Source organism: Quercus lobata, unplaced genomic scaffold (assembly GCF_001633185.2).
Source record: "Quercus lobata isolate SW786 unplaced genomic scaffold, ValleyOak3.0 Primary Assembly Scq3eQI_1999, whole genome shotgun sequence".
Lineage (NCBI taxonomy): Eukaryota > Viridiplantae > Streptophyta > Magnoliopsida > Fagales > Fagaceae > Quercus > Quercus lobata.
In genome coordinates, this window is record NW_022154714.1 from 91,157 (window position 1) to 163,245 (window position 72,089).

At 34.1% G+C, this 72,089-nt stretch overlaps 2 protein-coding genes, 1 long non-coding RNA gene and 2 pseudogenes across 3 annotated transcripts; 1 reads left to right on the forward strand and 4 right to left on the reverse strand.

Moving 5' to 3' along the window:
* Positions 1-6,486: 6,486 nt before the first annotated feature.
* Positions 6,487-8,717, reverse strand: LOC115973067 (annotated as a pseudogene).
* A 3,661-nt stretch (positions 8,718-12,378) lies between these two features.
* LOC115973055 lies at positions 12,379-14,040 on the forward strand. The gene is made up of 3 exons (XR_004087599.1): positions 12,379-12,432; positions 13,185-13,244; positions 14,029-14,040. It is a non-coding gene; the product is annotated as an uncharacterized LOC115973055 (long non-coding RNA).
* Positions 14,041-16,732: 2,692 nt separating this feature from the next.
* On the reverse strand, positions 16,733-17,571 carry LOC115973068 (annotated as a pseudogene).
* A 4,432-nt stretch (positions 17,572-22,003) lies between these two features.
* Positions 22,004-44,406, reverse strand: LOC115973069 (tropinone reductase-like 1). The gene is made up of 2 exons (XM_031093309.1): positions 44,342-44,406; positions 22,004-23,045 (listed from the first exon to the last, which is right to left on the reverse strand). The coding sequence occupies exons 1-2, from the start codon at positions 44,404-44,406 to the stop codon at positions 22,244-22,246; spliced, it is 867 nt and encodes a 288-aa protein (XP_030949169.1). The 3' UTR covers positions 22,004-22,243.
* A 5,881-nt stretch (positions 44,407-50,287) lies between these two features.
* LOC115973054 lies at positions 50,288-51,872 on the reverse strand. The gene has a single exon (XM_031093292.1). It carries the CDS (start codon positions 51,806-51,808, stop codon positions 50,333-50,335), a length of 1,476 nt encoding a protein of 491 aa, XP_030949152.1. The 5' UTR covers positions 51,809-51,872; the 3' UTR covers positions 50,288-50,332.
* Between the last annotated feature and the right edge of the window lie 20,217 nt (positions 51,873-72,089).

Genomic DNA, 72,089 nt, shown 5'->3' on the forward strand with positions numbered 1-72,089 from the left:
AATTATTTAGCTACAAGTTTTGTTCTTAACAACAGGTTTCCTCTCCCATTTGTTAGCTGTTTTTTGTGCAACAATGCAATTGAGTTCGCGGAGCATTTGCTCCTTCAGTGCAACTGGGCTGCCAAAATTTGGTTGTTGTCTCCTCGGCCTATTAATTGTAATTATTTAAACATATGCAGTCAATATCAGATTGGGTGAAAATGATCTTAAGCCCAGAAATCTATTTGGGTCTAAATGATGAGGAGTCCAGAAATTTCCCACTTTTTGCTACAACTGTTTTTGACCCGCTATGGATGACTAGAAATAAAGTGAGAATGGAAGGAGTTATTTCAAGTCCTATGGAGATTGCAAGACAGGTGCAGAGATTATTTATAAAGCACAAGCAAGCATGGAAAGAAAAAACTAAGAGGCAAACTAGAGATCCAACTTGGCATCCTCCACCAATTGAATGGGTTAAGTTGAACTTTGATGCAGCCTTAGAGAATGAACTAGCTCGGTGACATTGGTGAGCAAAGACCAAAATGGGAAGCTTAGTATACTTAGCCCCCCCACTGGAGTATCAAAGTTGTAAGGAGGATATTCTTATTTTGGCTAATCGTTTGTAAATGTTGTACTCTCTTATGTTTATAGAGAGGGCAACAAGTATGCCCATCTATTAGCCTAATGGACTGCCCTTTTGTCTTGAACTGGGCGGCTAGTTCTCATTTTATCTATGTTGCCTCATGTTGTCCAAGCTATGGTTGGAGCGAATACAAATCTTTTAGACCATTTTTTGTGTTCTACTTTATGTTTCGTCAATTATAACTTATCATGTATTTATTTGATTTTTCTTATAAATTAGCCAAAGTTTAAAATAGAAAAAAATAAGCACATGGCAAGTTATAATTGATGGAATATAAAGTGGAATACAAAAAAGAGTATAGAGGATTTGTATTCAATTGGAGTGGGAGTTGGCCTCATGCCCACTTCCTCTTGTTGTTCTATTAGTTGATTTGCTTGATCAATAAAGTATTTTTTCAGCATTAAAAAAAGAAAAAAAAAAAAAAAAGAGAGTAACACTACCGTAATATTTTGGGGGAAAATTCCTCAACTTTTGGTTAAAAAGAAATTAAATTTTCTTTCTCAACATATATTTTAAATGAAAACTTATTAATTTAAACTCTCTTTAAAAAGCATATTAACTATTAAGCATTAACAATACTTGGTGTGTTTGCATAAGTGCTTCACACAAGTATAAGTATTTGTGGGGTGTGGAGGGGAGAAGGGGGGGGGGGGAAGACTGGGGTTCAAGTATTCAGAAGAGAGTTTTACACACATATAATTTTAGAATAAGTTAGAGTAGAATTTTTATCTTGTATTAAAAAAAAAAAAAAAAACTTGGTGTGCCTTATTAGGAAAGTTAACTACCAATATGATTTTCTTACATGGCAAAAGAATGGAAAATTATGTAATAAGTATTATTATGTCATACTTCTTTCTCTCACATGAATAGTAAAGGCACTACGAATTTAATTAATAAGATTCACTATTATGTGAGAGGAGAGAATACAATATTAATGTACTCCTAGAATATATATTATATAATTACTCTAAAAAAAATAGGAGATGCGCTAGAGTAATTTATGGAGGCCCCGCCCTACTTGGTCCTATTTTGTCTCCATCTCTAACACTATACTAGTAATAACTTGCCACCTAAAAATAGGAATATTTTCTTATTTCATAATGCATTTTATTTTGAAAACTTATGGGATTTTTTATAAATTTTTTATTAAGAGATAGAAGAGAGATTGTGGGAGTTGATAACTAATATTGAGAGAGAGAGAGAGAGAGAGAGAGAGAGAGAGAGAGAGAGAGAGAGAGAGAGAGAGAGAGAGAGAGAGAGAGAGAGAGAGAGAGAGAGAGAGAGAGAGAGAGAGAGAGAGAGAGAGAGGCATATGATGTTATTAGTGAGCACAATAGTTTTAAGAAAGGATAAATTTAGGTATAATTTCTTTAAGTGTCGTAGGGTAGATTTCTTTAAAAAAAATTAATTATATAATTTTATTGTATTGAATTTAATTGTTATTTTTTAAAATAGCATGATTTGTGCTTTATTGATCATTATAGCCATGAGTTTGAATTTAATTAAGAAAACTAAGATACAATGCCTAAGGAACTATATTTAAATTTTGCTTTATTATAAAATGAAATAAAGTAATCATAATAAAGAATATAAACATCCTCTCACATGTTAAGTATAAGTGCTTATGAGTTGTGAAGGGTAAGGTCAGAGTTCAAGTTTCCAATAAGGAGTTTCACATACATATACACTTAAATTAGGTTAGAGAATAATTTATGTCTTCTATAATATATATATATATATATATATATATTTAACGTTACATTCTATCAATCGTAAATCTTCTTCTTCTTTATTTTTTTTTTAAAATTAAATAGCTAAATTTTAAAATGATATATTGAAATAAAGAAACACACTTTCTATATGAATTGTATTTTATATTTTATAATAAAGATTGTGACTTGAGAGTTGTTAGATTAAAAAAAAAAAAAGTAATTGATGGGGGACCAAATATAACTTAGTGAAAGTTGTCATGATCAATTATGAGTAGCCTCTAGTAGGTGAGTGCCTCAATGGTCACGCCCATGGGGTCTGCCACAATGGTTATCCCCCCCACTCATTTTGTTCATTAAAAAAAAAAAAAAAAAGTGAGCTATTGCCTAGCCTATTACAAGACCACGTGACATTAGATGTGCCATTAACCTTTAGTGGTTCTAACATGTAAGGATACGAATAGTAAATATTTTTTTTGGTTATTTATGAAAAAAAAAAAAAGTATTTATACATAGGGCATTGGTTTAAGAAATATTTTCAGAAATTTTTTATGAGAAAAAAATGAATTAATTATTTTAAGTTTTAACAGCTTTTTATACTTCCAATAAAATTGATGTAATTTTTTTAAAAAAAAATAGTTTATTAATGATTGCCTTAAGGACGCTTATTTAACAGTAATCTAACCTTCCTCAACTTGATACAATTTCAACAACCAAAATTTTGATGATGTGTACCGATAAAGGTCTTTACCGGGACCGATGAAAAAAATGGGATCACTTTTTATGGACTCGTTGAGAATGATTTTGATCTAGTTCATGATATATTAGAAGTAGAAGGCACCCAGGTGGGATCCTCACGGACTACCTCAAGCCGGAATCTAGCTTTCTCCATCTTTAATTCTTTTACCATTTCAAGCTTTTGATTTCTTCTCACATCAAGCATTTGTGCTGCAAATGGGACAGTCTTCACAAATCTGTTCACAACATAGGAAAACCCAGATCAAATAAGAAATGAACAAAAGAATTGAATATTCACAGCAAAACCCAGATCAAAAAAGAAATGAGAGTTCATTCAGGATGAACTCAACGGGTCTTGATGGGCATAGGAAAACCCAGATCAAATAGGAAATGAACAAAAGAATTGAATATTCACAGCAAAACCCAAAACAAAAAAGGTGATGGTTCATTTAGGATGAACTCAACGGGTCTTAATGGGCACAGGTAGGCCATCGACCCGTAATCCTTCCACTGCCAGGGGCGGGAGGTTGTCGCTGCTCTGTGAAACCAGCCTCACGCAGTTTCCTCCACTCTAGAAACCAAGAGACCCAGAGCCTTAGCCCAAGTCACATGGTTCAACCCTTGGCTTGGAATGGGCAGGCTAATTGTTGGCCACTCGCACCCGACTTAGTTGAGTTATCCCACAGTCCCATCACATTAATGCCCCGCGAAGGTTACAAGCTCTCGCTACTAAGCTCGGCGATTGAGAAAATGATTTACGCCTGTTATAAAGTATAGTTTTTTCTTGTACTTGAGCGGTGTGGGACTGATGCTTGTTTTCATTTTGGGGTGCAAACTTCTCATTTTAAACACGCCCCCCCATTTAAGTGATTAGTCCTGAAAGTTCTAGTCCTTGATAGGTGGAGATGTACATCAATTATTTGTTTAAATATCACTTTAATTTAACAAATTTTTTCATAATTTAGGTGGCTCAAATTGGATCACGCATACCATCCATTAGTTCAATGATAAAAAAAAAAAATTTGAGAGGGAGAATTTGGAGTTGGGTGCATTATCCATTATTGTGTAAATCATGCATATGCACTGTACAATAAAATAAAATTACATATGCACTGTACAAGCATATATGGATTCAAATTATATTCTCTCTTTTATTTTTTTTATTTTAATTTTTTTTGGATATACGCATGAGTTTACTCTTTTTTTTATTGAGTTTTTGATGATTTATTTATATTATACCATTTGTCTTTTGCACATCATTAATTCACCTAGAACAAAAATTTTTAAAAATTTAATAGGACACGTGGCGCAAAAGTAGACAACAATTGGAATCCAATTTAAAATGTAATTGGATTTTCTCACAGCTTTACCTATTAATATATAACTAGCTTGTAACCCCATGTATATGCATGAATATACTTAAAAAATATATATTAAGAGGCACAGTAAAATAATCTTACATATGTAATTTAAATATGATTGATAGTCATTCTTATATATATATATATATATATATATATATAATATTTTTAACTCTTTAAAAAATTTTCTAAAAATGTTATTAGGTAGAAAATGTAAATTGTTCATTTTAAAATTTTTTTTATGTTCATTAATTCTAGACTTTTTGGTTTTTGTACACAATAATGCACTTGAATGAATATTTATGATATGGTCCCACATTTGATTTCAAAATTAAGAAATAAAACTCTCTCTAAAAATAAATAATTTAGAACACATGGCGCAAAATTGAACTTCAATTGTAGAATCTAATTGGATTTTCTCTAAGCTTTACATATTAATATATATATATATATATATATATATATATATATATAAATATAGATAGATAGATAGATAGATGACTTAGAAATTTGAATTGTTTTTAATTCTACAAAAAAAAAGGGCTCATAAAGTGTTAGATATATGATTTTATATATAGTGTTAGATATATGATTATGTTTTTCATGATTTTCATATTGGACTCATCATTTTCTACTCTAAATTAACTCATTTGATACAAAAGTTAAAAAAAAACTTCGATTAGATGGAACACGTGCAGTAAAATTAAACTCTAATTGAAATCTAATTTTTACACTAAACTAACTAACTTGGTTCAAATTTTTAAAATTTTTGATTAGATGGGACTATATATATATATGATTTATAAATTTGAATTGTTTTTAGTTGTACAAAAAAAAAAGGCTTATAAATATAAAAATCATTCAAAAATTACGTTTTTATTTTATATGGTTTACTTATATTGGACTCCTTATTTTTTTACTCTAAATTAACTCATTTGGTACAAAAAATAAAAAAACTTAAATTAGATGGGACACATGTCGCAAAATTAAACTTTAATTGAAATTCAATTTTTACATTGAATTAACTTGGCATAAAAATTTAAAATCTTAGATTAGATGGGACACATGGCGCAAAATTAGACTCTAATTAAATTTCAATTTGAAATCTAATTGGATTTTCTCTCAGCTTTACCTATTATTATATATATATGTAGATAGAGATATATATATAGATTAGTGTGTAATCCTATGCATATGCACGAGAACAATTAAAAACATTCACAATTGCATGGTTTTAATTAATTTTACATTTAATTAGTTTTAGACACTTCAGTATTTTCACCCAATAATTTACTTATCACAAAAATTAAAAACTTAGATGGACATGTGGCGGAAAATTGGATTCCAATTGAAATCCAATTTAGAATTTAATTAGATTTGGACTCTTCGATTTTTACACTCAATAATTCACTTTGCACAAAATTAAAAATTAAATGGAACACATGGCGCAAAATTAAAAATCCAATTAAAATCTAATTGGATTTTCTCCGAGCTTATATATATATATATATATATATATATAGGGTTGGGTTCAAGTTACACCTAATGTAACTTTAAATAATTTTACACCAACTAATAATTTGTTATAGAATTTATATTTTAGAAATCTCACTATTGAATTACATATTCTATATGTTCTTCACATTCATTCCAATTTTTATATCAATTGAATGTTATTTACCATTCGATAGATAAACTCATATTTTATGCATTATTTTAAATTACAAAAACTTAAAATTAAACAATTGATTAATGACATGACCATTAATATTTTATTACTTTGAAATTTTGCAAGTATAGAGAATATTCGAAAATAATGTAATTTAATGGTGGATTTGTCAAAATTTATATCTAATTAAAAAATATTAAGTAGTATAATATTACTTAGAGTTATACCAGGTATAACTTGAACTCATCCCTCCACACACACATGCGCATATATATATGGGAAAAACTTGTAACCTAATGTTCACGGGAGAACACATTTAATTAGTAAAAGAAAATGTAGTCAAAAGTTCTACCTTGGGTAAGGTAGAACTTGCCAAAAGTGGTTAGTTTTTATTTCCTTTTTCAAAGTAAACGGCATGGATCTTTATTGATTGAAAGTAATAAAATTACAAAACCAGAACTAAAGTGGTAAGCTGTGATTATACACTAATCACAGCATATCAATTTTAAACACTTACGAAGTCACAAAGACTCTTATTGTTATACATTCCATGCAACAGTAAACAAGAGTTGGGGAGTAGTACTCAAATTCTAACCCATGAAGGCGCTAAAAATATTCACCATGTTAGGATTCACCACACTATACCCTCCATCTACCAAAAGGTTGAGCCCGCTTATATAATTTGCTTCATCGCTAGCCAAGTATAGTGCTGCTCGTGCTACATCTTCTGCCTTGAGAATTTGTCCCTTTAGATTACCAACAAGATTACTTATTGCGTCTTCTGCTTGAGACTTCTCAGCTTCACTAATCTCTGAAGACATACCAGTCCCCACGACTGCAAATGGAGACACACAATTTACTCTTATACCATATTGGCCAAGCTCAGCTGCCAAGCCTTTAGCTACCCCCACAATATTGCCCACTTTGAGGCTGCATAAGCATGACTTGAAATTCCTGCTATTGCTGAGGCCGCACTAGAAGTAAATAGTATGCATCCTTTGCGCTGTGGTACCATAACCCTTGCGGCATGTTTGGCTCCTAGAAAAGAGCCAACCAAGTTCACGCTAATAGTTTGCTCTAGATCTGACTTCTTTGTATCCAGAATTCTCCCTAATGGGCTAGGGCTGTCTATGATGCCCGCATTGTTATACATTATATCAAGTTGTCCATGTTTGGCAACGGTGGTGTCAATAAGATTGCAGATATCATCTTCATTTGTCACATCGCAATGGATGTAGCTAACATTTTTCCCAAGCTTATCTGCAATTTCTTGGCCTAGGTTATCTTGTACATCAGCAATGACAACCTTGGCACCGTGTTCATGGAAGAGATGCACGGTACTTGCTCCAATCCCGCTTGCTCCACCAGTTATGATTGCCACCTTGCCGTCTAGCCTGAAGATGGAATTGAATTAGTAGAGGAACATGGCAGAATTTCCACATGTAAAATCAAGTCTGATTCAAAACTTGAGTAATATGTTGTACTATTTCTGGTTACATTATATAAAATATAATATAAGCCTATGCCAAATCAAATTAAAGTTTCATGTTTCAACGGTTTAACTTTTAAAATCTCTGAAAATGACAAAAAGAAAAATAAGTTGTTTGAGCATCATCTCGTGTTGAGTAAACTTGAGTGGAACTTTAGGGTACTAATCTTTTAAATTGAATTTAGTCAACGCAGTATACCCCATGCATATGGGCCATATCACTAGCCAAAAATGTTGTTTACTCCAACAATAAAACATGCTACAAAAGGTATATATTAATGAAAATAATGAAAATAACGTAAAGCAAAACATGCATAAAGCAATGTAAGAACTTAGTGAACCACATAGTTTCTGACCTTTTTGCAATTGCTAACAGGGAGAACGAGATAAAGAGGAATATTTTGTAAGCCTTCGAAGTATGGGAATAGATTGCCGACGACCTTTGATTTATATGCTCAAAGCAAAGACAAAGAAGAGGGATCGTGCCACAAGTAACCTCATGAATTTATCGAGTTAAATTTATAGGATAAGCTCCGAAGCCTAAAATCGTACTCGCTTGGCAAGTGGGTTGGTTATTTATTTATTTTAATTTTTTATTAAATTATAAGGTGGGTGTTTATTAACCAAAAAGTCTTTGGCAGTTAATTTATCTTCATTAGGTCGGCTGCATTATTTAGTTCATTCAATAATCTTCATTAGGTTGGCCGCATTATTTTGTTCATTCATGTGGCAACTCATGACTCATGAGTAACTTTCTAAAGTTTTGCATGCATGGTGATGCATGTAGGGATGGCCAAAACCCACTGGGTAACGGATACCCAATCCAAAAGTGTTGGATATTAACCGATTTATCTTGGACAAAGAGAATAGGCTGGATTTCTCCCGAACTCGAAATTATCAGGCTAGGTTTAGGTATTGCCTGATTCTGATCTATATTATTATTATTTATTTAAAAAAAAAAAAAAAACCCTAAAAGAACACAATGGATGCTTTTGCCTTAATATGTGAGAATTGGAGTTTAATGTTTACTGATTTATAAGTATGGCTGTTATCATTGAATTTGAAAATTAACTGGTAGCCTTTTTGAACTTTAATCTCATTATTTATGTACTTTTTTTTTTTGAGACATTATTTATTTACATTAAACTAAGTACTTGTTACCCAATCAAATGCAAGTTAGGTGGGAAAAAAGAAATGGCAGGTTACTAGGTTAGGATTCTGTCCAGAACTAAATTTGCAATTTGTTGCTACATCAACCCATGCTCAACATTGGCTAGGCCTTTTGTTCGCAGCCTGAATAGCTTAGCTTATGCTCAACATTGGTCCCCTCCCTCCCCCCATTCAGCTAAGATTAATGTTGATACGGCTATGGGCCTGCGTTTCTCTGTCATTGCAGTTGTTGCTAGAGATTGGAGAGGGGAGTTGGTACTTGCTTATTCAAAGAAAGTGAACACCACTCTCCCTCTCCAGGCTGAAGCTGAGGCTTTGAAGTGGGTGCTATCCATAGCACCCTATTTGGATTTTGAGGCCATGTGCGTCGAGTCAGATTCCCAGATTTGTGCCAATCTCCTGTCTGACAAAGAATCTGCCCATCCTTGGCGTATCAAGTCCATCATTGCTGATGCTCGGGCTCTTTTGGCTGCTTCCCCAAGCACCTCAGTTTGCTGGGTGAATAGGCAATGTAATTATGCTCCTCGTGCTCTAGCTAGATGGTCTTTAGATTTTTATTTTTATTTTTTTGGTTGTTGTTGTAGGCAACAACCCCACTTGTTTTGTTTCCGTTGTGAGGGGTGAGGCTGGCCTGTCGTTGTAGCTTGTGTTTCTATTAATAAAATTTTCTGGCCATACAAAAAAAAAAAAAAAAAAAAAAAAAAAAAACCCTATATTGAAGGCAAATTTCATGAGTAAAAACAACAATAATATATCACACGAAGTGTGGCTTGATGGTAAGAGTTTTTGTCTCAGCACTTAGAAATGAGCTGTTTGAACGATAGCTCTAGCAAGGCTTGCGTGATATATATAGTATTACCTATTACCGTCATGTGGTATAGGGTTGATGAGCCCACACCCCCTTTTTTTTATTTAGCCAAAAGAAAAAAAGAAAAAAAAAAACACCAGTAATATTGGACTATCATGTACCATTTATACGAAAATGCCTATATGCAAGGCAGTAGTGCATTGTGACTTGTCCATTGAAGACTGCAAAAGTGTACAGACTTTTACAGGTTTAATGGTGTTGCACAATTGCACTACACTTCTCCCTATTTTATTAATTTAAATAATAATAATAATAATAATAATAATTAAAGAATGGTATTCAATTTTCGAAGTCCAGTATATTTGGGGACATCCCAAAATATAATAGATGATTAATAATTTGGGATAGAGAGAATATTAGATGTGTATATTGAAAAATTCAATATAAATTACATTTTTTTATACTCTGTATGCTTTCAATAATTATCTCTTCTATTAAAAATGTTTGTTTTATAATTTTTTATTTTAAAATTATTTAACAAAAATGAGTTTATAAATTGAATAGTAAATCTAACACAAAATTTGGCATACACGTTAAGAAGAAAAATGAAAACTTATGAATTAACGGTGAGACTCATCATTCATGTGAGGAGAGAAAGTAAGACATTATTGTACTCAAGAAGTATGAAATAATTTTCAAGATGGAGTGTAATTATACAATACTTTGGGCAAGGATGGAGGTAGCCTTTGACAATTCGCCCCCAAACCCCCCCCCCCCTCCTCCCAAATTGTTTTAAAAAAAATATTAGAATATATATTAGGTATTAATTTTAGCAATTTTGTTCTATAAAATTACACTTTGCCCCCTTAATAATATCATTAATTCTTTTAAGAGTGATGTTATAGTCACAAATTTTTCTACAATATTTTTACAAATTATTGAGGTAACAAATTCTTATTGGTTCACATCTAGCTAGGCCTACCACTTACACCAATTTTTTACTTACCATCATCTACTCATCACATCAGTAATTTGTAAAAAAAATTATAAGTTTATCATTTTCTTCTTTTTAAAGACCATAAAAAATCTAGAAATTTAAATTTTAAAACAAAATATATAAGCCCAAAAAAATTAGCCCAACAACAAAAATTACGAATAGTGAAGCTAAAAAAAATTAACTCTAATCAACCAATTTTACCCAAAACAAACAATCCGACTTTTTAAAAAATTTCAAACAAAATAATTGTCCTTACCTAATAGAATGCATCAAAGTCACAAAAAAAAAAAAAAAAAAAAAAAAAAAAAAAAACCTCAGTGGCTAAAGCCACCACACACAACTACAGGCGGAGCCAACGGGGGCCATCCCCCCCCCCCCCAACAAAAAAAGTTTTTGGCAAAAAATATATACAACAATTTCAATCCTAAAAACTAAAGTAACTATGGGTCTAGGACTAGAATAGAGTACTTTAGCTCTAGGTCCTTAGCATGGCTGATTAGTTTAGTACTTAAATTAAATTTATTATAATTTGATAATAGAAATTTGTTAGTGTTTAATTGATATTAGTGACTTGGATAATTAAATTAAATTATCATTATAAATTTTTTATTCTATCAATTTGAGGAATTGAGGTTATAAAATTTAATATTTAGGATTTCATATTTCATAATAACTTATGGGGGAAAGATTTACAATTGATGCAAAAATGACCTCTCATGTTGTTTGCACCAATTTAGTTTAGCATCAATTATAAGTGATTTTAGTGTTATGAAAGAGTGTAAAAGCAACCTTTTTAAGTTTAAGTTAATTTGTGAAATTAAGACTTTTTTGGTCTTTTTTTTTATACATAAGAACTCTATTGTGTTTACCTCCCCCCCCCCCCAGCCTAAAATATTTCCTAGCTCCGCCATTGCACACAACCAACAACCACTACAAAAAACGCGCTTTGGAGCTGCGTTTTTGAGCTGCGTTTTTAAAAAACGCAGCTTCAGTATACTGTTTGAGCTGCGTTTTTAAAAAACGCAGCTTCAGGATACTGTTTGAGCTGCGTTTTACAAAAACGCAACTCCACCATTGGACGTATAGCTGCGTTTACTAAAAAAACGCAGCTCTAGACCCATCAGGAAATTTTTTTTTTTAATATTTCCTAAAGCTGCGTTTGTTAAACGCAGCTTAAACTGATATAGAGCTGCGTTTTATTAAACGCAGCTTAAAAACGTCTGGAGCTGCGTTTAATCAAACGCAGCTTTATATAAATGTATAGAGAGCTGTCTGCTGCGTTTGATTAAACGCAGCTCCAGATATGTTTAAGCTGCGTTTAATCAAACGCAGCTCTAGGATTGCTATAAAATTTTTTTAAAAAAACCCCTAAATCTCAACACAATTGACCCGAAACCTTTGAAAAATCACTCTCAGCTCTCTCAACCTAGCTCCCCGATCCCTAACCTGGCCGCCGTGCCCGCACAACCTCTCGCCGCCGTGCACTCAACCAACCCACAAACCTCACGCCTTTTAGCCTCCCTCGTCAATCGGTAAGCTCTCTCTCTCTCTCTTTCTCTCTCATAGATCCTCTCTCTCAATACCCATGTTTCTGTTTCTCTATTTTCATTGACACCCTTCAGAAAAAATTTGATCTTTTTGTGCTGCATATTTGTTTTCTCCGATGGGATTTAGATTTGTGTGATTTAAAGGTATTTTTTTTATTTGCTAAATTGTGTAGTATGGTTTAATGGGTACTAATTTATGTTGGGTTTATTATTGTTTCTCGTTTTTGGATTGGTATAGGTGAGGATTCAATTGGGTCAGGGATTAGCAGGCTCAGTAGTGAGGAACATGCTTAAGGAGGAGGGCTTTGGTGCCTTTTACAAGGTTTGGTTCTACAAAATAATAAAAAGTTTGGATTTTTATACAATATGATCTGTTTATCTCAGCTATAAAGACATGTATGTGTTTTCAAGTATCGAACTTGGTTTTTGTTATTCAAGATCTGTATTAAAAAAATGGATCTTTACAATGGTATAGTTGAGGATTTAAATTTATCATATAGTGTGTACATTAGGGTGATATCCTCATTATTTTCAAATGAGCTATATGGTTTGGATTGTGTTAAGTATTTGCCCGTTGTTTAGTTTGGTGTATGAATTTATGTAGAGGGTGCTTGTTTAAATGTCAGAATAAGAGGCTAAAGTATCAAATTGTTTATGTAATATGCTTTAGATTTTATATAATTTCGTTGATTTTAATTTATGGTTTTTGTGTGATAAGAAACAAATAGGATTGGATTTTGATGTAATGACAAGTACTTTTTATCCAAATGATGATTTTTAATGTTCAAAGTTTGGAGTCAGATAACATCATAACACTATTTGCTTACCAATTTTTTCAAACCTCACACAAGTAGAGCCCTATCTATTGTCAAACTATTGTTGTTTTGCTCTCGCTGCATATGTTCTTAGGTCCACTCTGCCATCTTTTTCTTAAGTGTATTATGAATGGCTTTCATTTGTACTAATAAGAGAAGTATGATAACCAAGTTTTATATGTATTATTTTAGGTGCATCATCAATTCCTTATTAGAGTGTCTCAAATTCTTTTTTCGATATTGTGTTTGTGTGTTACAGCATGGTCTATATGTACTACTGTTGGAGATATGGCTCACAAACCTGCATACTTTGTGCCTGGTAAGCTCTAATTTTTATGTCAACTTGGGGTGAGAATCATATGCTCAGTATAGTGAAAAAAAACTGAATAAAGGTGGATAGCAGCCTTATATGACATGATATTCTTGGTCAATAAAACAATAGCATAAGCAAATCTCAATAGAAGACCATCAAAACACTACAAAAAATATTAGAGCACCTCAAAATTCTGTTTAAGTATAAAGATAAACAACATGCTATGGCAATGCATTGTGTGGGATAATATTGTCACCAAGCTTATCAAGTGCTTTGACTAGAGTCAAGGTGGTTGAGCAATGCGACTCTTGATGATTGTTTTTATTGCATTCTTAAATTAGTTACACTTAAGGCAAACAACTGATTTTTATACATAGTTGTTTTTATTGCCTCAATTTTTATTTTATTTTTTGGGGGTGGGGAACCCTTTAGCATTGGCTAGAACTTGTACTCAACAGCCAAGGATTGCACACCCTATAATGAAAGCATCTTAAAAATCAACCAAATAGTTGCTACATCACTTGAATTTCCATTCTTTTACATTTTGCATGAATTGTCTGATTTGTTGATCAAACTTTTGACTGTCCTGTTCCATGGGTCAAAATTTTGCATTAATATTCTGTTTAGTTGACAGTTGTGTGACTCTTCATTTCAGTTAGTTTAATTCAGTTATTAGTATTTATTGGTGTGCACCACAATTTTAACAGACTGTCAACATTATTTTGATGTGTGTGTGTGTGTCTAAGCTATAAAGTTTTAGTGTATTATATCATATTTATTGGTTTTGCAGATTCGATGTCAGCCTGGAATCTTCTTAGAGAGTTCCAAATCAGGAAAGTTCACATGGCTGTTGTCCTTAATGAATATGGTGGAACTGAGGGAGTGTTTGATGTGGATGCAAACACTTCGATGTGGATGCAAACACTTCTATTGATTAGCTTTCTAAAGATTTAAACGTCAAAATGCCTGAGGTATATTACAACTTTATTGATTTAAATTATTATTCTGAAAAGTAAAATGTCAGGGGTACATTATTCTTTTTTAAATGCTAAATTCTTTTTCTTGGTCTGCATTATAAAGTATCTGTGCCCATGCCTATTCCCTCCTGGTTTCTCTAGTCCAACTACAATTGGTTGAAGGAATCTATCTAGTCCAGCCATTTCTTTGTGGTAGTTCACCTGTTTAACCATTATTTATGAATTTGTTACTAATAGTTGTAACAATTGTTTCTCTAATTTTTAAAGATATATTCTTTTGGAAATGTCTAGTTGAAATGAGAATATTAAGAAGGATAAGTGAAAGTACAAGGAAAAATAGGATTTAAAATGAAGAAATATGCTTAAAGATAGGGATGGCCCCTATTGATAATGAAAATATTTTTTTGATAAATCTGTTGATAATGAAACTTTTTCCAATGGCTTTGTGTTGACTCCAACCAATCCTAGGTGTTGATTCCTAGGTTTCTATAGGGCTTGGTGCTGATTTTAAGCAAACCTAGGTGTTGATTTGTAGGAATTATATCTGATTGATGATGAATTGACACTGTTCCCTTCTCTAATAGCTCTTATGTCTTGATAACTTGAAATACAATAGGAGATGATAAAGTGAAATTCACACCTTCATTTTTAAAGCCTTTTTAGATGATAAAGTTAGTGCCTCCCTTTTTGAAACTGAATATTTTTGCTTTTCACAGATAGTATCTTGGTAAATCCTTAGTCCTACCTTGTCTGACTGTCAACAATCTTGGTAAAATTGTGTCTTCAATAATTCAATCTTGATTGGTTTTAATATTTTTTTTTTTGTTATTATTATTTTTTTATAGGATTTTTTGTTATTATTATTGAAGTTTGAGTATGTGATGGTTGATGGGTTTTAATGAGTATGGTCTGGTTAGTATGTGATGCATTTTATTTAATGTTATAGCGTATAAATTATTGTTATTGGGTCTAATCATAATAGGGATCACCAAACTTCCAATTAACTTAAGAAAAAACATAGGAGAGATTTTGTTAAAGTGGAAATGACAAAAACAACTTCAGCCGTGGTTACCTACCTGGAGCACCATACACACAGACACACACCACACTCCTAACTCTAACTCGAGTTAAATTCAGAATGAGGACAATAATGTTTGTGACTCATTGTTTATAGAATGAGTTATGTTTGCAAAGGAAGATGATACTGAGGAGCAAAAAATGGCAATGAAAATATTGTGATTAGGCAATATTGGGATTGGGCTGGAAAAAAAAACTATAGCTGCGTTTTCTACAAAAAAACGCAGCTATAGGCAAAAATCTATGGGAGGCTGTAGCCGTGTTTCTAAAACGCAGCCCAAAGCAGGTCTATAGCCGCGTTTTTTTATGAAAACGCAGCTATGGGTCTCGCATCTGGGGTTGTGAGAAAACGCAGCTCTAGGCTATGTAAAACGCAGCTACAGACCTCGGTTTGGGCTGCGTTTTTGAAAACGCAGCTCTAGGTCCCCGCAGGGGCCTATAGCCTCGCTGCATAGGCTGTGTTTGGAAAACGCGACTTAAAAACGCAGCTATATCCTTTAGCTGCGTTTTTTATAGGCTATAGCTGCGTTTTGCAAATGCGGCTATAGCCTTTTTTTTTGGTAGTGAACAAAGCCATCTCCCTTAACTACAAGTCTTGGCTTTGTCATTGACTTTTGGAGTACAATAATATCATACTTTGGAATTACATTTAACGGTAGGGATTGGAGAGAGTTGTAAACAAGATGATTTTTTAGTTTTCTAATATTGCAAATAGATCATAACGTGTAAGTGTTAAAACCGCTCTAGATCATAACATGTCACAATTATAATTACTAATGTTATGATCTACAATATTAGAAATCATAACATATCTTATAAAATCATAAAGACTCTTATCGTTATACATTCCATGCAGCAGCCAACCAGAAGTAGTATTTAAATTCTAACTCGTGAATGCGCTTTAAAAATCCATCATGTTAGGATTTAATACACTATACCGTCCATCTACCAAAAGGTTGAGTCCGCTTATATTATTTGCTTCGAAGCAAATAATATAAGCAATATTATCCGCTTATATTATGTCGAAGCAATATTATGATTTCTAATATTGCTTCGACATCGCTAGCCAAGTAGAGTGCAGCTCGTGCTACATCTTCAACATTGAGAACTTGCCTTTTCAAGGCTCATTTGAATTGAGGGGAGAAGGAGGAAAAGTGAAGGGGAATAGAGTAGAGTAGAGAACACATTTAAATAGTAATAGAATATCTAGTAAAAAATTCTACATTGGGTAAGGTAGAACTTGCCAAAAGTGGTAAGTTTTTATTTCCTTTTTAAAAATAAACGGCATGGATCTTTATTGATTGTAAATAATAAAATTACAAAACCAGAACTAAAGTGGTGACTAGTTGTGATAATACACTAGTCACAACATATCAATTTTAAACACTTACGAAGTCACAAAGACTCTTATTGTTATACATTCCATGCAACAGTAAACAAGAGTTGGGGAGTAGTACTTAAATTCTAACCCATGAAGGCGCTAAAAATATTCACCATGTTAGGATTCACCACACTATACCCTCCATCTACCAAAAGGTTGAGCCCGCTTATATAATTTGCTTCATCGCTAGCCAAGTATAGTGCTGCTCGTGCTACATCTTCTGCCTTGAGAATTTGTCCCTTTAGATTACCAACAAGATTACTTAGTGCGTCTTCTGCTTGAGACTTATCAGATTCACTCATCTCTGAAGACATACCAGTCCCCACGACTGCAAATGGAGACACGCAATTTACTCTTATACCATATTAGCCAAGCTCAACTGCCAAGCCTTTAGCTACCCCACAATTGCCCACTTTGAGGCTGCATAAGCATGACTTGAAATTCCTGCTATTGCTGTGGCTGCACTAGTAAATAGTATGCATCCTTTGCGCTGTGGTACCATAACCCTTGCGGCATGTTTGGCTCCTAGAAAAGAGCCAACCAAGTTCACACTAATAGTTCGCTCTAGATCTGACTTCTTTGTATCCAGAATTCTCCCTAATGGGCTAGGGCAGTCTATGATGCCCGCATTGTTATACATTATATCAAGTTGTCCATGTTTGGCAACGGTGGTGTCAATACGATTGCAGATATCATCTTCATTTGTCACATCGCAATGGATATAGCTAACATTTTTCCCAAGCTTATCTGCAATTTCTTGGCCTAGGTTATCTTGTACATCAGCAATGACAACGTTGGCACCGTGTTCATGGAAGAGATGCACGGTACTTGCTCCAATCCCGCTTGCTCCACCAGTTATGATTGCCACTTTGCCGTCTAGCCTGAAGATGGAGTTGAATTAGTGGAGGAACACGGTACACATTTCCCACATGTAAAATCATGTCTGATTCAAAACTTGAGTAATATGTTGTACTATTTCTGGTTACATTATATAAAATATGATATAAGCTTATGCCAAATCAAATTAAAGTTTTATGTTTTAACGGTTCAACCTTTAAAATCTCTGAAAATGACAGAAAGAAAAATGAAGTTGTTTGAGCATCATCTCAGGACGTGTAAACTTGTGTGGAACTTTAAGGTACTAAAATTTTAGAATTTAGTTGATGCAGAATACGCCATGCATATGGGCCATATCACTAGCCAAAAATGCTGTTTACTTCGACAATAAAATATACTACAAATGGTATTATATATATACATGAATAGTGGATATTTAACTGTCATACATTAATTAGAGTGATGCACAATATATTAGTTGATCTTAATGAAAATAACGTAAAGCAAAACATGCATAAAGCAATGTAAGAACTTAGTGAACCACACAGTTTCCGACTTTTTTGCCATTGCCATTGCTAACCGGGAGAAGGAGATAAAGAGGAATATTTTCTAACCCTTCGAAGTATGGGAATAGATTGTCTACGACCTTTGATTTATATGCTCAAAAGAAAGACAAAGAAGAGGGATCGTGCCACAAGTAGCCTCATGAATTTATCCAGTTAAATTTATAGGTTAAGCTCCGAAGCCTAAAATCGTATTCACGTGGCAAGTGGGTTGGGTTTTTTTATTTATTTTTTTAAATTTTTTATTAAATTATAAGGTGGGTGTTTATTAACCCAAAAGTCTATGGCAGTTAATTTATCTTCCTTAGGTTGGCTGCATTATTTTGTTCATTCAATAATCTTCATTATGTTGGCTGCATTATTTTGTTCATTCAATAAATGTGGCAATTCATGTGTATAACTCTCTAAAGTTTTTATGCATGTTGATGCATGTAGGGGCGGCCAAAACCCACCGAGTAATGGATACCCAATCCAAAAGTGTTGGATATTACCTGATTTATCTTGGACAAAGAGAATGGATTGGATTTTTCCCAAACTCGAAATTATTGAGCTAGGTATAATGTTTATTGATTTATAAGTATGGCTATTATCATTGAATTTGAAAATTAACTGGTAGCCTTTTTGAACTTTAATCTCATTATTTACGTACTTTTTTTGAGACATTATTTATTTACATTAAACTAAGTACTTGCTACCCAATCAAATGCAAGTTAGGTGGGAAAAAAGAAATGGCAAGTTACTAGCTTAAGACTTTGTTCAGAACTAAATTTGCAATTTGTTGCTACATCAACTCATGCTCCACATTGGCTAGGCCTTCTCTTCACGGCCTGAATTGCTTAGCTCATGCTCAACATTGGTCCCCTCCCTCCCCCCATTCAGCTAAGATTAATGTTGATGTGGCCGTGGGCCTACGTTTCTTTGTCATTGCAGCTGTTAATAGAGACTGGAGAGGGGAGCTGGTATTTGCTTGTTAAAAAAAAAAAGAAAGTGAACACCACCCTCCCTCTCCAGGCTGAAGCTGCGGCTTTGAAGTGGGTGCTATCCTTAGCATCCTATTTGGATTTTGAGGCTGTGTGCGTCGAGTCAGATTCTCAGATTTGTGTCAATCTCTTGTCTGACAAAGAATCTACCCCTCCTTGGCATATCAAGTCCATCATTGCTGATGTTTGGGCTCTCTTATTTGCTTCCCCAAGCATCCAAATGCCATGAGTAAAAACACCAATAATATATTACATGAGGTGTGGTTTGATGGTAGGAGCTTTTATCCAGCACCTAGAAAGAAACTGTTCAAGCGATAGTCCTAACAAAGCTTGCGTGGTACACATAGTACTGTTCATTACTGTTATGTGGTGTTGGGTCGATAAGCCTATACTAGAGACCCTTTTTTCCATTTAGCCAAAAAAAAAAAAAGAAGCAATAATATTGTACTATCGTGTACCATTTATATGAAAATGCAGTAGTTCATTGTGACTTGTCCATTGAAGACTGCAAAAGCGTACAGACTTTTACAGGTTTAATGATGTCGCACAGTTGCACGACACTTCTCCTTTACAATTACAATGGCAAACCCAGTAATTTTCGAAGACAAATTATCTTAAATAAAGTGAGAGAAAGCGAGTATATTTTACTGTATTCATTTAAAAAAAAATTCAACTTTTTAAGAGAATTAATTTGTTGTTTTTTAGTTAAAAAAAGTTATAAATTTCCAAAATTATTTTATTAGTTTAAATAATAATTAAATAATGGTATTGAATTTTCAAAGTCCATTACATTAGAGGACATCCCAAAATATAATAGATGATTAATAATTTGAGATGGAGAGAATATTAGATGTGTATATTTAAAAATTCACAATAAATTACATTTTTTTTTATACTTTGCATGCTTTCAATAATTATCTCTTCCATCAAAAATGTTTGTTTCCTAATTTTTAATTTTAAAATTATTTAATAAAAATGAGTTTGGCATACTCATTAAGAAGAAAAATGAGAACTTATGAATTAATGGTGAGACCACCATTCATGTCAAGAGAGGTAGTAAGACATTACTGTACTCAAGAAGTACGAAATAATTTTCAAGATGGAGCATAATTATACAATACTTTGGGAAGGGATGGATGTAGCCTTTATCAATTGCCCCCCCACCCCCCTGGTCCCAAATTGTTAAAAAAAAAGAAAGAATATATACTAGGTATTAATTTTAGCAATTTTTTTCTATAAAATTACACTTTGCCCCTTTAATATATAATATCATTAATTCTTTTAAGAGTAATGTTAAAGTCACAAATTTTTCTACAATATTTTTACAAACTATTGGGGTAACAAATTTTTATTGGTTCTCATCTAGGCCTACTACTTAAACCACTTTTTTACTTACTAATAACTACTCATCACATCAGTAATTTGTAAAAAAAATTATAACTCTATCATTTTCTTCTTTTTAAAGACCATAAAAAAATCTATAAATTTAAATTTTAAAACAAAATATATAAGCCTAAAAAAATTAGCGCAACAACAAAAATGACCAATAGTGAAGATAAAAAAATTTAAGTCTAATCAACTAATTTTACCCAATACAAACAACCCAACCTTTTAAAAAATTTCAAACAAAATAATTATCCTTACCCAACAACATGCATCAAAATCATAAAAAAATAAAAAAAACCTCAATGACTAAGCCACCACACACAACCACTGGCAGAGCCCCCACCGGGGGGGGGGGGGGGGGGGGGGGATGCACCCCTTGAGTTTTGAAAAACTCTCTTAATATAGTACTAAAATGAAATAGAAAATAGAAAATAAGAAGAACTAAATCACCGATCTCCACCCCCCCCCCCCCCCCACAATGTTTTTGACAAAAAAGATATACGACAATTTCAATCCTAAAAACTAAAGTAACTATGGATCTAGGACTAGAATAGAGTACTGTAGCCCTAGGTCCTTAGCATGGCCGATTAGTTTAGTACTTAAATTAAATTTATTATAATTTGATAATAGAAATTTGTTCATTTTTTTTAATTGATATTAGTGGCTTGGATAATTAAATTAATTTATCATTATAAACTTGTTTATTCTATCAATTTGAGGAATTGAGGTTATAAAATTTAATATTCAAGATTTCATATTTCATAATAACTTATGGGGGAGAGATCTACAATTGATGCAAAAATGACCTCTCATGTTGTTTGCACCAATTTAGTTTAGCATCAATTATAGGTGATTTTAGTGCTATGAAAGAGCGTAAAAGCAACTTTTTTAAGTTAAAGTTAATTTGTGAAATTAAGATTTTTTTAGTAATTTTTTTTATACATAAGAACTTTATTGTGTTTACCTTGGCTCTCCCCTTAAAATATTTCCTAGCTTCGCCATTGCACATAACCAACAACAAAGCCACCTCCCTTAACTACAAGTCTTGGCTTTGTCATTGACTTTTGGAGTACAATTATATCATACTTTGGAATTACATTAAGGGTAGGGATTGGAGAGAGTTGTAAACAAGATGATTTTTTAGTTTTCTAATATTGCAAATAGATCATAACATGTAAGTGTTAAAACCGCTCTAGATCATAACATGTCACAATTATAATTACTAATGTTATGATCTACAATATTAGAAATCATAACATATCTTATGAAATCATAAAGACTCTTATTGTTATACATTCCATGCAGCAGCCAACCAGAAGTAGTATTTCAATTCTAAATCGTGAATGCGCTTAAAAAATCCATCATGTTAGGATTCACTACACTGTACCGTCCATCTACCAAAAGGTTGAGTCCGCGAATATTATTTGCTTCATCGCTAGCCAAGTAGAGTGCAGCTCGTGCTACATCTTCAACACTGAGAACTTGCCACCCTGTGCGTAGAGTAGAGTGGAATAGAGAACACATTTAATTATTAATAGAAAATCTAGTAAAAAATTCTACATTGGGTAAGGTAGAACTTGCCAAAAGTGGTAAGTTTTTATTTCCTTTTTTAAAATAAACGGCTTGGATCTTTATTGATCGTAAGTAATAAAATTACAAAACCAGAACTAAAGTGGTGACTAGTTGTGATTATTATACACTAATCACAACATATCAATTTTAAATACTTACGAAGTCATAAAGACTCTTATTGTTATACATTCCATGCAACAGTAGACAAGAGTTGGGGAGTAGTACTCAAATTCTAACCCATGTTGGCGCTTAAAATATTCACCATGTTAGGATTCACCACACTATACCCTCCATCTACCAAAAGGTTGAGCCCGCTTATATAATTTGCTTCATCGCTAGCCAAGTATAGTGCTGCTCGTGCTACATCTTCTGCCTTGAGAATTTGTCCCTTTAGATTACCAACATGATTACTTAGCGCGAATTCTGCTTTAGATACATCAGCTTCACTCCTCGCTGCAGATATACCAGTCCCCAAGACTGCAAATGGAGACACACAATTTACTCTTATACCATATTGGCCAAGCTCAGCTGCCAAGCCTTTAGCTACCCCCACAATTGCCCACTTTGAGGCTGCATAAGCATGACTTGAAATTCCTGCTATTGCTGTGGCTGCGCTAGTAGTAAATAGTATGCATCCTTTGCGCTGTGGTACCATAACCCTTGCGGCATGTTTGGCTCCTAGGAAAGAGCCAACCAAGTTCACGCTAATAATTCGCTCTAGTTCTGACTTCTTTGTATCCAGAATTCTCCCTAATGGGTTAGGGCAGTCTATGATGCCCGCATTGTTATACATTATATCAAGTTGTCCATGTTTGGCAACGGTGGTGTCAATAAGATTGCAGATATCATCTTCATTTGTCACATCACAATGGATGTAGCTAACATTTTTCCCAAGCTTAACTGCAATTTCTTGGCCTAGGTTATCTTGCACATCAGCAATGACAACCTTGGCACCATGTTCATGGAAGAGATGCACGGTACTTGCTCCAATCCCGCTTGCTCCACCAGTTATGATTGCCACTTTGCCATCTAGCCTGAAGATGGAATTGAATTAGTAGAGGAACATGGCACAATTTCCACATGTAAAATCAAGTCTGATTTAAAACTTGAATAATATGTTGTACTATTTCTGGTTACATTATATAAAATATAATATTAGCCTATGCCAAATCAAATTAAAATTTCATATTTCAACGGTTCAACTTTTAAAATCTCTGAAGATGACAAAAAGAAAAATGAAGTTGTTTGAGCATCATTTCATGTTGAGTAAACTTGAGTGGAACTTTAAGGTACTAATCCTTTAAATTGAATTTAGTCGACGCAGTATACTCCATGCATATGGGCCATAGCACTAGCCAAAAATGCTATTTATTCCAACAATAAAATATGCTACAAAAGGTATATATTGATGAAAATAATGTAAAGCAAAACATGCATAAAGCAATGTAAGAACTTAGTGAACCACAGAGTTTCTAACCTTTTTGCTATTGCTAACAGAGAGAAGGAGACAAAGAGGAATATTTTGTTAACCCTTCGAAGTATGGGAATAGATCATCGACGACCTTTGATTTATATGCTCAAACGAAAGACAAAGAAGAGGGATCGTGCCACAAGTAGCCTCATGAATTTATCGAGTTAAATTTATAGGATAAGCTCTGAAGCCTAAAATCGTATTCGCTTGGCAAGTGGGTTGGTTTTTTTTTTTTTTTTTTAATTTTTTTTAATTTTTAATAAATTATAAGGTGGGTGTTTATTAACCCAAAAGTCTTTGGCAGTTAATTTATCTTCATTAGGTCGGCTGCATTATTTAGTTCAATCAATAATCTTCATTAGGTTGGTTGCATTATTTTGTTCATTCAATAAATGTGGCAACTCATGAGTCATGAGTCATGTCTCATGACTCATGAGTAACTTTCTAAAGTTTTGCATGCATGTTGATGCATGTAGGGATGACTAAAACCCACCGGGTAATGGATACCCAATCCAAAAGTGTTGGATATTACCCGATTTATCTTGGACAAAAAGAATGGGCCGGATTTTTTCCGAACTCAAAATTATCAGGCTAGGTTCAGGTATTGCCCGATTCTGATTTGCAATATTATTATTTATTTTTTATTTTTTTTTTAAAAAAACCCCTAAAAGAACACAATGGATACTTTTGCCTTAATATGTGAGAATTGGAGTTTAATGTTTACTGATTTATAAGGATGGCTGTTATCATTGAATTTGAAAATTAACTGGTAGTCCTTAAAAAAATAAAAATAAAAATAAAAATAACTGGTAGCTTTTTTGAACTTTAATCTCATTATTTATGTAAATTTTTTTTTTTTGAAGACATTATTTATTTACATTAAACTAAGTACTTGTTACCCAATTGAATGCAAGTTAGGTGGAAAAAAAGAAATTGCAGGTTACTAGGTTAGGACCCTGTTTGCAATTTGTTGCAACATCAACATTGGCTAGTCCTCCTCTTCGCAGCCTGAATAACTTAGCTCATGCTCAACATTGGTCCCCCCCTCCCCCCACTCAACTAGGATTAATGTTGATGCAACTGTGGGCCTACATTTCTCTGTCATTGCAGTTGTTGCTAGAGACTGTAGAGGGGAGCTGGTATTTTCTTGTTCAAAGAAAGTGAAAACCACCCTCCCTCTCCAGGTTGAAGCTGATGCTTTGAAGTGGGCGTTATCCGTAGCATCCTAATTGGATTTTGAGGCTGTGTGCATCAAGTCAGATTCCCAGATTTGTGCCAATCTCTTGTTTGACAACGAATCTTCCCCTACTTGGCATATCAAGTCCATCATTGCTCAAGGCTGGTCCTAGACATTTTGGGGCCTTAGGCGAACAATTAAAAAGGGCCTTTTTTATATTTATGTATTAAAAAAATTAATATTTTTATATCATAATATATTTATTTAAAATTTGTTTTTCTTAAAAGACACAAAATATCTAATTAAATTTATGTATTTAAGTTTTTCTAACATCTCTTTTTTGAGATGCAAAAGGGATAATTTTTCTTTTTGTTTTTTCATTTTTTTTTTATAATCCTTTAGTATTATTATTTCCTTTTTTTTCTTCTTTTAGTTACACGTGTTCCAATTTTTTTTTTTTTTTTTTTTTTTTTTTTTGTTTCTTCTTCTTCTTCTTCTATATTGAAGTCTTTTGTTGTAGTAATACACAACTAAAAGGTCCAAAACGTAGGATTTGGAATAAAAATAAAACACATCCCATAAAGAATTAAAATAAAACCCAAGTTTAAAAAATATATACAGTAAAAGTAAAACCAAAATGCCAGTCCACAAGTCTTATTAACAGCAATGTCAACCACAACCCATATTTAAAATACTGCATTAAAGAAAAAAGCAATGAACCCAAAACACAAAGAGTCAAGACTAGCGGCAGCAGAGAGAGTGTGTCAAAGAATGAGATATCAGATCTTAGATCATAGAAGAGAGAGGAAAATAAACTCATATTAGAGAGGAGAAGATCATACCTTAGTCGATTCTACTAGTGTGTTAGTGTGAAAATAGATCAAACAGAGAAGAAGTGGAGGTGCGATGCCCAGCCACCAAAGGAAGGGATTCAAATTAGATCAGTTGTGATTATTGGAGAGGAAGAATGACTTTATGCAAATGGCTAAGGGAGAGCTAAGAGAGCAAGACATAGAAAGATACGATATGGGTAAAAAATTTTGGGATTTGGGATTTTTGATTTGTAATTGTTTTGTGTAATTTTTTTAGACATAGCTTATAGTTCATGTTGATTTGTCTAGAGGTTAAATGTCTTTATTTTTGGGACAACTGATTTTGTTTAGACTAGAGTATTTTCTTCTTGTTCTTGGGTCAAAAGGATGGAGCAGATTTTATTTACTTCTTCAATTTTTTTTTTCAAGATTCATTAGGGGCCAAAAATAATTTGTTGATATATTGGGGCAAAGTTTAATTTTTCAGACTATATATATGCTACCCAATTTTTTCCAAAATTTTAAGGCCTCCTTCCACTAGGGGGCCTTAAGCCATTGCCTAATGGGCCTAGTGGAAGGGCTGGCCTGCCATGCATATGGGCCATATCACTAGCCTAAATGCTGTTTACTCCAACAATAAAATATGCTACAAAAGGTATATATTAATGAAAATAACGTAAAGCAAAACAAGCATAAAGTAATGTAAGAACTTAGTTACACACAGTTTCTGACCTTTTTGCACATTGCCATTGCTAACAGGGAGAAGGAGACAAAGAGGAATATTTTGTAACCCTTCGAAGTATGGGAATAGATTGTCGACGACCTTTGATTTATGTGTTTAAAGGAAAGACAAAGAAGAGGGATCGTGCCACAAATAGCCTCATGAATTTATCGAGTTAAATTTATAGGATAAGCTCCGAAGCCTAAAATCGTATTCGCTTGGCAAGTGGGTTGGTTTTTTTATTATTTATTTATTTATTTATAAATTAAATTATAAGGTGGGTGTTTATTAACACAAAAGTCTATGGCAATGTGTTTCTTAACCCAAAAGTCTATGGCAGTTAATTTATCTTCATTGGGTCGGCTGCATTATTTAGTTCATTCAATAATCTTCATTAGGTTGGCTGCATTATTTTGTTCATTCAATAAATGTGCAACTCATGAGCAACTTTCTAAAGTTTTACATGCATGTTGATGCATGTAGGTAGGGACAGAACTACTCAAGAGTAGAGGGGGGCCATGGCCCCACCCAACCTTTGAAAAAAATATATACTAGTATGTATATTAACAAAAAGAATTTTAATTCTAACTCTTAAATTTATATACTTGGCCTCCTTTCTCCAAAAAATTTATAAATTGACCCAAGAAATCCAACAAATAGATAACAAGAAAAATCTATAAAAAAAAATGCATATATCCAGATAATAAGAAAATTTTTGGAAAATCATAAATCTGATCTAAGCAAAAACAATAATAACAATAAATCAATTACAAATCCTAAAAGAAAAAAAAAATCACAAAAATCCAATAACTTTTGCCCAATTTCTCCTCTCATTTGAGAGCTCTATGCCCTTCTCAAATGACTCCACCCTTATAGCTATATAGACAACTCCTATGCTACATATTGATCACTTCATCCACACATTAGTTAGACCCTGAAAATATTAAGGCGTGCCAATCAGGGATGGAACTACTCAAGGGCAGAGAGGGCCATGCCCCCCCCCCCCCCCAACCTTTGAAAAAAATATATACCAGTATGTATATTAACAAAAAGAATTTTAATTCTAGCTCTTAAATTTATATACTTGGCCCCCTTTCCCAAAAAAATCTATAAATTGACCCAAGAAATCCAACAAATAGATAACAAGAAAAATCTATAAAAAATGCACATATATAGATATTAAGAAAATCTTTGGACAAATCATAAATTTGGTCTATAACAACTGTAGGGGCAAAGATTCCAAATCATGTAATGGGCTTTGGGCCACACCCGGGATAATTAGCAAAGTCCGAGGAGAGGAAATGGTTGCTAAAGGGATTTCCAATTTAGCTCTCATAGGCAAGTAGCATTTGGAGGACGATCCGAGGAAGAGTGCCTCCTCGGACGTGATGAATGTAGCTCAAATATGCACTCTGGCAATCAGACGGACCCCCCCTCCAAATAGGCATTAGCAATAAGGACGTGCCTCACAAACCCGTAGGGAAGAAGGAAATGCAAAATATCCAAGGAGAGGCTGCTGCTACCGCATTAAATGCATTGCAATTACTTTTCTGACCGCATTTATGTGGAGAGGACCTGTGAACAGTGTTGCCTTGGCCACCACAACTCACAGAAGGCTGAAGAAGGGTGTCCGATGGGACAAGCACTCAAGTAGGGATCCAGAAGATCAACAAGTGTAGGACCACGATGGCTTCAAGAAGACTATATAATATGGGGAGTCCTCATGAGTGGGGGGGGGGGGGAGACGGGGAGTAAAAAAAGAGAATACTGTAGCAATCTAAACTGCCATAATACTCAAATGGTGATCAATATATATTCATTTAACCTCCTCGGAATGAAAATCTATGGATGTCAACGTGTTTTACTTGTATTTAATCATTGTATAGCCCAATACCAACCGTTGTCCAACTCGCTAGGACCTAGTTCTAAGACCCATTTTCTACAAATTCATTGTTTCTGGGCTCCTTGGACCAAGACCCCATATTACTTGGGCTTGGGCCCCAATTCGTGACCCTACAACAACAAATCAATTACAAATCTTAGAAAAAAAATCACAAAAACCCAATAACCTTTGCCTAATTTCTCCCTCTCACTTGAGAGCTCTATGTCCCTCTCAAATGACTCCACCCTTACGGCTATAGACTCTTATGCCACATATTGATCGCTTCATCCACACATTAGTTAGACCCTAAAAATATTAAGATGTGTCAATTAACTTGCAAAACTCTTGATTATAAAATCCTATTATTAAATTTTTTTTAAAAAAAGAAAAAATACAAAGAATAATTAATAAATTAATGCTAATAATGAAACTTTGTCAACCTCTAATATTGATATTTTAATTTTTTAAAATCTTTGAACAAAGAACTTCGGCCCCCCTAAGTTTGAATCCTGGTTCCGTCCTTTCATGTAGGGATGGCTGAAACCCACTGGGTAACGGATACCTAATCCAAAAGTGTTGGATATTACCCGATTTATCTTGGACAAAGAGAATGGACCGGATTTTTCCCGAACTCAAAATTATCAGGCTAGGTTCAGGTATTGCCCGATTCTGATCTGTATTATTATTATTTATTTATTTTTTTAAAAAAAAAAACCCTAAAAGAACACAATGGAAGCTTCTGCCTTAATATGCGAGAATTTGAGTTTAATGTTTACTGGTTTATAAATATGGCTGTTATCATTGAATTTGAAAATTAACTAGTAGCATTTTTGAATTTTAATCTCATTATTTATGTACTTTTTTTTTTTTTTGAAGACATTATTTATTTACATTAAACTAAGTACTTGTTACCCAATCAAATGCAAGTTAGGTGGGAAAAAAGAAATTGCAGGTTACTAGGTTAGGACCTTGTTCAGAACTAAATTTGCAATTTGTTGCAACATCAACATTGGCTTTCGCAGCCTGAATAGCTCAGCTCATTCTCAACATTGGTCCCCCCCTCCCCCCACTCAACTTGGATTAATGTTGATGTAGCTGTGGGCCTGCATTTCTCTATCATTGCAGTTGTTGCTAGAGACTAGTGAGGGGAGCTTGTATTTGCTTGTTCAAAGAAAGTGAAAACCACCCTCTCTCTCTAGGCTGAAGCTGAGGCTTTGAAGTGGGCGTTATCCATAGCATCCTATTTGGATTTTGAGGCCATGTGTGTTGAGTTAGATTCCCAGATTTGTGCCAATCTTGTCTGACAATGAATCTGCCCCTCCTTGGCATATCAAGAGTCCACCATCGCTGATGCTCGAGCTCTCTTGGCAACTTCCCCAAGCATTTCAGTTTGCTGGGTAAATAGGCAATGTAATTATGCTCCTCACTCTCTAGTTAAATGGTCTTTAGATTGTAATTTTTTTGGTTCTTTTGTTGTAGGCAACATCCCCCCTTGTTTTGTTTCCGTTGTGAGGGGTGAGGTTGGCTTGTCGCTATAGCTTGTGTTTCTGTTAATAAAATTTTCTGGCCATAAAAAAAAAAAAAATAATAATAAAAAAAATCCATAAAAAAATACCTATATTGAAGACAAATGTCGTGAGTAAAAACAACAATAATCTATTGTACTATCATGTACTCCCTCATTCCCAAATTGTTTGGCCCAGTTAGAAAAATCCAATTATTTAGGGAAGCATTATTGACTGTCTTATCTCTCTAAAAAATGTTAAAAATTTCCTAAATTACCTTTAAACAAATTTATCAAAAAATTATTTTTTAACATAATTTGAATAAAGATGACATGTAGAGTGGATTTCAAAATTTAGGTTTTAACTTTTTTTTTTTTAATTTTTTAAAAAATGCTCTCACAAATAAATTAAAGGTATAAAGGGAATGTTAATAAATTAATGGTGTTTGACTTTTCAAACAGGACATTATTTTGGGACATCCCAAAATGGAATACAGGCCAAACAATTTGAGATGGAGGGAGTACCATTTATATGAAAATGCCTAAATGCAAGGCAATACAATTTGAGAAAATCACCAGGGGTTGCGCCAAGTTGTCTCCAAGTGTTCAAATGAATCCCCTACTTGGGAAAAAAAATATTTTTATATATAATATTTTTAAAATTATTTATTTTAATCGTCCTAAAATAAAAACTTGAACCCCTAAAAGAAGCCCAAAAGGCAAACCAATTTATATTCAACACCGAATTTTATTTTGGCCTTCCTAAATTTAAAAAAAAAAAAAAAAAAATTCCAACAACAAATTAATTTGATCAATTTTTTTTATTTTTTTTAATAAAAATCTAGCAAGCCCAACAAAAAAATATTAGTAATTTATTGATCTTAAATCTCAAAAAAGTAAGTGGATAGTAAAGTGTATACACTAAAAGACAAATTATGTGTAAGATAGTGGAAGTGGCATGTGAAGACTTTTTTTTTTTAATGATTAAATTATTTTGTTGAATTGTTAATAGAGTAATGCAAAAGACACCATAAAAGTTCTTAATGAATTACAAATACCAATAAGTTGTCAAAGTTGAGTTGAATTGTTAAATAAAAGAATCGAAAAGAGTAAAGAGACAAAAACTAATAAATAATAAATTTAAGTATATATCTAATCAATAATAATTAAAGTTTATTTAACAACAATAATTAATAACTTTATTATAATAAGAGGCTATAGATGATTTCCAAGATTTTATATTTGCAAAAATAATTAATATTTTCATTATACTAAGAAACAATATGCCTAATGAATTTATAATTTATCATTTATTCTCTTACTAGTATTATGAATAAATTTATCTTCTACCTTAAGGTTCATTTTTTAAGAGAACTTGTGTTAACTTAAAAAATCTTCCTTCGGAAAAGATCTCATTTTATCATCCTAATTATTAAGTTCTTTAACACGAATTTGAACGATCCCCCTAAAAATTTTCCTGAAACTACCATTGAAAATCATAAAGAAAAAATTGAGAGAAAATTCAATCAAATTTCAAATTGAATATCAATTAAAGTCTAATTGTGTACCATGTGTCAATTAAAGTCTACAGCCACAAATTATTTTATAATATTTTTACAAATTATTGATGTGGCTTATTTTTATTAGCTCTTATCTGGACTTACCATTAAAATTATTTTTTTATTTATCAATAATAACTCATAACATCAACTAGCTGTCTGTAAAATAGGCTGTAGCTTTAGTATTATTCATTTATGTATTGGTTGCTTAAATAATCTATTACGTTGATGTTGGTATACCATCATGATGGTAGCTATGAGATAGCTAACAAATTCGCGGGAGATTTAGAGGTTGTTACGGAGATATTTATGCTAGTCATAGCAGTAATGATGGTAGCTATGAGATAGCTAATTCCCACGAATTTGTTAGCTATCTCATAGCTATAGCTAACAAATTCGTGGGAATTAGCTATTCTATGAGTTATTAGATAGCTAACAAATTCGCTATGAGATAGCTAACAAATTCGTGGGAATTAGCTTTGAGATAGCTAACAAATTCGCGGGAATGGTGGAGGTTAAACTGTTAGTAAAACGGTGCCGTTTGGATAAGTATTTATACGTGTGAGGTTTATCGGTAACACTAGCACGTGAGTTTGATTGCCGTTGTGTGATACGGCAGCGTTTCGCGTGTGTTCCTTGAGTTTTTTTTTTTTTTTTAATATGAATAATATATATGTTGTACATTAAAATTACATATATATTCCTATTTGAAATCAAAACTTTCATGGGAAATAAGAACTCGATGTCGCCTGGCAAAAATGCCTTTAACTATTTTATTTTTTATTTTTGATAACAAAATGCCTTTAACTATTAAAATGGTTTTTTTTTGGACCTTTTTTTTAATTATGAAAATACTAGGTGGTTTTTTTTTAATGTTAATTAAAATTTTTTTAATATTACTTTATAAGCCTTTAAGCATGATAACAATGGCTGCAATTTGAAAATAACATAAACCAAATTGACTCATATTAAAATATAGAAACCAAATTAAAAGTGACCCCAAAAACATAAGGACCAGCATGATATTTTTACCAAGGTTATTAGGATTGAAATTCTACAAGGGATTGGTGAAAGGGTTCAAAGATCGGATCATAAGATCGGCACGAGGATCGTAAGATCTTACTTTCTGATTAAAAATAATATACTAAAAAATACCTATAATTATAATTCATAATTTATATTAAAGGAACATTGGGAATTTTTTTTTTTTTTTTTTGACACAAATTAGTGAAACTGCGAATAGAAGGCAAAGTACCAAAATACAAATACATAAACAAAGTTCAAAGTTCAAAATTTACAACTCACAAATACCAATTTAAAATTGTTTTATATTTTATATTTGCCCCACCAGTTATAATTGCGACTTTGCCATCTAGCCTGATGTGTATTACAATTCCCAAATGTTAATTCAAATATAGTTCAATTCAAAACCAGAATAGTATATGTATTGTACATTACATATATATCTCTATCCTAGAGTCCATTTAGTTCAGCATTTTGAGAATTTAAAAGCATATTTTTAAAATCTAAAACTCTGTTTTGTAATAGTAACTATTCAAAACTTTTTTATAAACACTTATTTTAAATCCAAAATACCATTTTGCAATAAATTATCCAAATGCACCCTTAATTTAATACCATAATAAATTATTATCTGCTCCAAAAACTATTAGAACATGGAGACTTCATTTCAATCATATAATTAATATATATATATATATATATATATAACCGAAACCTCTGAAACTTCCACAATTTTCCACGTCAACACAATATTTAAAAAATAAATCATTATTATTTTTTTAAAATAAAATTATTTTTGTTTAACAAGGAGTAAAACTCTATCTATCTAACCAATACGACTTAAACTCAGACTCATCATTATCATATATATATATAAACTAGACGGAGAAAACAAACCCTAAGTACCCTTCAACAACCCGACCCTATAAACCAGATGGAGAAAACAAACCCTCAGTCCAAACTCCAAACTTAACATGTCCAGGGGACCTCCATGGCTGGAGATAAATCAGAAACTGCTCTGTACCAAGCTCAGGTGGATCGGTTCCAGAGTTTGGAGGCGAGTCACGAGAGGCTGAGAGAGCAGTTTGATGAGCTGGTTTAAAAAAATAATAAGATAATAAAGAACAAGGAGGTGGATGATGATATGGTGGGCTCAGACTCAGATTCGAGGTGGGTTTGCTTCCCTGGGTTCTTTGGGGCTAGGGGTCCGTACTGTTCACGTGTGTAGAGCTTCTTCTGGGGAGATCATATACTGGTATGTATGTGTATATATATATATATATATATATGAGTTTTTTTATGCAAAGAGATTTCATGAAAGTTTGTTTGTTCGTGAACTTTATTTATTGGTTGACCATGTTTGGTTGTGAATTATACTGTGAGTGTACTGTTGTGGTTTTGATGGAACATTATGGGGAAAACAAACCCTCAGGCCACTACAGCCCCTCAGCCTGCTGCCAAGCCAAGTCTACCACCGTGGGTATGTGTTTCGAATTTGTTTATATTGTTATTGTAAGGACACGATTCCGGCGCGGCCCAGTGACATTTTTGGGTTCACGCGGGAGAGATCCCTCACAATACGATTTGTAGAGAGTGGGCTTGAAAAGCTTGGGCTTGGTCACGGGGGGACGGTCCGGTCTGGATTTCAGAAAGATCCCTGTGGAAAATGGACTGGGCCTAAACGTTTAAAGCCCCGCCATGCTGCCACTTCTGAGAATGGGCTCCTCGGACTTGATCCGAGGACCCTTGTGGTCCTTTCCGGCTGTCCAACGGAGGACTTTCTCTGTTCTGTGCATGGATCGTTCCGGCGATCTTCTTCATGAAGTCTCCTTTTTTCCCCCCCTTGCTAGATTCACTTACTTCTCCTTTTATACTAGTGTGCGTTCGATGTCCTTCGTCCACGTGTAGGGTCAGTCTTTACAAATACTGACATTGGTCCCATCAGTCTAATCCCGGAATTGTTGGGGATGACTTGATAAAGCTGTAGAGTACGGTTCTGTCAGGCATTGGGCCTTATCCAGAAGGGTATTTAGGGTAATCGCCCCAAGGTATTTTGGATTTCCTTACGAATTTATCCCTTTATTCTGGGCGGATTATGGGCCTGCCGAGGACTAGACTGTCCTCGGCTGCCTCCCAAAAATTGGTCCGTGCTCGGCGTCATGGAGCTTGGGCCACAGTTCTCCTCGGATTGGGCCCTCGGACTCTCTAAGGGCAAATGGGCCTGGTCCACGAATTGCTGGGCCCCACAATAGCCCCTCAAAACCCTTCTATCCGAATTCCGGATTGGAAAGGAGGGTTTTGGCAAACCCGGGCCCTTAATATGGCCCATTTAGCTTGATCCCGCATTTATGTGAGCGGTTTCCCAGGAAGTTAGGCGGTTTTTGAGGGATTCCTTTTAATCCGCTCGGAATCTGCTCCTGCCGCTTGGATGTCCCAGACGCGCCCTTAATGAATTCCCCTTAACGAGGCTCATTTATATCCGGCGGCTCATTTGATAAGGTGGAGAAGTGGAACGGACGCCTCTTTTTTCTTCAGATTCTTTGGGAAGGTTGAATGCATTTAATGCCATCCGTTCTGCTCTTCCTATAAGAAGGCAAGCAGGAGGCCATCACTTTCGTACTAACTCCCTTCTATTCTTCTGAGATCGCAACAAATGATGAAGAAATCATGCCCCTCCTCTAGACACCATATTCTGATAAAGCTTGAAATGGCTCGATCAGGGCAAGGGTGGCGCAGACTTAAGATCTGTCTCGCCTCTCTTTCAGCCAAAATCCGAAGCAGGGACTCGTCGTGTCGAACTCTCGGCGTGACTGAGTCGAGAACAACCAAGACCAGCACCACCCGGCTCCTCATGAGCATACCTAATATGGCACCAACGTGTTAGGAGTCAGGGCTGAGGCAGGGGCTAAGTGCTTCTGCTTCTCCCTCTTTTGCTCCTTGGTGCCCTCCTCCGCTTTCCTCTTATAGTCTTCCCAGCACCAGTTCCGTCTTGGTGCCTTCCCTTTTCCCTCTTTTGCTCCTTTTCTTTCTTTTCATCCCTTCTCTCTTCTTCTCCTCCTTCTTTACTCATGTCCTCCATCTTCCTCCTTCATCTCCTCCATCTTCTTCATTGATTTCTTCCTTACTATTTCCTTCTCCTTCAATTCTTCTTCCTTCTCCTTCAATTCTTCTTCCTTGTTCTTCATCCTTTTCCGAAGAAGGTTCTTGTCATGATATGAGCAATGTTGAGGCAGAGACTGAAGAGACCTTGAAGATGAGTTTTAGAAGAAGCCTGACTGTTTACTTCTCTGTACTGCGAGTGTTATCGTTGCTTCAGCAGTTCTCCTTTTGTATAGGCTTGTTTGAGCCATTTTTCGTACATTGTAATAATCTCTTATATTAATAAAAGTGTTTATTATTTCATTTTGCATATTCCGTTTATGTTTTTGTATATTGGTAAATGCTGCTCGGCTCAATGAGAAAGTATCTAAACCGATGACAACTAAGACCAAAATACTTGATAATAAAAAGATGTTGCCATAACTCTAATATAAGTGTTTGGCCCAATAAGGCCGACCAGTGAAAAGTAATGATTACCCATGCTGGCCGAGGAGAGAACTGGAGGCTTGATGCCGTGTTTGGGTCCGAGGACCATACAAGGCCTTGATTCTATCCAAAACTCGTAATAATAATAATTTTTATACTTGGTTTCCCCATAGGCTTGAGTCCGAGGACCATGCAAGGCCTTGGTTCAGTCCATAACTTGTAATAATAATAATTTTTATACTTGGTTTCCCCATAGGCTTGAGTCCGAGGACCATGCAAGGCCTTGGTTCTGTTTTATTCCCTCTCCTTAGGTATCCCGTACGCGGCCGGGCAGGAGGTTGTCCTCGGCATTAGTTATTACCCGGCGTGGGCCGTAGTCCGTGGGCCATCATGTAGCAAGGGCATGGGCCGCGAATTTACTAGGCCCACGGATCATGAGATATTTCCATAATCTTTGGCCACGCGGTACTTTTGGGTGTCCCGATGTTCGAGGTGCACCTCGACGAGGCTCCTTTAGTCTTGTCGTTGCAGAGGTTTGTTGGAAGTCGAGCTGGAGACGTTTTGTCTGTAGCGTTCCTCGGGAAGCTGCGCTAATTAAATGCCACCACCCTATCTCCTCAAATAAATAAGAGAGCAAGTTTCTTTGCCTAGGCACCAGCTCCTTAGTCTCCTCCTTCAGCTTCCTCCCGCAGCAAGTCATGTTTGAGACGAGGGTCGGGGAAGAAAAACTCTCTCCGCCGCAAAGGCGCCACGTTCTCCTCAGGCTCAGAAGAGTGATATATGGGCAACGAAGGCATAGATTCAAAGAAATATTCCCTTATGACAGAGGGGAGAGGGTGTTTCCCACGCTTTTAGTCAAAATCCGAAGCAGGTTCTGGTCATGCCAGATTTTTGGTATGTCCGAAGAAGGAATTTCCACCATCAGCACTGTCTACCTTGCAGCCGGCAAATTTCTGCGGGGGCTTCCCAACTTCCGGCTCCCTGCATCTTCTTTGTAGATGGTGTTAGCCTGAGGTCAGGTTCTTTTGCTGCCTGAGTTTCGGGCACGTGAAAGCGTTGAGGATGAAACGAGGTCTTGAGGCAGTAGCCAACCTCTCCTCTGTGCTACCTGCATCCTCCCCACTGCGGCGTGAGGCTCAAGTTGGGCTCCTTTGCTGCCGGAGCTATGGGCATGCGAAAGCATGGGGGAAGGGACAAGGCCTCGAAGCAGTAGCCCACCTCTCGTCTGTGCTACCTCCTCGGCCTTCTCTTGCTTCCTTGTAACTTTCCTTTCTATCATGTAGCAAGTTTTATCACAAGTTGATTTCAGCTTTTTGTTGTATGCTGTACTGTTTCTTTGTTTTAATAAGAAAGGAAATTTTGCCTACTTATTTTGAATACTACTCTTTTTGCAACATTATTTTGTGGAAGGGTGTGCTCCCTGTGTCTGTTTCTTCAATGATACTTAGAGCAGGAAGTTTTGAAACATAATCCAATCAATTCTAATGTACCAACACTACCAAACATTACGGCGATAACTCATAGCAAGTTTAACTCAGGAAACTAGCAAAAATAACAATTGAATATTCTGTGATAAGTATGAGAGTACCGTCCGAGGAGTTGACGGAGGGTAAAGAACTCAAATTGTTTCTCAGGTGACGTATTGCCCTACGTCGCATCGATTCCCTTGGTGCTGCAGATCTAAGAGCAGACTTGCGAATCCCCGCAGTTTGGGAACTGACCCAATGGCGAGTGGAGAGCTTTCCTCAGATGAATCCAAATTCTACGTAATGTAGTTTTTCCTTACGAGTAGTTGGTTTTCCCATAGGTTTGAGTCCGAGGACCATACAAGACCTTGGTTCCGTCCAAAACTTGTGATGTTTATCTCTTGTACTTGGTTTCCCCATAGGTTTGAGTCCGTGGACCATGCAAGACCTTGGTTCTGTCCAAAGCTTTTGATTTTCATCTCTTATACTTGGTTTCCCCATAGGTTTGAGTCCGAGGACCATGCAAGACCTTGGTTCTGTCCAAAGCTTGTGAGATTTGTTTTTTTTGTGCTTGGTTTCCCCACAGGCTTGAGTCCGTGGACCATGCAAGACCTTGGTTCTGTCCAAAGCTTTTGATTTTCATCTCTTATACTCGGTTTCCCCATAGGTTTGAGTCCGAGGACCATGCAAGACCTTGGTTCTGTCCAAAGCTTACGAGATTTACTTTTTTGTGTCTGGTTTCCCCACAGGCTTGAGTCCGTGGACCATGCAAGGCCTTGGTTCTGTCCAAAACTTTTGGTTTTCATCTCTTGTACTTGGTTTCCCCATAGGTTTGAGTCCGAGGACCATGCAAGACCTTGGTTCTGTCCAAAACTTACGAGATTTATTTTTTGTGTTTGGTTTCCCCACAGGCTTGAGTCCGTGGACCATGCAAGGCCTTGGTTCTGTCCAAAACTTTTGATTTTCATCTCTTGTACTTGGTTTCCCCATAGGTTTGAGTCCGAGGACCATGCAAGACCTTGGTTCTGTCCAAAACTTACGAGATTTATTTTTTTTGTGTTTGGTTTCCCCATAGGCTTGAGTCCGTGGACCATGCAAGGCCTTGGTTCTGTCCAAAACTTTGGATTTCTCTGTACTTGGTTTCCCCATAGGTTTGATCCGAGGACCAGGCAAGGCCTTGGTTCTTCCAAAACTCGTATTTCTTTTTGTGTTGGTTTCCCCATAGGCTTTGAGTCCGAGGACCATGCAAGGCCTTGGTTCTGTCCTTTGATTTCTTTTCTGTACTTGCTTTCCCCATAGGCTTGAGTCCGAGGACCATGCAAGATTGGTTCTGTCCAAAACTTACGATTTATTTTTTGTGTTTGGTTTCCCCACAGGCTTGAGTCCGTGGACCATGCAAGGCCTTGGTTCTGTCCAAAACTTTTGGTTTTCATCTCTTGTACTTGGTTTCCCCATAGGTTTGAGTCCGAGGACCATGCAAGAACCTTGGTTATGTCCCAAAACTTACGAGATTTATTTTTTTGTGTTTGGGTTTCACCCATAGGGCTTGAGCCGTGGACATGCAAAGGCCTTGGTTCTTGTCCAAAACTTTTGGTTTTCCAATCTCTGTAACTTGGTTTCCCCCATGTTTGAGTCCGAGGACATGCAAGACCTTGGTTAATGTCAAAACTTACGAGATTAATTTTTTTGTGTTTGGTTTCCCATAGCTTGAGTCCGTGGACCATGCAAGGCCTTGGTTCTGTCCAAAACTTACGAGATTTATTTTTTTGGTGTTTAGTTTCCCATAGGCTTGAGTCCGTGGACCATCAAGGCCTGGTTCTGTCCAAAAACTTTGGTTTTCATCTCTTGGTACTTGGTTTCCCCATAGGTTTGAGTCTGAGGACCATCAGACCTGGTTTCTGTCCAAAACTTACGAGATTTATTTTTTTGTGTTTGGTTTCCCCACAGGCTTGAGTCCGTGGACCATGCAAGGCCTTGGTTCTGTCCAAAACTTTTGGTCTTCATCTCTTGTACTTGGTTTCCCCATAGGTTTGAGTCCGAGGACCATGCAAGACCTTGGTTCTGTCCAAAACTTACGAGATTTATTTTTTTGTGTTTGGTTTCCCCATAGGCTTGAGTCCGTGGACCATGCAAGGCCTTGGTTCTGTCCAAAACTTTTGGTTTTCATCTCTTGTACTTGGTTTCCCCATAGGTTTGAGTCCGAGGACCATGCAAGACCTTGGTTCTGTCCAAAACTTACGAGATTTACTTTTGGTATTTGTTTGTTTTTCGGATGTAAGCCCCTAGATCAGGGCGGGGAGAGCCGGCTTGAGGCCAAAAGCCCCTAGGGCTGCCTACGCCATGGGCGCTGCAAGGAGTAGCCCCTAGCAGAAGTTTATGTCGGAACAACAGCTGCACGTCAAAGGAGACGGAGGAAGCTCCGTGAATTTTTGCTTAGTAGAGAGTTGACTCCACCGCCACCTGCGCCAAGCGCGCATGCTTCCCACAGACGGCGCCAATTGTAAGGACACGATTCCTGCGCGGCCCAGTGACATTTTTGGGTTCACGCGGGAGAGATCCCTCACAATACGATTTGTAGAGAGTGGGCTTGAAAAGCTTGGGCTTGGTCACGGGGGGATGGTCCGGTCTGGATTTCAGAAAGATCCCTGTGGAAAATGGACTGGGCCTAAACGTTTAAAGCCCCGCCATGCTGCCACTTCTGAGAATGGGCTCCTCGTTCCGGCGATCTTCTTCATGAAGTCTCCTTTTTTCCCCCCCCTCACGCTAGATTCACTTACTTCTCCTTTTATACTAGTGTGCGTTCGATGTCCTTCGTCCACGTGTAGGGTCAGTCTTTACAAATACTGACATTGGTCCCATCAGTCTAATCCTGGAATTGTTGGGGATGACTTGATAAAGCTGTAGAGTACGGTTCTGTCAGGCATTGGGCCTTATCCAGAAGGGTATTTAGGGTAATCGCCCCAAGGTATTTTGGATTTCCTTACGAATTTATCCCTTTATTCTGGGCGGATTATGGGCCTGCCGAGGACTAGACTGTCCTCGGCTGCCTCCCAAAAATTGGTCCGTGCTCGGCGTCATGGAGCTTGGGCCACAGTTCTCCTCGGATTGGGCCCTCGGACTCTCTAAGGGCAAATGGGCCTGGTCCACGAATTGCTGGGCTCCACAATTATGAATAATGTAGCCGCTAGATTTGAATCCTTTACAATATAATAGGTATTACACAAGGTGCAATAACATTTAATGGTCAACAAAAAGTTAGATAAGATAAATAAAAAAAAAAAAAGAAAAAAGAAAAAAGAAAAAAGAAGCAAGTAACCATTAGATTGGATCCAAGAAGTTAAAAAAAAAAAAAAAAAAAAAAAGTTATAGAATAAATGGTAAAAAGTTTTTTTTTTTAAAATCTCATCCAATTACATAAAATTTTTCAACTATTTATTTATTTTTTTTCATTTTTTATTAGTCATTGGATGCTCTCTTGCATCCTATGCAATACCCTAAATATTTCACAAGATCTAAATCGGTTACAACCAAATGTCTCATCTTTACTTGTCACATTACATTACACTACAAAAAAAGTCTCATTTCTCCATTCGATTCAGCACATAATAATGACCTTATTAGTTCATTACCAGATAAATGGCATTATCAAATTCAGTAGTAATCCATGATTCTTCTCTATTTTTGGATAAATATTACATGCTTAATTAACTCATTGTATTGTTCTTTGCTTTTAAAAAATAAATAAAAATAAAAACAAAAACATGTAAAATGTCTCATCAATATTGCCTTGTCTTGACTCATAAATTGACTCCTAGTCCTTCTCTTTTCATGTTCATTTTCAACTTAAAACAAATTGTTCGAAAAGTGAAAAAACATGTAGGGATCACATTATAATATCATCTTGTCTCTCATCATAAATTACTTCATGGACTTTTCTTTTTCACTTTTAATTAATTTGTACTAAAAAAGTGAACATTGTCTCGACATTGAGTTGTACTTCTCTTTTTCTCGTTTAATTAATATGCAAAACAAAAGAGGGCATTGTCTCAACATCAAGTTAAATCAAATTTAATGTGCTCGCTCTTGTAAACGTAAAAAAATAAAAAAATAAAAAAAATAAAAAAGAAAAAAGAAAAAAGAGAGTGTTATAAGTTATACAAATTTTACTATATAGTTTTTATAAATTGATGTGTTAACTTTTAAGACATTAAGAAAATATTATTTATTTATTTATTAAATCACATTCATTGTGAATTCCAGTGAGCTCAATTAATAAAAAAATTTATGGTTGAATAAGATATATAGGGTTCAATCTCCTACCTATACCAAAAACTGATATAAGTTGAAGCTTTCTCAAAAAAAAAATCACATTCATTGGCAAATGAATTTGTAAACTTTTAATCTTTATAGTTTGATAGCTAATAATTTTAACATGCTATAATTATATGTAAAAAATGAGTGAAATCAAGGCTGGCCTTGTACTATGCAAGCTATTGATTCAACTTGCTTATTTTGGGTTTGAGTCGAGTTAGGCCCCATATCAATGCTTTTTTCACCATTTTGTTTATTCCATTTTCAAAGAAACTAGTGCAAGTCTATATGGACCCTTTATTGCTTCGTTTCCATGGGCTTAGGTTGGTTGGACTCAATGTCACAAAAATTTTGGGAAAAGTCTCATGACCCAAGGTGCAGTCCTATAAGGATCTTTATATGAGACAAGTCCTGAGTTCCAACTTTTACGAGAAAGACATTATGTTAATGTTTTTGATAATTCGATAGCTATAATGGAGCGGGGGAGGTTTGAATCTTGAAAATCTTTGTTAAAAATACCATAATATGCTAATTTAACTTAAGAATTATTGTCTTTTATCGTCTAAAACTTCCATTGCTTTGATGAACATGATGTTAGGTTATGGCTTAATCCACCTTTTTGAACTCAAAACATTGAGTTTGAGACCCTTTAGCATTGATTCCTCAAGATGGATGTAAGATAGCCATGGCTAGTTCCTAACTCTTTTATTTTTTATTGCCAAAAAAAAAAAAAAAAAACCCTAAGACTAAGGGTAAAGATTTAGTTCAAGCCAAATTTTAGAAACGAATGTAGGTTTCTCTCATTTTGACTTTTGTCATTTTTTATACCAACAAAATGAAATTTTAACTTTCATTTTAAAAAAATTATATAAACTTAACATTGTCTTACTCTTGGAGAAGTCAATCAATGCACGGATGCAAACATAATTGTTGTCAACCAAAAAACTTTATTTCACTTTTGAAATCCCCTTAGAGGACTCTTTGTTGTTAAATCTAGATAGGGAAAGGCATGTAATATAGTCCATTAGTCCTTCTAATGCCTTTGTAATTAATTATGCAAATAAATTTAATTATCTTTTTTTAATTAATTATTGACGTGTCTCTATTTTTATTATGAATAATGTAGCAGCTAGATTTGAATCCTATACAATATACTAGGTATTGCACAAGATGCAATAGCATCTAATGGTCAACAAAAAGTTAGACAAGTTGAAGGAATAGCTAGTAACCATTGGATTGGATTTGAAAAGTAAAAAAAGGAAACAAAAAATAAGAAGTTTTAGAATAAACTGTAAAAGGTTTTAAAAAACAAATATCATCCAATTGCAGACATTTCTTCAACTTATTTTTTAATATTTTATTAGTTCTTGGATTCTATTGCATCCTATGCGATATCCTAAATGTTGCACGAGATCCAAATCGGTCATAACCGATGTCTCATCTTTACCTGTCACATTACATTACACTGCAAAAAGAGTCACATATCTCCATTGGAATTAGCACATAATAATGACCTTAGTTCATTGTCTGATAAATGGAGTTATAGAATTTAGTGAGCGTTTGGAGAGGGTTTATTTTTGCGTTTTCAGTTCCACGTTTTTTTTTTTTTTTGTTTTTTCTGCACGTAAACAGTAACCTTATATTGGGTTACTGTTCACATACTGTTCATGTACTGTTCACATACTGTTCATGTACTGTTCAGTTTTCAGTTTTCAGTTTCAGCAACAATAAGCTCAATCCAAATGGACCCTTAGTAGTACTCCATGATTCTTCTCTATTATTGGATAAATATTGCATCCTTAATTAATTCATTGTGTTATTCTCTGTTTTAAGAAATAAAAATAAAAATAAAAATAAAAGCATGTAAAATGTCTCATCAATATTGCCTTGTCTCATAAATTCACTCGTAATACTTCTCTTTTTAAATTGTTCAAAAAGTGAAAAAACATGTAAGGATCACATTATGATATCATCTTGTCTCTTGTCATAAATCCCTTCATGGACTTTTCTTTTTCTCAATATGTACTACAAAAGAGGACATTGTCTCAACATTGAGTGAAATCAAATTTAATATGTTCGGTCTTGTAAACACTTTTCTTTTTTAAAAAAGTGTTATGGTTATACCATTTTTATTAAATAGTTAATATAAATTGATGTGTTAACCTTTAAAACATTAAGAAAAATGTAATTAATTTATTTATTATGGTGTTGATGTGATATTAATTACATTCATTGTCAAATAAGTTTGTAATCTGTTATAGTACAATTGTTAATAATTTTAACATTTTATAATATAAAAAATATATGTGAAAAATGAGTGAAATAATAGTAATTTTTTTTTTACATGAGTTTGTATCTAGAAGATGGTAGCTTGAAAATTTTTCTCAGAGCTGGGCTTGTACTATGCAAGTTTTTGGCTCAACTTGCTTATTCTGTGTTTGAGTCCAGTTAAGGCCCATTTAGGTGCTTTTTCACCATTACGTATAGGCCAATGTCCAAGAAATCAATGTCGGCTTATAAGGAACCTTTATTGCTTCGTTTTCATGGGCTTAGATTGGTTGGACTCAATGACACAAAAATCTTGGACAAAAGTCTCAAATGGCCCAAAGTGCAGTCCTATATGGTAGTTCTTAAGAGTTTTTATATGAGATAGGTCTTGAGTTACAACTTTCACACGAAAGATATTATTTTAATATTCAATAGCTATAATGGGGAGGAAAAATTTGAATCCTAAAAATATCTCTTGAAAATACCAAAATTTATCGGTGTAACAATAAGATTCTTGGCAAACACAATATTACTTTGAAAATAAGAATTATTATCTTTTATCGTTTGAAATCACTAGTGTGAACATGATATTAAATTATCGCTTAATCTACCTTATTGAGCTCAAACCACTGAGACCCCTTAGCATTGATTCCTTGTGAGGAAGTAAGATAGCCATGACTAGTACCCTAACGAGGATTGGTTCAAATAGGCCAAAATTTTAGAAACAATAATTAGTTTTCTTCTCATTTTAACTTTTGCTTTCCTTTGTACTAACACAATAAAATTTTCAATATTATTTTTTAAATGAACATAAAGTTAACATTATTTTAGAGAAAGCCAGCCAATGTACGCAAGCACACATGGCTGTTGTTCACTGAAAATCTTTATTTCGCTTTTAAACCCCCTTTAATGAATTATTTGTTGTTAGATTTAGACAAGGGCAAGCACTATACAGGTCATTAGTCCTTCTAATGCCTTTGTAATTAACTATGAATTTAATTTTCATTATTTTTTACTCAAAAACAAAAAACAAAAAGTCCAACACAGGACAAAACATTTTTCATAATTATTAGCATGATACTCTAGAAGAAGGCACCCCTAATGAGAGTTTTGTAATCTAACAAGTATCTTTTTATTTTTTCAGGATGATGATTCAAATATGTTAAAAGTCTTATTAACGAGCATTTATTAATTGACTATTTTAAGAAAGTTTTAATACAGCATTCACAAGAAATATAAAGAACGAACAAAAAAAAAAATCTTTGCCGTAAAAAATTTATAATAAAAATTAAAACATCCTGTTAACTTTTTCTCATATTTTAAAAGAAAAAAAAAATTTAACGACTACTCCACTACTTTTACAAGTGCTATCTTTCTCAAAAAACTTTTACAAGTGCTATCTTTAATTGCAAAAACATGGGAAATTAATTACTCCGACATCTCTACTAATTAACAAAAAGACAAATCAACAGCAAGACAAAGACAAAGCCATAGCCTTTAGCCACTTCGAGTAGGTAGCTCCTGATTCTGCAATCAAGTTTGGAGCTCCTGATTCTGCAACAAACATTCTTCTCGCAATGGTAGCCTCTGTTCTGATTTAAATTTATAATCTTTCATTGCTTTTTGCTTATTTATGCGATTAGTTTTTCTGGGTTCATGTTCTTTTTTATTCATTTTGAGCTGGATGTGAAGTTTGGATAAGAGAATATTAAAAGTTAAAACCATGTATGTTTGAGCAGTTTTACACATTTGGGGTTGTCAAATTGGAGTTACACTATTAAGAATTCTATATTAGTATTTGCAAGGATTATGTGCTTGTTTGAATGTGTATGTGTAAGTCAAAAACAAGAACAGAAAGTAAAAATTATTGTGAATGGTAACACTAACACACTTGTTTTATTGAAAGAATTCAAAAGGGCCTTTTGTGGGAATCTTGAATTTTTTTTTTTTTAAGTATTATGTGACCCAGAATTTATATTGTATATGGTTCAGTAGTTTTATGTGACCCACAATTGTTTAAGGCTTAGTTGTTGTTTTTGCATGTTTCAGTTCTTGAATCAGCTAGAACTTGTCCAAAAGAAGTTTTGCCTTTTGTGAACATTCACTAATTACCCAAAATAGGAAAATCCAATTTTCAAAAGTTTTATTTAACTAACTTGTTAACCAACCTCTACTTCTTGAGGAATTTGTGGAAAGAAAAAAAAAAATCATATATGTGCTTTTAGCAAATGGTTGATGTCATGCTTCCATAACATATGGCTGCCTTCCAAGAGAGATAATAGAATACAATATATCAATAATGGAAGTGTGAATTAATAAGATAAGTTTAACAACTTATAGGAATGAGTTAGTGAGTAATGTTTAGAGATTCCTTTAATGGCCTTCTGAATGATGGAATTAAGAATAACTGGAATTTATTTAAAATACAGTTTCTCATGACAATCTTGTCCATATAAAGTACAATTGTTAAAAAGAAGTTGAGAGAATTTGAGGTTTAGGGCTCCTTAATGAATTATGCTGATATTTTTGTTTCAGATCACTTTTTAGTGAGGTCAAGGGTGCATAAATGTAGTTTTCACTTTTTCGCTCCAATTGAAGTGGCATTTTTTCTTGTATGATCTCCCATTACTTTGATATTCAAGAAGGCTATGGTTGCTGATGACTTTCTCTTTGCTTTTAGTTAGGCTTTCTTAGCCCTAGCCCCTAGCCATTCTATGAGCATAAAAATTCAATCAAACAGTGAGGAATGCCTCAAAGAATACACCATAGAAAGATTTCTAAAGTTTGTAATATTATGTTCCCTTTTTTGAAAATAAACTCCATCTTAATAAAGGAGAGAACTATGAATAGGCTACTATGTCCTGTGATATATGCACTACAATGTTTTGCTCTCGAGCCCACCATCTTCTCTACATAAGGTGCAAATTTCTCTTCGAGAATTTAGTGTGAAATGAAAGGACCTCAATCATTGGTAACCTTGTGGGGTGGTAATATCTGGAAGAGCTCAAAGCATCTACATTTTGTGTTCTTGTATCCATTTTATAGGGTCAGGAGTGAGGTGATAGGCTTGGCTTAGGACTACATAACCCTTTTTTCAGTTTTGCCTATACAAAGCATGCTTCTGAACGTATCAATTCAATTGAATTTCTTACCATCAAGGTGGTGCTAATTTGCATAAGTTATTTGTCAATACAAGCAAGAAAGTTGGGAAAGACAGTATATGTTTATGTCATCATGTGTGTGTAGAAACTTACCAAAAGAAAAAGAAAAATGATGGGTGACAAACAGAGAGCAACTGGATGTGTACTGTTTATGTACCTTAGTTTTATGTTAAAGTGTATTTTTGTAAAATGTCCTACATCAAAGGATTCTTTTCTCAAATGTCTAAATTATGACAAAATGATGGGTGGAAAATATACTTAGTTTGTTAGTGACTCCTTGGCCATAGGGGAATAACATCCAAATAGGATTTCTACTGTGCTTAAGGAATTATTTTCTGCGATTTTTAAGCAATTAAATTGAGTACATATTAAAATATTTTGCTAGCTCCATTTGACAATATTTTTTAGGGTTAGTTATGAAGACAAAAAATTCTCATTTCTTAATAGGCATTTTTACTGTCATGCAATACTCCTAATGCACTTTCCTACTTCATTAACCATGCTCTTATCCTATGATTCATATACTTTTTTATCTTTCCATTCTTATGGATTATTGATCCAAGATTTCGAAAGCAATGATCTTTTGGTACTTCTTGATCATCAAGTTTTACAACCCCTTCATCTTTATTTCTCCTTTTATTAAGTTTGCACTCCATGTACTATATTTAACTTCTACTTAGTCTAAAGCATCCATTCATTACAACTACATAATCTGCAAAAGGCATACATTAATAGATTTCATCTTGAATTGATCTAGTAAATGCTATAAATATGGACTTTAGCTAATCCATAATATAAAGCTATTTGTGATTGGAAACTTACTTGTGATGCCCACCTTTTCTTACACTATTTATAGCTCCAACATTATCCTTAATCACTTTAATATACTTTAGAAGAACTCATTTCTATTTTAAAATCATCACATAACCTTTCTATTTACCCTTCAGATTCTTTCTCTTAGTTAATAGGAAACATATGGAGATCTTTATAGGTTTCTCAATATTTTTTCATTAGTCATTTTCAATAACAAAATAGCTTTCCATGGTAGACCATCCTGGCATAAAACCAAATTGATTATTTGATTTAGTTGTTTCATGTCTTAACCTAAATTCAGTCACCTCTCCCAAAGTTTCATAGTGTGACTCATAAACTTAATTCCATGGTAATTTGTATAGTTTTGAATCTCTCATTTGTTCTTGTGTAAAGTTATTAAAGTATTTTTCCTTCACCATGCATTTTGTCAACACTTAAAATCTTATTGAAAAGGTTTGTCAACCATCTTACACCCACATCACTCAAGCACTTCTAAAATTAAATAAGGATTGCATTAGGTTCCACAACTTTTGTTGTTTTCATCCTCCTTAATGCGTCCTTTACCTTGGTCATCTAATTGTTCTAAGACCAATTGTTCTAACAAAACTGCAGTATCTATCCATAATTGGATTACTCATTCTAATTTCTTGTATGGCATTTAATAAAATATTTTTTCTAAATAATTCTTCTATCACTCTAATTTCCTATACTTAGGGGTGTGCACAATCAGGTTGGAAAGTTTTTTCAATGACAAGTTGAGAAATTCCCAACCTAACCCAACTCATCACATCTGTAGAAACCAACCCAACCTAGCCCACGTGAGTCATGTCAGTGGGTCGCTTACATGTTTCATGTGTTGTAAAAAATTGGACTTCCATTGATTATTTAATTACTTTTTAATAAATGATTACTATTTACATAATGTGCCTAAATTATATTGTAAATTTCTAAATTCATAAAAAATAATTCTTAAAATACCAAAATAAATTAAACTAAAGATAAAATAAAATAGGGTAATAAAATAAACTTATCTATAGGTGGGTTAGATTGGGTTAGATGGGCTATAAAAACTATCAACTTGAACCCAACCTAACCTAGGACTCAAAATAAAAGTTCCGACCCATCCCAACCCACGAAAACCAACCCAAGGCGTCAGAATGGGTTGGGTTGGTTTCTTCTAGTTAGTGGGTTGGATGCACACCCTTACCTCTATAGCCTCCATTAAAAACTTGTCTTAGAAAGTATATAAAATTTCTTTTTTCCATCCATCATCCCAAACTTAGTATATAATTAACCATAAGCCTTAAATCTAACCTCTTGGATTTCCTTTTTTTCCTTCCCTCATAGCCATGTCCTAATTTTCATTAGTGACATTGTCTCTATATCTTTTTTTTGATAGGTAAGAAAAAATATATTCAAAAAACTGGTAGATGCAAATTAGCACCAGCATATCAAAAGTACAAAAAAGATGGAAAAGCTAAAAGCATAAAAAAGACACTAATTACAAAGAAAGAGAGCTAAGGAATAGAGGAAGAGAGTCACTAGATGTGAGTCCCCAAGCCCTAGTCCAATCAAATAGGGAACTAGAAAAGAGAGCAAGCATTTCAAGCTCTCTCAAAGCATCAACCGGAGCTCAAGTAAGAATTTTGAAGATCCAATTGAAGTAGCTGCATTCAATACACAAACAAGTTGCTGGAGTGATCTTCAAGAGGGTTCTTGAAGCTGTGAGCGGGGTGTTCATGTTTGATAGTCCACAGATAGAAGAGTTCAAGGATTTGGAGTTGTGACTTGAACCTATGACCTTGGCTCTGATACCACTTGTCGGACTGTGACATGTGTCACTTTGCCTCTAAACGAATTGGTGATAAGGGAGATACACTCAGTCTTTTATGGCATTTGACGTTGCGTTCCATGATTCTGTTTATAGAGCGGTCGTAGGGAGCCGAATTATGGTCCACCCAACACTAATTTTATTCCACATTTTATGAACTGTTTTGTAGTTTTATGAAGTTTGAAATGGTTGGTCAAGTCTACATTAAAGAGGAGCAGTTTAATTCAACTTTAGGGTGATATATGGGAAAGGGAAAGGGAAAGGGAAAAGGATTGAATCAAATGAGATAAATATGATGGCCTACAGGTAGCAGTAGAATTGGCCCTAGATGGAGTTGGTTGCCAATTATTGATTTGATTGGTTGACTTCAAATAGTTGTGATAGAAGACTTTTTTGAGTTTAAGAGTAAGGTGGTGCTATTGGCACCGTTAAAACGTTAGTGCTCTATGAAGGCACATTGGTAATTTTGGAGCCTTCAGAGCTGATTGATAACTAGAATCAATTTAGGAGACTTGGACTTTAAATCTGGCAGAACTCTAAGCTTCAGAAGAATTTTGGGTGTTGCTGCAGTTATCCTATTCTATGCTTTCCTTAGCAACTACTGGTGCTTTGTTCCATTAATGGAAGTAGTGTTTCTAAAGTTTTCAGAACAAATGGAAGTAGAGTGTAGCTGATGGGATGGTATAGTAAGTACTAAGTAATTACATTTCACACACTAAACTTTTTTGTTATGATCTTAGAATGAACAAGAGTTTGATTAAACAATTATTGATATATGTTAACATGGTAATAATGCTCTATACATTTATCTTACAAGTGAAATCTGCCCATCTTCTAAACTTTCCTATATTACTGCCTTCCGAAACTGCCAATCCAATTCCATTCCTTCCTCCACACCCAACACCTACATAATACAATCTCCATTTTTCTACATTTCCCTCCATCTGAATTAGACATGGGGACCCCACTCCTTTATTATCCCATCCATCATCTTCTGAAGGCTTAAGAACAGGGTCTTCTTGAAGCCTTGTCCAATTCTTTAGCCCATCTGGAGATACCGCAAGCCCAATACACCTCATCCCATCTGCTGAAACGCCCTCATATGCCATCAAATAGTTTCCTTCTTTGCTGTTTCTCACCACACACGCATTCTTGACCCCAATTTCATCAAAAGAACCTTTTGATCCACCTCCAAGGATCTTCCCCAGTTTCACCCATCTGATCCCATCTCTTGATCTTGCAACTCCAAGAGCAAACTGTCCATTTTCCACATCATATGAATGATAATACATCCTGAGGTCATCGTTGCTGTGCACTACAACGTGAGGTGCGGCAATAAACAAAGAATCCCACTCCTTGTCTGGTCCCACATCTAACAGGGCTCCACTGTGGTGGTCCCCTTCAATTCTGGCCCAGTGCCTTCCATCTTGACTGCATGCCAGCCCTGGCAGAGACTTGAAAATTTTGCCAATTTTATGATTTTCATCTTTCTTGTCTCCGCCATGGACTCTTTCTGGGTTTTGTAAAATGTTTGGAGCTCCTGATAAGTTAACTTCTTCAGAACTATATCCTGTGTAATAAAGCCAGTAAACAGCACTGTACATAGGACTGGACATAATAACCATCTCAGAAGGCCTGATACTATCTGTGTCAAAAGCCCACCAATTCTTGCTGCAATTCATCACCAAACCAGCATCCCCAGATGATCTAACATGTTCTTCTCTAGCCCAATGAATTCCATTGCTCGAAACTGCTAACCCGATGGATTCGGAAGTGTTGTTGTTAATATCAGACCTTCCATGGTACCACATATACCACCTTTCCTCATTGTCTCCTATGTATCTTTTCACAACTGGTGAGCCAATTTCGGCACTATCCCAGCTGTTTTTGGGACCCAAGTCAAGCACCAGACCTCTTGAACAAGTAGATGTTAGTGCTTGATTTGGCACAGGAGCTGCCAGTTGTTGAGATTTTGAACTCGGATCCCGTTCAATGGCAGGATTCTTATTTGTCGCATTATTGCTGTCAATGCCTGGTTTTGTGGAGCACCTAGTGACAGAGAAGATGCTACTTTTAGACTTAGGACATGGACATCTTTGGTGGCCGGGAAAGTTGCCACATGAAGATGTGCCAGAGGCATAGAGAGCAAGTGTTTGTGGTTGGGTAGAAGGCCATGATGGTTGGATTAGATTTGTTGTGTTCATCTTTCTTCCTGCAGTATAAGATGCAAGAAGATTTACTGTTTTGATCCTTGTGACTGCTGCTGCGTCCATTAGAGGACTACAGGATAGCAGAAAGAAATTGGATTGGTATCAATGGCAGAATCAGATACAAATTAAGTGGTGCCACATTCACGTGGCTTTTATATGAAGTAGAGAATTTCTTTTTGGGCTATTTGAAAATTTGCCCCAAAATTTTCTTTATCTCTAAATAAATCCTCTCATAATTTGAATTATATTCAAATACATCATTGACCTCTGGAGCTTGCATGAGAGTACTTGTTAAACCCCTTTTAACCTGAAAGTCTGTAGGGTAAAGAAATTATGGTAAAGTGCATCTTCCCATCCTAAAATATGATATCAGTTGTAATGTACCCTAAAAATTTAAATTAAATAATCACCCCCTTAAACAAAGGGATCAATTGCAATTTCTCACCACTGTTAAAGTTTCTCCAATTTGTGTTATACTTATCACATTATCACATGATGATGTGCTTATTTTCTTTTATTTTTTATGTGATTTTGACAATGGGGAATGTTGCAAACTTGCAATTAATCATCATATAATTAAGGGGCTTGGCTGCTCAAATTTATAGTTTAGAGGGACATTACATATGACCCTAGGGTGAAATAGTGAAGTATGCAGAAGCTGTAACTTATAGCTCAATGTAAAAAGTGTTATTTCAACATTGTACTAAGGGCAAATATTGTAAAAAAAATTTAGATTCTGTAGGAGGTCATCAAGAATTCCAAATGCTAGGGATTGTTCAGAAATATCCTAAAAGATATTTGTCGAGATATTTAGGGAAACAGAAAATTCCAATATTCCATAAATTTGTCATTCTCACTCCTTCTTCTTGTACTATCTACTATTCTTCCCAATGAATTTTGAGACCTCCTGCTCCCCCCTTTTGCACCAATTGGGAATATTGGTTGCTTCTACCTGTCAAATGGCCAAGGCAAGACCTGAGCTTTGGTTGACTCACTCATTTTTAGTTGAGACATTATTTGTGCAAGATTTTTTGCTTAGTTGGTATGAAAACGTTTCACATGTCTTTAGATCTTGTGTGAACCGAAATAAAAAATTTATTACTCTGGGGATTTTAATTCTTTAGAAGTTGATGGCATCAATATCAATTTGGTTTTCTCTTCTTTTCTTCTCTTTTTTTTTTCCCCTGTAATTAGAGACGAATCTCATTGTCAAATGCTGAAGAGAGAGAATAAAATCAGCAAAATGACTAGAAACACAAAGAGGGACATTTTAATTAAGGAGCCAACTTTACTATGCTTATTTTACTTTTTTCTTCCTTCAAATCAGGGAACAAATCATGCAACCAGTATCACATGCTATATTTATTCTATAATTTGTTGGATGGTTATGTTCATGCTAACTTTTCTAGTGCACTAGACCATATACAACTTGAAATGACTTAATACATGAGCTTCTTGTCAAGGACTAGGTCTCTGAAACCAGTTATGTTGAACCTAATGTGCTACACATATTTTCTGAGTGGAACACGTTATTCTTGCAATATCACCCTCACATGAAACTTGGCCATTTTGAGGCCCAAAACTAACTAATTTTTGTGGGAAGAAACTTTTAGAATGAGAATGCTGCTTTTGTTTTTGAATGGTAGCAGAAAGTTTGGGTTGCTGATGATCAACAGTACTGTCATGTTCTAGGTTTTTATTTTTGGGTTTTTATTTTTTATTTTCTTCTTAACCTGCAACAAGTTGACTAATAATTTTTAGGTACAACTTGTCTGCGCCTTGTACCCTTCTAATGAACCCTTGACTTAGGGTTGAGCAATGATGTTCAACCTAGCTACCTTTCATGTGGCACAGCCATGGAAGGATGGGTAAAGAACTAATTAATTGATATTGTCCACATCTAAAAGATTTCTGCTTCTTAATAATTTGATTTCACTTGATTGTACAGTAAAATATTATTTCACTGCTTTGTTTATACTTAAATGTATGATTGCATGTGAAAATATATCATGTTATATCCCTGTTTATTCGGTTACATAAAGTATTTGTACTTAAGGTTTACAGGCAACAACTACTCATACAACGTGCAGCTATTAAGGTTAACAAGTGACATGTTGTGATTACTATATAAGAAATGTAATGTTAGCTTACATAAAAGAGATGTTAAATCAATCACAATTTTTCATTTAGTTGCATTCCTAGCATTATTCATTTAATATTTCAGAACTAATAGTTTTGCAGATACATTTTTATAACGCAGGAAGTGTTTGCATTTGTAAACTTCAACATCTTTTATTAAGAATAGCTATATCATTGGTTGTCATTGTCTAGGTGAGCCATGAAAATATTGTCACCATCTTATATTGCTTTTGAGAGAGACAATTCAGCCTTTAGTATCCTCTAGGTCCAGTGGGGGAGCATGTGGCTGGACAAAGCAAATGATTAATTACCTTAAACCTCTGGATTGGTATGATTATATGACAATAAAACACCATCATAACACCCGTACAATTACACCAGTCAAAACTATTAAAAAAAAAAAAACAAATTGTGGTCTCCACATTGGTTTTCAATGATCAGCTAATATCAAGTTTTATTGTAAAAGACATGTTCATGATCTCTGGCTCAGTCAATCCTTGCTAACTAGTTTTCATCAACTAATTTTTCGTTCTTGGTTGAGACTTGAGAGTTATACAACTTCTTATAACATGTTGTTGCTTTGAATTTCCAAGGTGGAATGGTCGCTAGTGAGGCTGTGTTTTAGTGCACTTCGTATTAAAATGTCTTTTGGTCAACTTAGACTAGTTCCATTCCATGAATCCATAGACTCATAATAGTTTATGTTTTTGAGCGAAGGACTTATATTTAATGGGCATCTACTTCGTATTCCCCTTATTTTTTTATTTATAAAAAAGTGGTTTAGGATTTTTTTATTTACACCAAATGATTAAAAAAAAAGAAAAACTTAATACGAAATGACACTTTGTGGAGGGTGTACGGCTTAACAACCTTTTAGAGGATTTTTGTTTTTAGCTTTAATGTATGATAAACTAAATGTAAATTGATTGTTTAGATTTCTTGTGCTTTTTGTGGGTTCTACTTACTTTTTATTTTATTTTATATATATATATATATATATATTTTAAAAAGTTTCAATCTATAGCGTTCACTTTTGATGATAGCTCTTTATATATTTTAATGATAAAAGCGATTATCATGACGTTGACACATATATTAAAATTTTATCATGTGTATATAATATATGAGAAAAGTTAACGGATATTTTAAGGGCACTGGTTTAGGAAATATTTTTATAAATGTTTTATAAAATAAATAAAAAAAACTAATTTTTTCACAACTTTTTATAATTTTCATGAAAATAATATCAAAATTTTTCTAAAATGGTCAAATAGCCTAGACAGCGCACACGTGAGCATGCCATGGCATTGGCTGCTTGCCCACATTGGGCTGCCATAGCCAAGGCAGCGTGCATGTGGGCATGTTGTGACGTTGGCTGCTTGCCCATGCTAGGTTGCCATGGCCTAGGCAGCCCGCATGCTGGGTCAAATAACAAATGGTATAAACATGTTTTACAAAATGAGCATATATACATGCACATATATGTATGTACATCTACAGACACACATGTGCGTGTATTTGTGTACATATGAATATACATATATATGTATGTACCCACCCTTTGTTTTTGTAGAAAATACATATATCATGTTCGTGTTTATAAAATACCTTGTTTTCAAGGATACTTGTATATATGTAAGCACATCTATATATACCCATGCGTGTGTATTTGTGTGCATACGAATATACATATGTGCATATACCTCTTTTTTGTAAAAAATACATATACCATGTTCGTGTCATACCAACACACCCGTTTTGAACCAATATATATATATATATATATATATATATATCCTAACGTGAAATTGTAGGCATATTTCCTCTAATTTTGATTAGGTGGGGACTTTTTAAGCTTTGAGTACGATTTTATTTATTTATTTATATTTGTTTAAGTCCACTAAAGTTTCATGGCCTTGGCCTTTGGGCTATAAAGTGATAATAACCTTCTTCTTGCTTTTAAACCTTTATTGTGGTAGCACCTAAAGATAAAGATTGAATAGTTTATGAATGGAGAATACTATGAAAACATTTCACTCAACCTCTGACAATATTACTAAAATTTTACGTAGAACTTTAAATATCATTAATTTATTACATACTTTAATCAAATTTTTGATGAGTTTTGCTTGGCCCCAAATGAGATGAATCTAAAGTGTTAATTATTTTAGAATAATGAGACTCACCATGCTTTGTAGGTGCAAAATCTGGTGTACATTTAGAATGATGTTCAAAGTGTTGTTTGACAAGGGCTCCTTAGCACTTAGAAAATGAAATTCAGAAAAAACAAAAAGAGATTTTGATATATATTGTGGTGGCATGACCCACAACTACGTGATGATCATTGGGCCTGAACCCCTAATTAATTTGTGTAATACTTCGGGTATAGCTCACAATGAGAGGTTTCAAGAAGAGTTAGGCTGATAGTTGGTAATTGGAGGTGGTTATGTATTGTAAGCCTAGCCGCTTGAGGAGGTTCTCAGGTGGCTCAGGTGCCTTTAAAGTATCTTGAGTTGGATACTTCTTTCCAAATATAACATGGTTTTCTCCTGTTCACTCATGTTTCTCTCTCCAGAAAAAATGTTCAAACCCTTTCTCTTACAAGCTTTTCCTATTTTATAATCTTTTGTTAGTGGATTGGTAATGATGAGAATATTCCACCTGTGTGTGGGCTCTGCCATTTGCAGGATCTGGATAGCCCTTTGAGTCTAGGTTACTGTTTCAACATGTCCAATCTCACATCAAGGGGGTGGGCCCCATAATTCCCTAGTAACTTAAGCCTAGCATCGAGCCCCATGCTCGGATGGCGGACTCTTGCAAGGCATTATTTCTCGTTAGCAGTATTTCCCCTCCTTGTGAAGTAGGTGGGGTCTATTTGGATCCCATCGTAGTCACTTGGTAACTTACACGATTACAACTTATGACTAACAAAAAGATATTATATTCATTACATTATTTATCTATTAAAATATTTTTGGCATAAATAAAAAATATATTTATTGATTTTTCAGTTGAAATTCACATTTTAAATCGGCAAATTTTCATTAGCTAAATACCGATTACAACTTACATAAATTTATTTTATTTTGGTTAATATAGACTTGTGACATGTTCAAATTGTAATAATTTCAAAATTATATTCTGAACATTTATGTACCTGAAACTTTAGGGTTTAACTTAAAAATAATATTAGACTTTGAAGTTTATATCTTATTTCTTTATTAAATTGCTTATACTCAAAATTTTATAATTGGGGAATAAATTATTATGTAAGGAACTTGTGATTCTCTTAACATTTTTTTAGAACTTTTGAAAGGTAATATATTGTTTAAAAAAAAAAAAAAATCTATTATCGCTTTCCTAAAAAAGTTTGACATATAAAAGAGGTAATAGCTTATTAATTATAACATAAAAAGTAATCGAAGAAATCAACAAAATTATATTATACTTATATTATAATTTAGGCTTGGGAGGGGAATTGTAATCATTCATGATGCATTTATTAGTTTTTTTGTTTGTTCGTTTGTTTGGTCCCTCGACATCGTCCTTCCCTAAATGGCTAAATGTTTATAAAGACGTGGAGTGACATTATTCTTTGTTTTCTAGAATCCAATCCCCCTTTTGATCCATTCATTTCTTCAAGCAAGGGATCCATGGTAAAATAAACTATGTAAGCAAAGTAACAAAGTGCATACCATATTGGCAAACCCTTCAAAAGGTTAGCTTTCAATACTAGTTGTTACAAAAAGGTCTTTACAGTCTTGCTTCTTTTAGCTCTCTACTAATCACCAAGAGAAAAGCAAACCATCAAAAATGGACACAAAGACAAAGGGAATCTCATCCATTAAAGGGTGGAAGTGAATTCTTAAAATAAATAAATAAATAAAAGATCTCCAAAGTTTGTTCATTGTGACAAATTAAACCTTGACATTTTAATGTTGTCATTTAAAATTCATATTGTATAAGTCATGACAATACAAATACTCTATCCATCTCAATTCATCTCTCTTACATCCTTTTTAACTTTTCTCTCTCTTATTTGTATTTAAAACTTCTCTCATTGTATTCTATGCTTTCTTTCTCTCATAGATTTCTTGCTCTTTATTACGAAGAAAAAGGCAACTATCTATAACAAAAATAGTATCATTGTCTGTAAAAACTTCCCTTAACAAATAAATTACTCTATTAGTGGATTTTTACAAATATCGATTTAAATTATCGTGACTTATAAAATCTAAGGTTTACTATGATAAAATTAGAAAGTCAAAATTTTTAATTTCTTGCATTAATTACAAGACAAGTTTTTTTTTTTGGGTGGTAGTTTGGGGGACCAACAAAAAGCTACGAGACAACTCACTAACTGCAATATTTTTTTTTGGCAAAATTATTTGTCAAATCAAATCCCTAGTATAAAATTATAAATGCTGACCAAAATTTTTTTTCCTAAAGAATTAAGAGCAATACATCATCGGAAAGTCCCATGGTCTTGGCTGAGTCTAAAAGGAACACGTGTGCACCTAACTCCTTAATAGTCCTTATCTTTCATTCAACATCTGTCCCTCAAAATCCAAACCCACAGACTTAAATCTTAATGTCCTTTGCAATAGGGGGAATGTCTATCCTCAGGGCCATAATTACTAAATCCACCCCACCATTTATCAAAAAAAAATCCACCCACCAGACACTCTCACAGCTCATAACCATAGCCATAGTGGTTCTATTTTAATTTATACTTTCATGCATAATGCCAATTCACTCGGTTGTCCTCAGTGATATATCATTTTCTATGTGTTATATATGATAGATATCTGATCAAGTAATCTTCTATTCTTTATCACAACTTGTGGAAGATTCAAATACAATGTCACCAATGAGGGATTCAGTGGATATAAAATATTACCCGAACGTTTTTTTATTCTGTATTTTTTATCGTTCACAGTATGAGTTTATAACAAAATAGTAATATGAGGAACATAACCTATTTCACACATTTTACTACAATTATTTTATGTAGTAGGCTATGATTGATTGTTTGTTATTTTTATATAAACCAACAACTTTTTTTTTTCACCATTCATAGCCAACTACATAGAAGAGTTGTGGCAAAATGTGTGAAATAAGTTTTAGTCTTAGAATTTTTGATTAAAAAACAAAAAACTAAAAAGCTTGAGGAAATAGTCTATTTAACGAGTATTCTTAGTACATTTGTTGATGGACAATTTTAGAAAAATTTTGATATAATTTTTATGAAAATATAAAAAAGTAAAAAAAAAAAAAAACAAGTTATTTTATTCTTTTTTAATAAAAAAATTTAAAAAATATTTCTTAAACCAATACAATAGTTTAGTTAAAAGAAATACATGCTGCAGATTTGTGATTTCATGGAATATTATGAAAAATGGTAAAGGAAGAGAGGAAAACATTTGTATGACAAAAAGTAATAAAAATTTCTTTTTTAATGTCCCATGTACGTATAAGAAGAATCTTTTAAGGTCTGTTTGGATTGAACTTATTTTTGCTGAAACTGAAAACTGAAACTGAAAATACTGTAGTAAAATAATTTTTAAATGTGTAGATAGTGTCATGGGACCCATTTTTAATGAAAAAGTTATTGAAAAGTGATATTTGTGGATCTCGTAAACAATACATGAGACCCACTGATGTGATAAAGGGACGAAAAAGTAAGAAAAGTGTGGCTACTAATCATGAACAGTAGTTGCTATTTCCTACTGCAGCTGACAAAAAGAAAAAAAAAAGAAGAAAAAACGCAACTCACAAAACGTAACTTACGTTTCAGTGCTATTCAAACACATACTTAATTTGAATTTTGAAGTGGGTAATGTTCGTTAAAGGGGAGGCATTTTATGGTGAAGGGATCCACGAAGGGGTAAGTTAGACTTTTGGAAAGGTTACTTTTACGTCTTATCCTATGCATGTGTGTGTATATATATATAAAACTTGATTAGGGATCAGTGCACCATCATCCGGTATACTGGATCCATCACGATGATAAAACGTATTTATTTTGGTCACGTCTCATCATTGCCACTGTCCTGATAACGGAACAAGTACTGGAGCAAGCTTTGCCCTATGTCTTCACTCTCATAGCATGTGAACCTCACAACTATATGAAATCGTAGAGTTCGCATGTATACTCACGAGTGATGCCTATGATATATGATATATAGATCCAAGAGATAATTATTACTAGGCTTAACTTGTTTGGGACTTTGCAAGAATGCCAGCATGGATGCAATGCAAGTCAGCACGGATTACTCTCTATAAGACACAGTGTATTAAGCTCAAGGTTCTGTATCTTCCATTCATTTCGGCAAAGTTCAACATTTTATTGGTTTAATGTGATGAATTTTTTCCTTCCCCAAAAAAATAGATAAAAGAAATGTCCACGAGATAAATACCAGTTTATTATAAACCATGTAAATATATGATTGGACTTTTTTTTTTTTGGTTAAGAGAATAATGTATATTATTGGACACTGATTGTTTCATCTTTGGCACTATTTCTTTTTTCTTTGGTTCCTTCATTTGTACTAATTAAATAAAATATTCATAGTTCTTTTTGTGCACGGGGTGATTCACAAGATTTTTATTATGTGATATTCCATTAGTTTGTGGCGACTACATGTGTGTGACACCAAGAAAATGCTGGGGCCAAATGCCTTTAAAATTATGTATGTATGTGTATATATATATATATATATATATATAAAGAGTGATGAAATTGCACCCTCCACAATTACATTATCTCAGACATTATTTATTTATTTATTTCAATATTGCAGGAGACAATCTTGAATATTTTAATGCTTCTTTATTACCAACTTTTATTCATTATAGGCCAAAGGCCTTATAACTGAATTGGCACCTCTCCATGCACAAAGTGCTTGGCGGTCTAGGGGGTAAAGTGTTCGAATTACGGGGTTAGCAGCATGTTGTAATTATTTCTCAAAAAAAAAAAACTTTTATTCATTATATGAATGCATGCATGATACAACATAAGTCAAAATTGTTTTTCCTCAAACAAAATAAAGGAGAGAGAGAGAAAAAAAAAAAAACCCACAACATATTGGTTTTCTTAATACTAGTTTTTAATCCGTGTAATGCACAAAAAAAAAAAAAAAACTTGGAAAAATATTTATTTAATTATTAAATAAAAGTTAAATTAGAGAATTTGTAGAAAATAATTTATCTAATCAATAATTTATTTAGATAAGAGAAAAACTAATTTAATTAGAATGCTTAGTGTTGGGTTATTTTATACAAAAAGACAATGATTTTTAATTAGTTTAAACTAACATAATTTTACACTATTTGTAACTGTAAAAAACCAAATTTTAAAATATATATTAAAACGATGACATAGAAAAAGTCAATAAAAAGTTTTTATGTTATTATACTCATAAGTCTAGGAACACAACTTTTCTCACATCCGGATGTTAAAAAGATAAGTTGTGAATGATAGGTACAATAAAATGTTGTTTGCGATGAGTTCATATAAAAATTTGGTAATGATTTTTTTTTTTTAAATTTTATAGATACAATAAATTTTAATTTATAATGTCCACTCCATAATAATTGGTTTTTATAACATATTAAGACACTAATTAGGTTTTTAGTATATGAATACTTAGGTTTTTTATTCAATAATAAATAATTTTACCAATTAAGTTAACTAAAAACTATATTAAAAATTTATTGAAAATATAGTATATGCAATCAATCATTACATTGGCCATTTTACTAGATTTTGACAGCTTGGGGAAGTACCTCCAATCTGCAAGTCAAATTGGAGACCATTCAACGTGCCAAACTTGAAGCAGAAAAATAATATTTTGGTTAAGAGAATGTATATTATTGGACACTGAAAATAATATATAATTTTATTAATTGAGTTAACAGAAAACTATATTAAAAAATTATTGAAAATATAGTATATGCAATCAATCATTACTCTTCCTACTATATTTTATTGGCCATTTTACTAGATTTTGACAGCTGGGGGAAGTACCTCCAATCTGCAAGTCAAATTGGAGACCTTTCAACGTGCCAAACTTGAAGCAGAAAATTAATATTTTTGGTTGAGAGAATATAAATTATTGGACACTGATTGTTTCATCTTTGGCACTATTTCTTTTTTCTTTGGTTCCTTCATTTGTACAAATTAAATAACATATTCATGGTTCTTTTGTGCACGGGGTGATTCACAAGATTTTTATTATGTGATATTCCATTATAAGTTTGTGGCGACTACATGTGTGTGACACCAAGAAAATGCGGGGGCCAAATGCCTTTAAAATTATGTATGTATGTATTAATATATATATATATATATATATATATATATATAAAAAGAGTAGTGATGAAATTGTACCCTCCATAATTACATTATCTCAGACATTATTTATTCATTTATTTCAATATTGCAGGAGACAATCTTGAATATTTTAATGCTTCTTTATTACCAACTTTTATTCATTATATGAACGCATGCATAATGCAACATAAGTCAAAATTGTTTTTCCTCAGACAAAATAAAGAAGAGAAAAAAAAAAAAAAAAAAAACTCCCACAACATATTGTTTTTTTTTTTTTAATACTAGTTTTTAATCCGTGTAATGCACAAAAACTTGGAAAAATATTTATTTAATTATTAAATAAAAGTTAAATTAGAGAATTTGTAGAAAATAATTTATCTAATCAATAATTTATTTAGATAAGAGAAAAACTAATTTAATTAGAATGGTTTGTGTTGGGTTATTTTATACAAAAAGACAATGATTTTTAATTAGTTTAAACTAACATAATTTTACACTATTTGTAACTCTAAAAAACCAAATTTTAAAATATATATTAAAATGATGACATAGAAAAAGTAAATAAAAAGATTTTATGTTATTATACTCATAAGTTTAGGAACACAACTTTTCTCACATCTAGATGTTTAAAAGACAAGTTGTGAATGATAGGTACAATAAAATGTTGTTAGCGATAAGTTCATAAAAAAATTTGGTAACAATTTTTTTTATAGATATAATAAATTTTAATTTATAATGTACACTCCATAATAATTGATTTTTATAACATACTAAGATACTAATTAGTTTTTAGTATATAAATACTTAGATTTTTTATTTAATAATAAATAATTTTACCAATTAAGTTAATTAAAAATTATATTAAAAAATTATTAAAAATATAGTATATGCAATCAATCATTACTCTTCCTACTATATTTTATTGGCCATTTTACTAGATTTTGACAGCTTGGGGAAGTACCTCCAATCTGCAAGTCAAATGGGAGACCTTTCAACGTGCCAAACTTAAGCAGAAAAATAATAAATAAAAATTGGAGCACAATGATAATCTAGAAATGGCTGCATGGTGGAACTAAAAGTCTAATACCACGTACAAGATTTCAGTAGCATCTGCATCTTACCATTTCCCACGAGGCTACAATAATACAGTGTTTTGAGAATTATAAATATGAAGACACAGCCTGGGCTAGCTTATTAATATTAATTATTATGCTTTCAGAACAACTTTTTCATTTAGCTTCTTCCACGAAAAAGACAATTTTCAAAGACAATATATAGGATAACTGTCTTTGAAAACAGTCTCTGGCATTTGGCCGTACATTATTTGCAATTGAATTTTCTCTCTCTCTCTCTCTCTCTCTATATATATATATATATATATTTTTTTTTTTTGGTTTATTATTTTGGAATGTTAGAGTTTGGGACTTAGAGGTCCATTTGTCAACAGTAGTTACAATTCTATCAAACAATAGAAAAAAAAAAATTTAAATCCCAAAAATTCCGAACATACCATACATGGATCCAACCTTCCTTTGCTCTGGTACTCCTAATTATATGGGGGAAGCATATGAAAAATCTTTTAAACATTATTCAAATTCTATTTCTAATTAGTTATACATAGAATCAAAATTAGATCCTTTAGTATAAAAGAGTCAAATATACCCACTGCTGTCGCACTATAAAAATGGGAAAAATTAATGGTTGCCCTAAAGTCATTGGTTTATGAAATATTTTTCTTTTTAAAATTTTTATTACAAAAAAGTAATAAATTTTTGACAGCTTTATATATATTTTTAAAAAGTGATATAAATTTTTTTCTAAAATGGTACATTAACAAATGTTCTAAGGACACTCATTAATCATGCCCTATAAACATTACCTATTTATTTGACCTATATATAATTGTCAGGGGCGGAAAAGTTTTCCTTCCGACAAATAAGATTTATGTTGGATTGGAGGCCTAAACCGAAACTCGACAATAGGCTTGAAGCACGGCCCAAAGGCTATCGGTGAAGTTTTTGAAGAGTTCACCCTCTTTTTATACCTTGGGCCTAGGATGGTACTGACAAGGTTATGAGGTGGCCCAAAAACACTTTCTACAGCAGACATGTCAGCACCAAAAAAAAGGATACTACAATAAAGAAATAACCCAGTAGTAAAATATTTCAATAGTAAAGTATCCCAACGTAAAGTATTCTAGCAGTAAAATGAAACAGAGCAGAATAAACCTCCAGCCGTTAGATATTCACAGATTAAGAAAAATATCTACATTTTCAAACTTATCATTCGTGGACTTTAGAGAAGAGTCTTCTAATACAATAAAATGAGGGAAAAACTCTATAGTAACAATCACGTCATAACCTTCAATAGTAAATGAATGAACAAATGTCATAGGTTCCATGATAACAAATAATTAATGAAGAAACTTAGTGTGAGATGAAGGGAGAGAGAGAGATTCCAGATAGCGCAACAAGATTATTATGATGCCAGGGCATGCTTGTGGGTATAGTATATGTAGTGAGTAGTGAAGGTCATTTTGAGTAGTATGAGTAGTGAGTGAAAGTGCATAGCAAGGCTGTTGGAGCTTTCTGCTGGGGATAGATGAGTGTTATAGGTAGAGGTATGGGGAGTATTTATGAGCTAGAAGCTGGAAAACTTAATTTCTAAGCTTGAAGCTAAGAACTCAGTGACTCAAAACTTTGCCAGAGCTTACAAAAGGTTAAACAGAGAAGTTAAGGAAGAACTCTTTTCTATTAGTGTATCTCTTAGTGTGTATTGAAGTGTTAATGGAAAGTTCCATTTATAGTTGATTTTGAGGGGGGTAATTAGCAAATAGTCTCTGCTAAATCTTCCTTAATTTTTAGAAAATTTTTAGAGAATTGTTCTTAGGATTTTGGCCAAAAGTGGTAAGCTCAGCTTTTAGAATTTTCATGTTGTTTTGGGCAATAACAACTGGGATTCTGACTTGGTATTAAATGCTAATTGGCCTTAGCTGATGGGATTAAAGCATGTATTAGGCTAATGATCTTGGTTTTGTTGCTGCTAGAATCAGAGCTCCCTAGGGTAGGTTGCATCACCCTAAGCCAGGTGTCAACCTTGGAGCCCTTTGTTGGGAACCATGCTGGAGATCCTTTTGGCGTCCTACAAACGACATTTCCCTAAGTTTCCCTATTTGGTTTATGTGCTTGGTCCATAAACTAGAAAGTGCACGTTTTTGGCAAGATAATGAGCTGATTTCAAGTTGTTCTAGAAGCTTTCATGGCCTGGATATGGCTACCCTTAGTCCTTGACCGAATGGGTTGGAGAAGAAAGGGAAGACAACTGGTTGAAACTTTCCTAGCTTTATGTCACATGAGAATTGATGGAAATGAATTTAGTAAGGAAGGGTTTAACCCCTGCTGGACACGTGTCCTTTTATGATCTGACTGGTCAAGTTGGAACTGATGGTGATGGGCTCTAGCTGTCAGGTTGTACTGAAACTTGACTAGACAGCTCACGTAGTTTCAGCTGCTGGGATTTTCATGTGAGCTGGGCTGGCTCAGCTGAGCCTTGTAGTTGAGCTTTTTTGGGCTTGTCCATCCCTACAAGATGAATGGTTTTGCCATGGGTTATATACATAAGCTTTTATAGTTAGTTGATTATGGAAAAAATAAGCATAGTTCCCATAAATTTTGTAAAAGAAATATTTTTGAGAGATGAGTAATTTATATTTCCCATGGATTAGGGACTTTAGTATATGAAGATATGTTTTTGCCAAGAAATAGTTTTGGGCTTTTAAGCATAATGTAATTGTTTTTGCCAAAATAATATTTGGGTTTTTGTAAATAGGTGCCAAAGTATTATTGGGCTTCATGAGTAGTTGCCAAAAATAATACTTGGGCTTTGTAAACATGTGCCAAAAAAGTATTGGGCTTTATATGTAATTGCCAAAATAATATTGGACTTTGTAAAATAGGTGCCAAAGTATTATTGGGCTTCATGAGTAGTTGCCAAAAATAATATTTGAGCTTTGTAAAATAGGTACCAAAATAGCATTTGGGTTTTATAAAATAGGTGCCAAAATAGAATTTGGGTTTTGTAAGATTTTGTAAAAATATTGCCTTGTAGCAACTGTTTTTAGAGGTGCTGTATAGCAGTGGGCTTTAGAGGTGCCGTGTAGCAACAAGTTTTTAAGAGGTGCCGTGTAGCAACGGATTTTAGAGGTGCTGTGTAGTAGCGGGCTTTAGAGGTGCCGTGTAGTAATGGGCTTTAGAGGTGCCGTGTAGTAATGGGCTTTTAAGAAGTGCCATGTAGTAACGGGCTTTTAAGAAGTGTCGTGTAGCAATGGGTTTTAGAAGTGCCATGTAGCAATTGGCTTCTAGAGGTACCGTGTAGCAACGGGCTTTATAAGAGAGTTTTGTTGGGCTTTTTGAATTTTTCCCACAAGGTAAATGATTTTGGATTTTTTTGTGGAGATAGTATAATTTTGTGGCCCAATTTGGTAGTAATGTGATAAGTATTTTTGTAGAAAGCCCAAGTTTGATAATATGTAGGATATAATGGGTAGTATTTGTGGGAGGGCCCAAGGTAATTTATGGGGCTTATATAAGGAATATTTGTGAGAGTCCAATAACATGGAGAATATTTGAATAATATGTGAGGAATATTTATGTGGACTTAAAATAGCGTATGGGCTTGTGTGGATATTTTTTAGTGAGTGGGCTAATGAAATTTGGGCCCGAAAATTTGTACCTCAACGATAATTTACTAAAATCATTGAAAAAGACAGAATTCTGGCATTACAAAATATGTGACTTAAGGGGGGCATTCAAAAGTATAAAATATTGGTATATTAATTGTAAAATTAGTTGCTAACTTGTGGCGTCTAAGAAAAAGCCTTGTTGAAAAATATATACAATGAATCAACTAATAAATAAAGTCAAACAAAAGAATCTGTACAAAAAGATCTAACATAATCTGTACAAAAAGTTATTTTTATATAAAAAAAAAAACTTATTTGAAAGAAAACGATACATAATTTAAATAGACTTTTTTTAATGAACACTCTATACTATATAGTTTAATAGAACTTTGTAATAGAAGAGTTCTAAATAGTTCTAACTAGTATGTAACAATTTACAAATTCTTAAAAAAGAAAAAAAAAAAAAAAAAAAAAAAAAAAAAAACACATATTTCAAAAATTGATGTGAGGCAACAAATATGAAAGTCGTAAGAATACTTTATATTTTGGTAATACACATCTTCTACTTTTTCATTTATCACTTATACTTAAATTAAATACATGCACCACATTACAAATATATTATTGGTTCTGCACTTTAAAAATATAATTTAACAGTTCCCAATAATAGTATGAATTTGTTGTCTTAATTGATCCGTATGAATAATTACATATGGTGTGTAAACAATTAAAAAAAAAAATTTATAAAAAATAAATAGGTTGCTTTAGTCTTTTTGGATACCAAAAAAAGGAAGAGTTCATACAATGTTAAATAGAGCAGGATTATACCACCTGTAATACAAGGGTGTGTTCACAGCCTGTTTAGCAAAACACCATACAGCCTTAACTACTACATGAGGGACAACCAAAGTATTATAAAATAGACCATTTTGAGAAAGAAAGTTCAAATCAGCTATCCTACTACCATCCAACCAATTTGTGCTTTTCCTCAATTTGAAAACTTGATGGAGATTGACCTTGTCAGTTAAGAACAAAACATGCTGAAATCCATAGTTTTTAGCTATGATACCAGCTTCCACCATTGCTTCAAGTAGAGCTCCTATTGCTGTGTTGGCAAGACTGCAATTAACCCCTGAAAACACTTCTGCTCCCTGCATATTTATAGCTACAAATGCATATACTCTCCTTTGTGGCTTTGTTCTTCTTGCTTCAGCTAATTTGATGATAAGCTGATATTGCCCTGCAGCTGTAAGATGTCCTGACTTGGCTGTTCTAAGCTCTCTGGTAGGATGGTATAGGCCTGCATAAGCCTTCCTGTACCTACAAGATAAAGTTTTGGCTGTTAGAATAACCTTTAGGGGATTCGGGTTCAAGCCTTGGTGAAGCACTTTGTTTCTGTGATTCCAAATTAACCACAATACTTTAAACATTGATTGAAGGATGACCAAGCTTTGATCTTCATTATTTAAGTAAGAGCTGATATAGTCTTTTAACTAAGATTGAATAGACACATTGGTGAAATCAGAAGTATGCAGACCAAGATCTGAACCAAACCAACAAGCTCTAGAAAAGCTACAAAAGAGAAATAGATGTGTAGGAGTCTCTTCTTCAGTATTACATAAGGGGCAAGTGACATCACTACTGATGCCCCTGCTGTGTAGAGTGGTCATAGTAGGTAGGCTGTCATGGAGAAGTTTCCACACAAAATTGATAATTCTTAAGGGAACATGGGCTTTCCAAATTGCAGTCCATAGCTTCCTTTCCTGCTGGAATTGTTGTGACTCTAAAGAGTCTTCAGTTAACAACTCATAAGCTCTCTTGGTACTATAATTCCCATCCCTTGAGTATTTCTACATAAGCCTATCCTTAGAATCATTGATTTTGGAAATGGGCATTTGCAAAATGTTGACCGCTTTAGGGTGATGGTATAAGCTTCTAATTAAATCCACTTTCCAAGTTCTAGAATTATGATCAATAAGATCTCCTACTGTGTTGGTTTGCAAAAAGGGAAGCAAAGAACTATCTCTTAAGTTTGGCGACCAATCAGGATGAGTAAGGGGTATATCAAAACTATCTCCAACCAACCATCTGCCTTCTCGAAGAATAGGATCACCTTGCTGAACAATGTTTTTCCAAACCCAGGAATGGTGTGCTTTAGGTGTGTGGCCTTGCAATGATTCATCAGGATGGTAATTAGCCTTAAAAGTTCTAGCTAAGAGAGATTGGGGATAGTTAATAAGCCTCAAATACTGTTTTGCCAACAAAGCTTGTACATGTAGCTATATTCTTAATGCCAAGACAACCCCCCCCCCCATCTTTTTGGCTTGCAGATTTTATTCCGATTGAGCAAATGAAGTTTTTTCTCTCCAGTTTCATGACCCCACCAAAAAGACCACACAATAGAATCCATCTTGTTACAAATAGATTCAGGAACCTTAAAACAAGAAAATGTGTATAAAGGAAGAGATTGGAGTATAGAAGATATGAGTGTGGTTCTGCCAGCCTGTGAAAGAAGCCTAGATTTCCAGCCCTGCAGCTTGGAATGAAGCTTGTCAATCAGAAAATGAAAATCAGCAATACGATTTCCTCTCAACTTAAAATTGATACCAAGGTATTTGCTGGGGTGTTGGACAAGGTTCACATTCAAACTTCTAGCTATGGATACTTGACATTCCTTAGTCATGTTTGGGGAGCAAAAAAGGTCAGATTTGGTTAAATTTATTTTTTGGCCCGAGATAGAGCAGTACCAGTTTAGGATGGATTGGATATTACCAAGAGAGTTCCTGTCATTCTTGAAGAAAAGAAGAGAGTCATCTACAAAAAAGAGATGAGTGAAAGAAAAACCACTCCTGCCTACTTTCACTCCTTTGATCTTATTAGAGTATTCAGTCTGTAGTAAAGAAATAGAGAGAATGTTAGCACACAAAAGAAAGAGATAAGGAGATAAAGGGTCTCCTTGCCTAAGGCCCTCTGTTGGATGAAAGGTTGAAGTTAAACTCCCATTGACTAGAAGAGTGAATGACACAGAAGACACACATTCCATAATCCACCTAATCCATTTGGGATCAAACTTCATGGCTATTAGAACAGCTTTCAAGAAATTCCAGTTGACTCTGTCATAAGCTTTTGACATGTCTATTTTTAGAGCACCAAAAGAGGATTTCCTTCCTTTCTTTTTCTTTAGGGTGTCCATGATCTCATGAGCCAAAAGAATATTATCTGAAATGTTTCTCCCTTGTATAAAAGCATTCTGGTATGGAGTTATCAAACTTTCCATTACAGGTTTCAGCCTATTAACCATCACTTTGGATATCACCTTATAGATCACATTACATAGGCTAATAGGCCTGAAGTGAGAAACTTCATCAGGGAAGGGTTTTTTGGGGATAAGAACAATGTAAGAGTGGTTTAGAGGCTTGAATAAGGAACTTGAGTGAAAAAAAAAGCTTGGATAGCTCTTGTAACATCCTCTTTCACAATGTCCCAAAAGGCATGGAAAAAGAAAGCATGGATGCCATCAGGACCTGGTGCTTTATGGGCTCCTAATTGAAACACAGCACACTCAATTTCAAAGTCTGATATTGGTTTGTTAAGTGAAAAGTGTTGCTCATCTGTTAAAGTAGGGATGTTGAGAGGTTGGAGCTCCGCTAAGATGTTATCCACACTTCTAGAACTACAATCTTCATAATTTGACTTAAAGTGAGAGAAAAGAATGTTTTCAATCTCATTAAGATTGTCATTAAAATTGCCATTCCCATCTTTTAATTGAAGAATTCTGTTTTTTGCTCTTCTTTGTTTTACTATAGTTTGAAAATACTTTGTGTTTCTATCACCATAGAGGGTCCAATTAATCCTAGCTTTTTGAGCCCACTTAAGTTCCTCCTTATCAAGTAAGTCCTCTATCTCTTCCCTCAGCTGCCTCTCCTTTCTAATGTCTTCAAGAGAAGTAATAGAGTCTTGCAATTGCTGAAGTTGATCCATTTTTGATTTAATATCAATCTCCACTCTACCAAACACTTCTCTATTTCATTTTCTGGCTACAGTTTTGATGTTGTTAAGTTTATTCCGCAATTTTGTAGCTCTAGACCCACTAGACTGCCATTCTTAGGCCTTACTGACCATATCTCTACAACTGGAGTGGGTGATCCACATTTGCTCAAATCTAAAAGGTCGATTTCTAAAGGGTGTTTGATGTTCAAAATCCAGGATTATAGGTCCATGATCAGACCTGATAATGGGGAGATTCCTTAGATAATATAAATGATATTGGTTGATACACTCAGTACTGGCAAAAGCTCTATCTAATCTCTCCAAAACAAAATATTCCTCCTCCCTTTTATTCATCCAGGTGAATTGTTGCCCAGAGGCCATCAAGTCACAAAGCTGAAGATCACTCAACACTTGCTGAAATAACTCAGCACTAGCAATGGGGTTTTGGTTAAAAGAGAACTTTTCCTCTCATGAGAGCACTTGGTTGAAGTCTCCAATACAAAGCCAACTAGGTTGAGCTATATCTTTTAGAGTTTTTAATTGTTGCCAAACCTCATTCCTCTTGGCTAGTTCAGGATGGCCATAAACAAAAGTAATAGATAAAGGTTTGCCCTTGTTATCTGTAACGTCAATATGAATAAGGTGAGGGGATTCATAAACCACCATGAGAAAACTCCTCTGCATCCAAGCAAGAATAAGACCTCCACCCAAACCCAATCTAGGAACCTCATAGCCATCAAAAAAACCACATCTATTCCAAAAATCCTTACCCTTATTACTAGCTAGACGAGTTTCCATTAAGAGATTAAAATCATGGGCAATTTTTTGGACTTGCAATTCCAACTTAGAATCCTCATGGCTGTTAGGGAAGCTGTGAAGGGCCAACTTCCCAACACCCATTTGGATTAAAAGGGATATGGTCATCAACAGGATAAGCATAGTGTGAAACAATACAACATGTATAACCCTTAAAGGAAAGCAGGGTTACCTTCATTGTTGAGGCAACAATAGGGTAATTTTTGACGGATGTTCCTCCCCAAACTTCCTATCTCCATGCCAAGCCTTTTCCTTGATAATCCTCTGCTATTACCTGTACTTTCATTGCCCAGAAGGTTAGTCTAATGGAACTCATGAAGGCTAAAGTAATTTAATGATAAAAAATATAGTCATAGTATATATGTTGCTTTAGTCTAATAGAT

Excerpts from the sequence above, each read along its gene's own strand:
- LOC115973069 (XM_031093309.1), bottom strand. The coding sequence starts at position 44,406 with ATGGCTATCTTACTTCCTCACAAGGAATCAATGCTAAGGGGTCTCAGT. Across the intron at positions 23,046-44,341 it reads AGTGGTTTGAGCTCAATAAG|GCTAGATGGCAAAGTGGCAA; the intron begins GTAGATTAAGCG and ends TTCCATCTTCAG.
- LOC115973054 (XM_031093292.1), bottom strand. The coding sequence starts at position 51,808 with ATGGACGCAGCAGCAGTCACAAGGATCAAAACAGTAAATCTTCTTGCA.